Source organism: Candoia aspera, chromosome 2, assembly GCF_035149785.1.
Source record: "Candoia aspera isolate rCanAsp1 chromosome 2, rCanAsp1.hap2, whole genome shotgun sequence".
NCBI classification, from domain to species: Eukaryota; Metazoa; Chordata; class Lepidosauria; order Squamata; family Boidae; genus Candoia; species Candoia aspera.
Window position 1 is genome coordinate 135063852 of NC_086154.1, and position 72089 is coordinate 135135940.

The following is a 72089-nucleotide window of genomic DNA, read 5'->3' on the forward strand; positions in this document are numbered from 1 at the left end:
CAATCGATTTCCCAGTCCTGCAGGTGGCAGCACCTGGCTGATGTTCTCAGACTCAGACCTGGCCTGCGCAGTATTTGGAGAGCAGATTTCCAGGCTGCAGATCCTCGGATGTCCATTAAGACACCAGGCATTAAGCTTGACTTAAACGAGGATCTATGGAGGGAAGGAATTCCAGGGAATCTCCCAGATAAATACAGTAGCCCACTGCACAGAAAGTTTTTGTATTTCAGAAAAGAAGACTAGAGTTCTTCAACAAATAACTCGCCTTTAAAATGTCTTTGATTCATTGAGATTGTAGTAATGGAGGCAGGCAACTTTCTTCTGTCTCACCATCTCTGTGAGGAGAAGGCAACCTTGATTTCGGAAATGTTTGAGAAACCTGGTCATACGGATTGGGGAAAAATTGGTTTACATTTTAATAAGTATGTATCTCAACTCACATTTCTGAGACCTTTATGCTAAACCAAAATGTAACTGTTCTTCACCGTTTCATTACTCTTGTAAGGTCATTTTTTAAGCCCTCCCCAAATATATACAATAATAATACTGGAGGAATATGTGCAGCAGAATTCTCTCGGGTGAAAATCATTTACAAAAATGCATGATAATAGGGACAATGTATTTCAAAATGTATAAAGGAGATTTTACAGATACATGTGTGCGCGCACACATGCAATAAAATCCTTTTCTCACACAAATTGGGCTGAAGAGACTGCTATCCATGTTTGGTCAGTACCTCAAAAAAGAAAAACACCATGCATGCAAAATCAGAAATTACGGCTTTTGAAAAATGATGAACAATGTCCATGGTTCTGCCATAAAACAATGTAAGCAGTTTAAATATGTGGACCTTTCTCAAAAGGAGCAATATCTTCCTAAACATACATAACACTAAAATGGTAGCAGCAACAGTAATGTATTTTATTATATGACTGTGTGGCGACTCATTTTTAAAGCTCACCCAGAACAAGGTGTGAATACAGTTGCTCTCTGGGGCTTTCTGTGCTGGACGAATGATTTCACCCAAGCTCTGGAAATTACACAAAACCATTTCCAAAAAGGAATAATGATGCTTCTGCTAGGAAGTCCATCCATTCTTCTCCAGACAGCACTAGGCTTCCTTTAGGAAAAGCTCAGGTTCAGAAAGCCTGAATTAATACAAACACGCCTGTCTGAAGGATAGTAAGTCCCAAGTTAGCTTGTCCTTCAAAGTGCTGAAGCATCAGAAGGCATGGAAATCATCACTGCATTCTTTCCCATCTACAATATAAATATGCCTTGTTGAATCATCATAAAAAGTGGAGAGACTGGATTTATTTGCATGGTGTAGTGGGCTTAAAACAGATCACCAGAAAGCTGGCCTTCTCATTAGTATAACTTCCTTGATACTGTGACAGGGTTTTACTCCTCCAATATTTTGTTCTATACTAAAAGCAGTGATGGATGGGCAATACCACAAAATCCCACTAGCATCCATGGTCCCAGATTGAAGACTTGATTCATTACTTGTCTATTTGTGTGGGGAAAAATCCTTAAGGATTGGACATTTAACATACAGATTTGGATGAGAAAATGGTATTTTTCTCTCAAACCACTTTGCCTGGATCTCCTAATAGGTGACTTATTTCGCCATGGCAGGCAAGTAATTGTAAAAGGGGCATCATCTCAGCATGATGATATAAGTAGAAATTGGAAATTGCATGATATCTCTAGCTATAATCTGTGAACTGTGCACAAAAATGAGTCAGATGTTTTATGTGAAATGAGAACAAATTACAGGCAGTCCTCGCTTAACAACCATTTGTTTAGTGATGGTTCAGACTTACAACGGTAAGTGCTGAAAAAACCAATTTACGACTGGTCCTCGCATGGCCGTCACCATGTCCCCACAGTCATGTGATCACAATTTGGGCACTTGGCAACTGATTCTGTCCTTACTGTCAGGAACCACGCTGAGACGAGGAATAAGTCTCTAGTGTTTTATTACTGTTACGTTAGACAGAAAATCCTGACAAACTGAAGACGCATGGGAAAAACCCAGACAGATAAACCCCAAAGGTTAAGGCGGGTCTGACCTGTGTCTCTTTGAATGGCTGCTTAACTCCTCAGTACTACGCATGCGTTTTCCCCCCTGGATAGGGGCCCCCTCCTGCTCACCATCAGTGCTCATGACAGATTCGCATTTATGACTGTCACAGCTCCCATGGTCATGGGATTGCCATTTTTTACCTTCCCAGACGGCTTTTGGCAAGCAAAATCAACGGGGAACTGTGTGATTCACTTAATGACCATGTGGTTCGCTTAACGACCACAGGGTTCACTTAACAACTGCTGTAAAAAAAGTTTGTAAAATCAGGTCAGATTCACTTAATGACCACTTCACTTAGCAACCAAAATTCCAGTCCAATTGTGGTCATTAAGCAAGGACTACCTGTATCTTAAGTTTGGGGAAAAATGAGACTGACAGATTCACCCATCCTAATTTGGGCATTGGGGCTAACAGCTACACAGTGGAAATTCTAGCAGCTCATATTAGCAAATACAAAGCAGCCTCCTCCACAGATTTCTTAGTCAAGACTCCCCTAGTTAACAAACATGCTGGAGCATATGTGATTTCCTGGAAGCAGGTAATATTTTATTACAGCAAAAATATTAGCATCTGCTTTGATACCATAGATTAGAATTAAAATGACTGCAAGCACAAAATACCAAGGAGTAAGCGTATTTTCTCAAAGCATCATAGGTGAACCAACAGATCAGTACGAATCCACAAATGCTGCCCACAAATACTTAGTTAGCATACTTATAGTGATCCTTTTAGTGTAACAAATCTGAGTTATTACTATCAGTCACTCAAGCAGGGGATGTTGAAATCCATTCACTGAATTGAAGCAGAGGAAACTGCTATCAATATCTTGTCTTATATAAAGGCTAGTAAATAAAAGTTACTTTACAAGCAAATGTGCCCAGAAAACCCAGAAAACCTCAATTAAGTATGAATCAGTGCACAAGAATTATGCTTAGTCACTGAGCATTGTAATTTTGGAGCCTGGATTTATTGCTCTAGTCCACCCTTGCTTTCAACAGCCACGTCAAAGCAATAACAATTAAGTGTGGAGCAGATCAAAACAGCAAAATAACAAACAATACCCAGAGAAATTATCTTTAACATGAATAGGAAAATAACAATCTTTCAACCCAGCATCAACATTGTATCAGGGAAAGAAGCCTTCCTTGGGAGCCAGCAGTGATGGTACCGCAATGGTCTTGTCCTGTGGCTCTACTGCCTTCATCATGTGTATGTGTATGTGTGAAGGAGACAGACAGAGAGCGAGCTGCCAAAAGCTAGTAAGCATCACCATTTATTCTCTATTGGGTTAATCTCAGATTATCTCCCACACTCCTGCCATATCGTCTGTCACACACACACAGTGGTCTTTGGCAGTTAGCAAGCGTTCCTTGATCTTTCCTGGTCCCCAATGAAGGACTATTTTACTTAGTAGTTGTTTTTCAACGATTAGCCACACCTGTGAAGAAAGTGCAATGTTTTCATACTGAAAACAAAACCACAGAGTTGGGTCAACTAAGTTCCATTCCTATAGAGAACATAGCAAAGGGAGTTGGACGTGCCAGGAGAAGCCTCACACATGGAGCCCCTGCCAAATAAAATCTCAATCCTTGACCTCCTTATTAGATCTTCTGATCAGAAGCCATCCCCAAGCATCTGTCAAGCTATTGCCATCACTGCTGCTCGCTACAGTGAGAGCCGAATGACCAGATCCTCTGCTGTTCACTTCACTGAAACAGCAGCAGAGGTCAGCTACTGAGCAGAGAACTAGCCTCAGAAGACGGCAACAACAAACCACACGCACAAAAGAAAGCTGCTCTGTAAATTCAGGAAAAAAAACACAAGGGGGCAGTGACTGATTGTATGCTTTCCTTACTCTCATTGCAAGCAAGCAAGCAAGCAAGGGGTCCCCCCCCACACACACACACGCAGATGCAGGTGGCTGTAAGCTGAAGCCAGAGACCCAGAGCGTAGAAATGAGCACTGAACAGTGTGAGCTTCAGAGCGACACTAGGTGTGATGCTGGCTGCTGTAGTGCCTTTGCTAGCTTAAAAGAGGCTAATAGGAGAAAATCACCTGGGTGAAGTTGCCCACCAAGTCAGCATCATGTTTCAAATAAAGCCTTTAAACACTTAAATACTACTAAGTATGTACTATGGAACTGGAAAAAAGAATGGGCAAATCACTTTTTTGCAGCCTACCAAACAGTTTCCTGCCAATTTGAGACAGGAAACTCTCCACAACTACAAGTGTAAGCCGTAAGGTGTCTTAACATGGCTGAGAAAGAAAATCCCAGATTCCCCCATCTTCTAGAAATCTCCAGAAATCCTGACCCTGCCCATTTGGTTTTATTCCCCACACACTGCATTACCTCGCCATCAAAAACAAAAGGGAGGGAGGGAGGAAGGAAATGTGACCTCAGTCCATCAAAAAGTTGCCACCTTCTAACATGGAACATCATCATGGCCCCATCTCCAGGCCAGGGGTGATTAATCTGCCCTAGGGCCAGTATAGCATAGTGGCTAAGGGGCTGAACCGAGAACAGAAGTATCCTACTCAGCCATGCAACTCCAGCCGCTGTTTCTCTGCTCAGCCCACTTCACAGAGTAACTGTTGTATGCATAAAATGAGGGTTGACTCCCACTGATGCCACTTTGAGCATCCTAGGGAAAAAAACACAGCATAAAAATGTAAGAATTGTTGGGGTAGAGATGCACCCCAAGATGTGTATGCAATTTTGCGCAGACTCTTCAAAAAACAAATGTGCAAACTGAGGGAAAAGCAGGAGGAACAGCTCACTCTCAAGGAAATGCAAAACAGTAAGCGATCTGTTCCACTTGACAGTGCAACTCACCAACCTCAATAAGGTTCTTACCAGTATCTAAAGCCACTTTTAAAATGCACAACCCTTTTCTCCACAGAAATTGTCAAAAGTCCTTCCTTTTCTTAAACCTTGATTTCCTACCCGTGAGCTTGATTGGATGACCTCAGATGCTGGGCTTAAATGAAAGAAAGGTTAGCCTTCTCAGACACTGAAACCAAAGCTGTCCTTCTGTAACCATAGCCCTTTGTGTCCTAAGCATCAAGTCACACATTCACCAAAAAAAAAAAAAAAAACCCTGAGGTTTTGCAAGTTTTGACTTGGGATTTTTGTAAAGCTCTGAGGGGAAGCTGCAGAATATTATACCTCCCATTTTAAAACAGAATTGAGCCATAAACCCCTCTTGGTGTGGATGAAACTTCAGAAATGTTCAGTATTTAAAATATCTCTGGGATTAAATGTAAAAAAGACAAAATACTGTATATTAGCTGAATGGGTACGTTTAAGCTGGCTTCCAAGAGACGTAGATATTCCTTGTTGATTGTTGATCATGTGCTGCTGTCAGTTGATTATGTACCATCAAGTTGGTGTCAATTCTTAGCAACCACATAAGCAGACCTTCTCCGGAATAAACCGTTGTGGTAATGCACATTTTTATGCTGAAGGGCTCTTTCCACATTCTCTGGCTGAGTGCTTTTGGATCTCCAGTTGCTTAGACATCTCCAGTCTTTTGAGTACTACCAAACATCTAGTAAAGCATAGAGCCTGAAGAACAGGTTCAATGACCACGATGTCCAGCAAAAGTGGGATGGCTTTGAGAATAATGTGTGCTTGGAGGGGCATTTGATGTACTAAATCTGAAAATTGTTACCTTTCAAGAACCCTTTCAAATAAGTTCAAATATCAGATAACACTAGCAGGTTCACAACATATATTTGCACAATTGTTTAATTTGTTGCCAGGTCTGTTTCATTAAAAGGTACAATCCAACATTTAAAAAGCCTCTTTCAAATATTCCCTCCTACCTATAAACATGACCTAGGATTGAATTCTGTAAAAAAAAAAAAGGGTGGGACAATACAGAAGCAAGCAGCCTCCTTCTCAGCAGTTGAGACTACCAGTAGATATAAGCTCCAAACTAATGGCACAATGGTGGCATTCTGTTGATTTAATCCTCTACCAAGAAATAGTTTCCTTGGAGGAGGGCCACAGCTCCTAAATCAAGGTTAGGCAACCTACTCCTCTCCAGAAGCTTTGAACTAGGTTCTCTTGGCTGGGGCTGATGGAACTGAAACACCAGACATGACGATGGGGACCAGTCCTATGTTGTTCATGGCAATCCATTCCAACCTGACTTTCAAGGCAGCTTCCCCAATCTTGTGTCCTCCAGATGTGCTCAGATTACAACATGCAGGATTCCTAGCCAACTTCTCTAGAAAGCCTCAGGTGGCGAAAGGTTGTTCTAGGGGCTTGGCGGCAAAATTTGGCTGGAGGATATGGGATGAGCATTTGGAACAGCAGATGTGCCCCTCGCCTTTCTCTTGCTCCCACAATGTTAGTTGATTTTTACATCCCACAGCAAGGTGTCACACTTGCTGGGACTTCATTCATTCATTCATTTAATAAATCACATTGTTAATTATAGCCTAACATTTGAGAATCACGTCGTAAAGGCAAGTAGACTTGGGTATATACAGAGTTCTTCACTCCTGAACAGCCTCTCACACTGAATATGAAGGAGTTTTGTATCCATGGCAGAACATCAATGTGGACCATTTCTCCCATCCCTAAACTGGCTGTGCTTATTTGTTTTCACAAGTCACATTGCTTCCTCTCTTTCTTCTGGAGGTGCTTTTGATCTTCTACCTTCCATCCTGGCTTTGAAACTTAAAAGTATGTTACACAAATTGGGTGGAAAAGAAAAAAATGGCAAAAGATACTTTGTTGGTACGTGCATGGGAATTTTTCCTTCTGCCCCGATGTGGCATTAACTGGCAAATTGCGTGATGTACAAGGACTGCACAGAGGCAGGGGTGCTTGGAAAGCAGCTGCAACAGGGCAAGGCTCAGGACAGGACAGCTTGGCCCTTGCTGGTGAGATCCCCCCCCCCTTTCTTCATGGGCCAGAATTGCCACAGACTGCCCAGTGACGCATTCTCCTCTCCATTCTCAGGGAGATCTCAGATAAACCACCCCTATCAGCTGGAAACATCACCTTTTAAATAATAGTTTCAGGCTGCTGGTCTTAGCCTTCAGCCCACAGTAAGAAAATAACTGGTTGGTTTCCAAATGGGGAACATTAAGAGCCAAACGGAGATGGAAAGATACTCTGGTACTCCCTTGAGTTCATTTGGGCTGTAGCCCGGAGACATGCAGAGGTTGGAGGTGGCACGTAAAGTAAGTCATCTCTCTGCCCTTCCAAACTGGGATCGCCCTCTGGTCAGCAATAAAAGTCCTCATCCCTCTGCTCTAACGACTCCTGGTCACAATTACTCTTTTTTGCTAAAGGCTCTTTGGAGACCAGGACAAGACCTTCAGCTCTTCAGTCCAACTGCCCAACACCTCACAGCGACAATTTACTTCAACATATTTTAATTGAAATTTGGGTGGGGATTGCCAATTGCTGACCTCAGCTCTGGTAGCTCCTACAGTTGTAGTTCCCTGAGCTTCCAGGTCATGCCACAGAGGTGCCAGGGCAGGATTTTTCTAGAGCAGAGAGCATTGGCATGCTTCCTTAGTTGGCATGAAAAGCTCCAATGGAGACCACAAAGACGAGCTCTTTCCAGTCTTGAAATCAGCCTGCAAGTTGCGCAGGGTGGGGCTAGCCGAAGCCCCATAATGTGTCTGCATAGCACAAGGACCTGATGCACTCAAGCAGTGCAACCAAAGGAATACATTAACCTGAGACAGAATGTACTGCTGGAATAACTGAGCAACCTGGGAACACAATATGCTGGGAATGCTGGGAAAGCTAAGCAGGTTTCTGACTGAACACGGCTTGTGTGGCAGAGTGCTGGGGAGGCCTGTCTCACATGTGCAGAGATCCTGGGAGGGTAAAGAGGACATTCTAAAAAGAAAAGCAGAGACCAGCGAGTAAATCAAGAAATAGGAACAGCATCATCCAATACATTGCCCCTATCTGCAGATCCAGGCTGGTAAAGGAGTCCTGGGTTCAGCTGTTTCGCAACCACGTGGTTCCCGTGCTGATATCCCAGCCCACAAGGGACACCAAGCATCATTGACATAAAATCATTTAAAGTAATCTTATTGCACCTGGTGCTCTCCAGACTCATGGGACACCAATGTCCATCCTGTCCCAGTTGGGGAGGATGGGAGTCCAGGTAAACACACCTCAAAGGCTCCAAATTGGGCAAGACTGCTTTAAAAGCTCATTGGAACGTGCACCCAAACCAAGGCCAAATACCAGCACTGTCATTTAGCCAGCAGATATTTGGGGTGGGGGGTGGGAGGGGGTGACCCATGGCAGACTGCAGAGGGAGTCCATTTTTTCCCAGCCCATTTACTTCCAATTTCAGCAGTCTTCCTACATCCCAGGGATGAGCCATCTGAACTGTAGTGCCAAAATGTGTCAATAAAGCAGAGATATGTAGCAGCATGATTTGATTTTGTTTTTTAAAAAAGCAAGCATTCTAAGCCACCTCTACACTTAGAACACTTATTTTACCATTTTTTTAAAAAGCACTCCCAAGAAGGGGAGCAAACTTTTTGACAAATGATGTCATTGCACCATGCTATTCCCTGGGGACCTTCTTTAAAAAAAAATAATAAAGTACAGTCCTAAGTTCTTAAAAAGGCTGTTTGCTGCTGCCATGGTCATTCAACATCTGTCAGCACAGATAGCAGGATCACTTCAAGCAACAATTTGCAAGTATATTTTTAGGCCTGGATGATTACAGGAAGTAGAAAATAGAAAAAAGTGGCTCTGAGCCGTTGCACAGGACAAGTAGCAAGATTCTTTTTAATGGACAAAAGTGATCAGGGTTACAAAACTGTTTTATAGGAGAGGCAAGGTTGCCATTTATGCTCCTTCATCTTCTAAAGGGTTATTGGGAGTGTACAAAGTTATCAGGGTCTCTTAAGGAGAACAAATAAAACCTTTTTAGAAATCCTCTTTAGATTTTGTTATGGATGATATGTATGAAGGTGCCATGTTTTGGCAGGGCACTCTCCTTCTATAAAGCCTGACCGATACCCACTCACAAAATAATGGGATAATAGGTAAGTGCTCAAATCAACAACAGTTCTCTGTTCGCTGATTGCCTTGTCTCCTTCTGAGCTCTGATAAACTCCTGGAAAGATCTCGCCTGCACTACCACCAATGCCCCAAGAAAATGATGATTGGGTGGGGGAAGAGCAAGGACAGGGGAACACATGGTTTAGGAGAAGCACATGGGTAAGTAAAGGATGGCTTCCACTGGTGATTGGGTCCAGGGCATTGCTCCAACATGGTTAAGCTAAGGTGTCTGCTAAGCAAGACCACCAAGATCATTTTTATGAGTTCACATTCCCCTCCTTCTAGCCCAGAATTAGAGCTGAAACAAAAATATGCAAAAGGACTGAACATTTTTTTTAAAGATATCCTCAACTAGAAATTGAGAAATTAAATGGAAAGGCCAGATAAAATGATTTCATTTTGTGTGCCTCAACTATCTAGCCAAAAGGAAGGCCCCTAACAGAGTACCACCAAGAAAGTAAAGCAGATAAAATCATATTATCCGGTTGGATGGAAAAGTGTCTGAGAACCATACATAATCCTCTCAACAATTTGTGGGGGCAGAAATAAGAGGTTACACAATATACAGACTGGGATTGTGCCAGAACTTAAACTCTGAAATTTGAAACAATCCACATTATACCAAATGAACTTCACATAGATTTTCTGTAGTTTTAACAACTTGCTCACTTTGGATATGACAGACTTAAATTTCTGACTAACCCCTTTCTTCATCTGTTTCAGCTCTAGGTTAAAAGCAATCGTATTTCTTTTTTTCCTTCAGTGCTCTTTCCAGTACTGCGACACTAATTTCAATGTACATATTGAAAGCAGTTATGGAAGCAAGGGAAGGCCTAGCATATATACCAGTGTACTCTAACAGCGTGTGTATATAAATATATGTGCGCGTGCACACCCACACACACCTACTGTACATTCACACAGGCTGCAGAGGGAGCTCAAGTAGACCAGTGGGTGAGCAGATGCTCACTTGATGCAATGGAGCTTGCTAAAGGGCCAGAGAGGTTACTTCTCTTTCCTCCCTCCTTTCTTACTTGTTGTGTTATTATAAATCTCTCTCTCTCTCTCAATATATTTCTGTTTTATCAGGCACAGGGCCTAGAGGCTCAGCCAAGCTCATTCTCGACTGGTCCCAAAGATCTGCAGGAGGAAAGAAAATATGTAGATGATGTCCAGGTAAATGTTGAGGGCTCCAAAAATGTATTCCTCTGGACTCATGGCATAGCGACGATTCCCCATCAGGAGCTGGGTATCGAAGGCCAGGAACTAAGGAGAGAAAAGCAAACAGGGACAGTGATTAACAATGCAATCTTTAGGTGTCAAAGGACTTGGAAAGGGAAAATAGTAAGGTTGCTGGTTCCCCAGTCCCAAATTCCATAATCTAATTAGGAAGAAAAGAGTTGGCAAAAATGTCTGAAAAGGTGTCTACATAGCCTATAGTCTCGGGTATAGATGTTCTCAGATATATCTCTTGGAAGTGCAGCTAGATTCACGTCCATGAATATTCAGCTTCTCCCGCCCAGCTCTGCTGTTCAGTCTGAAAGCTCCCTTGTCTTGGATATGCACCAGTCATGGTGCATGGTTTGGTTTTGATTTAGCTTGTTGTGTGAGCCCAGCCACTATGGCCTGTTTTGACAAACCACAGTAAAAATAAGCCAGCTCAATATGAAAGATTCCCCTGAAGGCCAGGAGGAGCAGGACAAATCTACTGGACTGGGGTGGTTCCTTTTTCATGTTCTTGACGTCAACTGGAGTTCCAGTGCATTCAAGGATTGAGCAAGAACATGAAAAAGGAACCACCCCAGTCCAGTAGATTTGTCCTGCTCCTCCTGGCCTTCAGGGGAATCTTTCATATTGAGCTGGCTTATTTTTACTGTGGTTTGTCAAAACAAGCCATAGTGGCTGGGCTCACACAACAAGCTAAATCAAAACCAAACCATGCACCATGACTGGTGCACATTCATTGGCAGGATGGAATTTAATCATCAAAATAAGAAAATTGGGGAGGTTATTCATTAGATTTAGATCCCAACTTTTCTTTGGGGTCCTAGCTGGCTGTTCTTCGATTTTTCCTTACAATACGCCCATGAGGTAGGTTTGTTGTTGTTGCTGTTTATTCGTTTAGTCGCTTCCAACTCTTCGTGACTTCATGGACCAGCCCACGCCAGAGCTTCCTGTCGGTCGTCAACACCCCCAGCTCCCCCAGGGACGAGTCCGTCACCTCTAGAATATCATCCATCCACCTTGCCCTTGGTCGGCCCCTCTTCCTTTTGCCTTCCACTCTCCCTAGCATCAACATCTTCTCCAGGGTGTCCTGTCTTCTCATTATGTGGCCAAAGTATTTCAGTTTGGCCTTTAATATCGTTCCCTCAAGTGAGCAGTCTGGCTTAATTTCCTGGAGGATGGACTGGTTTGATCTTCTTGCAGTCCAAGGCACTCTCAGAATTTTCCTCCAACACCACAGTTCAAAAGCATCGATCTTCCTTCTCTCAGCCTTCCTTATGGTCCAGCTCTCGCAGCCATATGTTACTACGGGGAACACCATTGCTTTAACTATGCGGACCTTTGTTCTCAGTGTGATGTCTCTGCTCTTAACTATTTTATCGAGATTTGTCATTGCTCTTCTCCCAAGGATTAAGCGTCTTCTGATTTCCTGACTGCAGTCAGCATCTGCAGTAATCTTTGCACCTAGGAATACAAAGTTTTCACTGCTTCTACATTTTCTCCCTCTTTTTGCCAGTTATCAATCAAGCTGGTTGCCATAATCTTGGTTTTTTTGAGGTTTAGCTGCAAGCCAGCTTTTGCACTTCCTTCTTTCACCTTCATCATAAGGCTCCTCAGTTCCTCTTCACTTTCAGCCATCAAAGTGGTATCATCTGCATATCTGAGATTGTTAATGTTTCTTCCACAGATTTTAACTCCAGCCTTGGATTCCTCAAGCCCAGCATGTTGCATGTTGTGTTCTGCATACAAGTTGAATAGGTAGGGTGAGAGTATACAGCCCTGCCATACTCCTTTCCCAGTCTTAAACCAGTCCGTTGTTCCGTGGTCTGTTCTTACTGTCGCTACCTGGTCGTTATACAGATTCTTCAGGAGGCATACAAGATGACTTGGTATCCCCATACCACTAAGAACTTGCCACAATTTGTTATGGTCCACACAGTCAAAGGCTTTAGAATAGTCAATAAAACAGAAACAGATGTTTTTCTGAAACTCCCTGGCTTTTTCCATTATCCAGCAGATATTGGCAATTTGGTCTCTAGTTCCTCTGCCTTTTCTAAACCCAGCTTGTACATCTGGCAATTCTCGCTCCATGAACTGCTGAAGTCTACCTTGCAGGATCTTGAGCATTACCTTACTGGCATGTGAAATGAGTGCCACTGTTCGATAGTTTGAACATTCTTTAGTGTTTCCCTTTTTTGGTATGGGAATATAAGTTGATTTTTTCCAGTCTGATGGCCATTCTTGTGTTTTCCAAATTTGCTGGCATATAGCATGCATTACCTTGACAGCATCATCTTGCAAGATTTTGAACAGTTCAGCTGGGATGCCGTCGTCTCCTGCTGCCTTGTTATTAGCAATGCTTCTTAAGGCCCACTCAACCTCACCCTTCAGGATGTCTGGCTCTAGCTCACTGACCACACCATCAAAGCTATCCCCGATATTGTTATCCTTCCTATACAGGTCTTCCGTATATTCTTGCCACCTTTTCTTGATCTCTTCTTCTTCTGATAGGTCCTTGCCATCTTTGTTTTTGATCATACCCATTTTGGCCTGGAATTTACCTCCGATGTTTCTAATTTTCTGGAAGAGGTCTCTTGTCCTTCCTATTCTATTGTCTTCTTCCACTTCCGCGCATTGCTTGGTTAAAAATAATTCCTTATCTCTTCTGGCTAACCTCTGGAATTTTGCATTTAATTGGGCATATCTCCCCCTATCACTGTTGCCTTTTGCTTTCCTTCTTTCTTGGGCTACTTCTAGTGTCTCAGCAGACAACCACTTTGCCTTCTTGGTTTTCTCTTTCTTTGGGATGTATTTTGTTGCCGCCTCCTGAACAATGCTGCCAACTTCTGTCCAGAGTTCTTCCGGGACCCTATCTACTAAGTCCAGTCCCTTAAATCTATTCTTCACCTCCACTGCATATTCCTTAGGAATATTAGTGAGCTCATATCTCCATAGTTGAAGGTCTCCTTTTCTTTTCCAATAGTTTGCAAGAGAAGTGGCATAAAGGCTGGCTGAGGAAGATTCTTCTCTGGCCTAGATTAAAATTCAAGCTAGAAATGAATCTGTGGGTTATAATATTCTTCATATTATTGTCACATCCATACAAGCCTTGTGAAATGGTGCTTCCAGCTCCACAACTACAAGTGAAGTGATATTAGTCACAGAACACTTAGATGTCCTAAATTTGAGACTTGCTCCCACCCTTTTTTTTTTTTTTTGGTGCCTTCAAGTCTGTGGACTCCTGGCAACTGCCTGGAGAAGTCCCTGCAGTTTTCTTGGCAAGATTGCAGCAGTGGCTTGCCCTTGCCTCCTTCCCAGGGCCGAGAGAGAGTGACTGGCCCAAAGTCACCCAGCTGGCTTCATGGCTAAGACAGGACTAGAACTCACGGTCTCCCCTTTTCTAGCCTGGTGCCTTAACCACTACACCGAACTGCCCCTCCCTAACTCCTGCAAAAACATGCCCCGGCAAAATGTTTTTTCTGCTGCTTCCCACTCGTTACTGATTCATCACAACCAATAAGTGAGACAGCCTTAAGCTGTCCCAATGTCAAAATTGTATTTCAACATCATTCCAACGCCAACCCAGGGGAACCTCAAGCTAATTTCCTAATGCTGCTGTTGTTGTTATTATTATTTTCCATCCGTATTCCTTTGCGTCATGATTGCTTCCTAAAAGGTCCATTAAAAAAGACACAGACGCTAATTTAAAGAAATCAGGTTCTGGGTTTATTAATAGTATAGTGCATGCCTAGTTAAAGCTGAGAGTGGAGGGAGCGTGCTGGTGCGGGGTTTAAATAGCCCGCGCCGGTCAGTGCCCCTTCCTCATTGGTTATGCAATCCCCGAACCCCGGATGTCTCGTTCGCTGGTGGGTGAGGGGTCGCGAGGCTTCTGCCGGTGCTCCGGGCGTCTGCGTAATCTTCCTCCTCCGGCCGGTGATGGCTTATCGCTGGGTGATAATCTTCGGCGATTCTTTGGAGAGTCCCGTGTGTGCTTTGGATCGGGTGTTGCCGGTGTCAGCCTTTGTTACCAGGTATCGTTTGATGGGATCTTTACTTAAAGTCGTTATGTCGTTGCCGGAGTTTTTATGCTTTTGTTTTGTTAGTCATTTACGTGTCCTTTGCCCCATTTCCCTGCATTGTTGTGAGTGTCGTTGTGCTGACGCAATCAGTGCAACGGCGCTCATGACATGCCGCCCCCCTTTCGCATGGTTAACCCGTGAGTTTGTTGGGGTAAGCCATGTGAAATGCGCGAATCAGGTCCGGGGCCTGGACGTGTCGGGCGGCAACCCATTCCGGGTGGGGAAAGTGTTTCCACTTCACCAGGTAGTGTAGGGTGCCCTTCCTCTGGCATGAATCGAGTACCTCTTTTACCTCAAAGTGTTGTTGCCCGTCTATCATCACCGGGGGGGGGGGGGGGCGTGCTTGGATGCCATCGGGAGGGGCTTGCCAGTTTTAGAAGGCTACAGTGAAAAACCGGGTGAAGTCTCTTTAATTTGTGTGGCAGGTCTAGGCGTATTGTGACCGGGTTAACTATTTGTGTTACCCGGAATGGCCCAATGTACTTGGGGCCCAATTTCTTCGAGGGTTGGGGTGATTTTATGAATTTTGTAGAGAGATAGACCATATCTCCTACCTGGAATGTCGGTTGCTGCCGCCGGTGCTTGTCTGCCTGTTCTTTGTAGGCTGATTGTGCGTCTTTCAGCGCCGCTATGATTACTGGCCATGATTCAGCTATCTTCTGTCCCCAGTCACCTGCGCTCATTGGGGCCGGGGGCTGCGGTAGCTCCGGGATCGGGATGAATTCGCGGCCCGATACCACCTCGAATGGGGTTTTCCCCATGCTCGTGTGAATGGCGTTATTGTAAGCGACTTCTGCGAACAGGAGGAGATCCACCCAGTCGTCCTGGTGGTAATTTATGTACGAGCGGAGGAATTGTTCGAGCGTGGCGTTTAGGACCTCCGTGGCGCCGTCCGTCTGGGGATGCCAGGCCATGGATAGGGCTTGTCGGGTCCCAATGAGTTTTAAAAAGGCCCGCCAGAACTTTGAGGTGAATTGTGTCCCTCTGTCACTCACCACACGTACAGGACATCCGTGTAACCTGTACACGTGTACTAGGAAGAGTTTGGCCAGCTGCTGGGCGGACGGGATCGCTGCGCAGGGGATGAAGTGCGCCTGTTTCGAAAAGTAGTCTTTCACCACCCAAATGGCTGTTTTCTTTTGGCTGGGTGGTAGATCGACTATAAAATCCATGGAGATCTCCTCCCATGGCCAGGAGGGCTCCGCCACCGCTTGTAGCAGTCCCGGTGGCTTTCCCGGTGTCCGTTTGGCCATCGCGCACACTGGGCAGGATGCCACATATGCCTTGACGTCCCGTCTCAGGGAGGGCCACCAGAACTGTCTACGTGTTAGATGTAGCATCTTTAGAAATCCGAAGTGTCCCGCCTGCTTGCTGTCGTGAGATCTTTTGAGGATCTCCCGGCGCTGTGCTTCCGGGACTTATAGTCTGCCTTCCCCCCATGCTAAGTCGTGCTCCATTGTTACCTTGTTGGGGTTGGCTAGGAGCCAGGGGTCGGATTTGAGAGCGGTGGTGAGGTCTGCGCGTATCCCCCCTGGTAGCTGCGGCCGGCGCCGTCTGTTGGCTGGTTGGTTTGCCGTCGGTTGCGTCGTGGGGGTGGTCTGTCTCCGTGCACTGCTCCTGATGGTTGCTGCCATTCCCAGCTGGGAGGCAGATAGTACCGTCCCTACCATGTCTGGGATGGGCTCCTCGTCTTGGGGCAGTCTGGAGAGGGCATCAGCCAGGAAGTTCTTCTTGCCCGGTATGAACTTCAATTGGAATTTAAACCGGCTGAAGAACTGAGCCCATCTCACCTGTTTAGGGCTGAGGCATCTGGGCATTCGCAGGGCCTCTAGGTTCCGGTGGTCCGTCCAAACCTCAAACGGGTGGGTGGCCCCCTCCAGTAGGTGCCTCCACGTTTCCAGTGCTGTTTTCACCGCGAACGCCTCCTTCTCCCATACGTGCCAGCGCCTTTCTGTCTCTGAGAATTTTTTCGACAGGTAGGCGCATGGCTTTAGGATTCCTGTGGGGTCTTTTTGCAGCAGTATGGCCCCCAGGGAGAAGTCGGAGGCATCGGCTTGGACCACGAATGGCCGTTCTGGGTCCGGGTGTGCGAGGATTGGCTCCATTGTGAACAGCGCTTTCAGCTTGTCAAATGCTGCCTGACAGGCAGGCGTCCAATTTAGTAGCGCCCCTGGGTTCTTGACCCGCCTTGTTTCTCCGACCCCTTTCATTTTGAGTAGGTCTGTTAGGGGTAGGGCTGTCTCCGCGAACCCCCTGGCGAAGGACCTGTAAAAGTTCGCAAAGCCGAGGAAGCTTTGTAACTGGCGCCTGTTGCGTGGGCGTTCCCAGTTCAGAACTGCCTCAACTTTTGCGGGGTCCATTTCCACGCCTTCTCCAGAGATCCGGTAACCTAGGTAGTCCAAGCGTGCTTTATGGAACTCGCACTTGGACAATTTGGTGTAGAGTTTAGCCCTCCTTAGTTTGTCGAGGACTTGTCTGACCAGCCGTTCGTGTTCTTCCTGGGTCTTCGTGTAGATGAGGATGTCGTTGATGTACACTAGCACCCCTTTGAGTAGGTGTTCATGTAGCACCTCGTTTATGAGTTGCATGAACACCCCCGGGGCCCGCTAGCCCAAATGGCAGTACCTTGTATTGAAAGGCGCCGAGGGGACAGTTGAAGGCTGTTTTCCACTCGTCCCCCGCCTTGATTCGGATTCTGTAGTACGCCTCGCGGAGGTCGAGTTTGGAGAATACTCGCCCCGTTGACAGGTGGGCGAGCATGTCTTTTACGAGGGGCAGGGGGTATTTATTGGAGAGGGATGCGGCATTGAGTCGGTAAAAAGCCGTAGGGTGCCGTCCTTTTTTTCTCTGAAAAGGACGGGTGCTCCGACGGGCAAGTTCACCGGCTCTATGAAACCTCTGGCCAGGTTTTTGTCGAGGAACTCTCGGAGGGTTGCCAGCTCCTTCTGGATCATGGGGTATATCTTTGGTTTGGGTAAGGGGACGTCAGGGAGTAGTTCAATTGTACAGTCCGTCTTGTGGGGGGGGGTAGTTGGTCCGCCTCCTCCTCTCCGAAGACCTCTGCGAAATCGGCATACTGCTCCAGTAGCTCTTCTGGGGTTGGGTCGGTGTTTTGGGCGACCGCCTCCGCCCTCCCCACTGTCGGGGTGGGTATCGTCTTCGGTGCTGGAGCTCGGTATGTGCTATCGCTGAATTGGATGGTTCATTTCCTCCAGTCTATGCGTGGGTTGTCTTTTGCTAGCCACGGTATGCCCAGCACTATGATGGGTTTCCCTATTTGGGTCACCACAAAGGAGATCTGTTCATTGTGGGTGCCCATTTTGAGGGAGACTGTCTCGGTCCGCTGGGTGGCTGGTCTCCCCCCCGCTGTTGAGCCGTCCAATTGGTGGAACGCCAGCGGTTCGGGGAGAGGTCGGCACGGCAGGGTGAGTTTTGCCACAAGGTCCAGATGGATCAGGTTCCTTGAGCACCCAGAGTCCACTAGTGCTTCAGCTGTGGTGGCTCTGGGGCCGTAGGTGAGCCTGGCGGTCCCTGTTAGGATGTAGTTGTCCTTGCTCTTGCTGTGGCTCTTGCGCCCCTTTTGTACCACCTGCCCCGCGGCGCGGTTTAGTGCAGGTGGGGAGCGTTTCCCGCCGGCTGCTCCTGGGCCCCGCTGTCGTCCCCCATGAGGTAAGCATCCTCTTCCTCGTCAAGGGCGGCTGCCGCTTCTGTCAGGCGCCGGGGTGGGGGGGGTATTCGGGCTTGCGCAGCAGTTTTGTTGCTGGTTTGGGTGTGCGGTCTGGCACTCTGTTTGCGGTGCACTCTGCCACTCTGTGCCCAAACTTACCGCATTTTGCACACGGCTCTCGCCTGAATCTGTGCAGTTGGCTCGTTTGCCAAGTTGTGCCGGATTGAGGTCTCGGGTTTGGTGGTGCTTTGTCTTCTGCCGTTGTCATTAGGAACGTGCGATGTGCATGTTCCGCTTTGCCCGCTAAGCAGATCCATCCCTGCAGCGAAGCTGGGTCATCCCGGTATAGTGCCCATTGTAGCACTTCTCGGTTGAGGCCCCGTTTGAAGATGTCAATTAGGGTAGCCTCGGACCACTCATCGATTTTCCCTGCGAGGGTTTTAAAATCCAGGGCATAATCGGCTACTGTTCTCTTGCCCTGTTTCAGTGCTTGCAGTGCGCACTTAGCCCTCTCTTTCACCAGCAGGTCTTCGAAATGGTACCTCAGCGCGGCGATGAAGTTGTGGAAGTTTGCTAGGGCGGGGGAGTTGGAGTCGTACATCTGTACGTACCAGTCCGCCGCCCTGTCTTGCAGTTTGATGGCTACCGCCGAGATTTTCTCCCCTTCGGAGTCAAAGTATTGTCCGTAGCGGGCCATGTATTACCTGGCGTTGATAATGAAGAAAGATAGCTTCGTGGGGTTCCCATCGAAGGTTGCTGAAAAGTCTCTTGGGAACCTTACAAGCTGTGGGTCTCCCCCCCATGTATTTTGCCACATGGCCCCCCCCCCGGCATGGGTGCACCCGTCGCCGCGACTGGCTTCCGAGTTTGGCCCCTTCCGCTCAGGGTCTGGTTTGGGGTGGGTCCCGGCGTTGGCGTCGGCTTATAGTGTTCGTTGTTTACTAGGGACTGTAGCATGGCTGTCAGGTCCCATAGTTGGGCTTCCATGGCTGTGAGCCTGGCTTGCGTGTCTCTGTCCGCTGCCTGCACTGTTGTCAGGAATGGGCCGGTCGGCGTTTCGGGGTAGGTGAGCCTCCAATCGGGGTAGGGTAGGTCCATCTGGTAGTCTACCCTGTCGGCCCAGTAACAGCGTGGTTGGCCTGCACCCACGTCCTCTGTTGCGCTTCCGGTGACTGGGCTGGCACTCCATGCCTGGAACTGGGGTGCGTTGTGGACCAGGAGGGTCCCCAGGGCTTCTATGGGGGTCGTCGTCTCCGGCCGTCATCGGGTCACCTCTGCCGCTTGTCGGCTGCCTTGTCCATCGGGGTTGCGGGTCACCGGCTCCATCGGGTTCCCCGGTCTTGCCTCTCGCCGTCTGGTTCCTCCCGCGGTGCGTTTCCGTCCGGTGGGGCTTGGCGAGGTTGATTTTTATGACTCTCAGCTTTCTGTCAGGCTCTGCCTGCTACTAAACAAGACACAGACGCTAATTTAAAGAAATCAGGTTCTGGGTTTATTAACAGTATAGTGCATGCCTAGTTAAAGCTGAGAGTGGAGGGAGCGCGCCGGTGCGGGGTTTAAATAGCCCGCGCCAGTCAGCGCCCCTTCCTCATTGGTTATGCAATCCCCGAACCCCGGATGTCTCGTTCGCTGGTGGGTGAGGGGTCGCGAGGCTTCTGCCGGTGCTCCGGGCGTCTGCGTAATCTTCCTCCTCCGGCCGGTGATGGCTTATCGCTGGGTGATAATCTTCGGCGATTCTTTGGAGAGTCCCGTGTGTGCTTTGGATCGGGTGTTGCCGGTGTCAGCCTTTGTTACCAGGTATCGTTTGATGGGATCTTTACTTAAAGTCGTTATGTCGTTGCCGGAGTTTTTATGCTTTTGTTTTGTTAGTCATTTACGTGTCCTTTGCCCCATTTCCCTGCATTGTTGTGAGTGTCGTTGTGCTGACGCAATCAGTGCAACGGTACTCATGACAGGACCCACCATTCGTATTTGTGGTTTAGTGACATAAGCAGTCCTGGGTTATCAAAAGTGCAAAGTGCCACGATCAGAAAGCAAAGGGAACAGCCTTTCATTGTTTGGAATTGGAAGTGGTGAGTTGGCTTATTCCAATATTGTTAACAAGATTACAGAAACAGACCTGATAACCTTGTTGGCTTAGGGATTGGCCCATTTAGCATAGGTTGGCCTATATATTTGTATATCTTTCCTACCACTGGGTACCTGCGAAAGAACAAGATTCAGAGGTCCCAGAATCAGTGAGCAGAGATGAAAGATAGATCGGGGGGGGGGGGGGTGAGGGGTAGGGCCAAAAAGAAGAAAACCTTTAGGTAGCTCATGATCACAGAAAAATGATCACAAAATCTCTCTGTTCCTCACACAGAGAGATTTTTCAGGAACTCTGGTAAAAGGAAAGATAAATGTTCTAGCCCACAGAAGGTGTGTATCTCAGATAAGGAGGGTATTTTCATTCACATCAGAGGGATTACTGAACAAAGAGACAAGACTGCTAACTGTTGAGCTGAAAACTCTGCGGACCCAGCAGGCTGAGTCCATCCTTAGAATATAGCAGTGGACAGGGAAACAGTTCATGAAAGAGGACCTGATTGGAGACCAACCTACAACATTTCCACTGCGCCTCTGCCTTTTTCTTTGGTCCGTGTCCATATTGCAACTCTCAGCATAGCAGAGCCCAGAATACGGAAGGGGCAAAGTCTATGCAGCACATCTTCCACCATGAATGTACTTGTAAAACTCAGCCAACCATTGCTGTAATACAAGTGTGTGGCCCACAAGCCTCTAGCATGTGCCTTAAAGAAAAAATGTTGATGGCTTTATTGAGACCATTCATTCATCCACCTGGCAACAGACCACATTTCTGGTTGTTTTGCACTGGTGTAGAAATCCAAACAATAAAAAATGACCAGGTTGTTTAACAAAAAATTCTGGGAGAGATTGGCTTTTCTTCATTATGGGGATAAAAATCATGCTGACCATACTTTCCATCCACAGATTCTTACCTTGGGACCAACGTGCTTGAAACTGATTACCGAAAGATGTATACTTTCCATGGTCCCCTTGCCTATGGCACACTGTAGACTACATTGTTTTAGTTTTCCTTGGCCTGCAGATTTCTGGATGCTTTAGTCTGCTTTGGATTCTTAAACTGAAGCATTGCATTGTCCAAAGGCTTCATCTTCCATTTAAAGGCAGATACACTTGAGGAATGATGCTTGCCCATTTGGTAAATATTTTACTGAATTTCTATAAGATTACTGTAATATCATAAAAGGGACAGACAGGTCTCTCTACTTTAACCCAAATGCGGGCAACCTTCAGCCCTAGGGATATAGAATGCCCCAAGTCACATTTTTTCAGCTGCCAGAGGCTCTCTGACAGCACCACCAGATTAGTTTCCCATCACTTTGAAGAGCTAATATGTGGCAACTATACTGAACACCAAAATAGGCTTCATGGAGTTAAAAAAAAATACCCCCAGCCCCTACATGACAACCCATCCAAAACAGAACATCCTGGTCTATGTGCATGATGGGACTCCACCCACTTTGCATCATCACCAAGCCCACATTCACCCCTTGGTGCCCCTCCCTCTGTGAAACGGCTATTGAAAGGACTCTTGCCTGAGCCTAGACAATGCAAGCAATGCTGACTTACCATTGTAAATACAATTGCACCCAGTACAGCATAAACGGCCTGTAGCCATGGCACCTACAGAGAGAGAGACAGAGCATTGGGGTCAACCTAATAAGGCAGGAAGTAATGTAATCTATATGAGGACAGGAACACCCAACTGTCTGTTGAAAGAAGGGAGGTTCAGCTGACTCTCAAATCTGTTTTTACCCAGAATAGAAATGTTTCCAGAAGGAAAAGAACCAAGTGAGCATAATGATAGATAGTCTTGTGGGTGGAAAATCAGTGGGTGGAAAATGCAGGGAAGCAGATTCCAGCTACACCTAAGAAGCTCCCAATGGTAGGAGTTGTTCATTTGTGGGACTGGAGGCTTCTTCCTGAAATGGCTGCAAAGCGCTCCTTCACCAGCACAGCAAACATGGTTAGGGAAGCTGTGGGTCGTCCTGCACTGGATATCCTGCATTTAGTAAGGGGTTGAGACTAGATGACCCTGAAGGCACCATCATCTTTCTATTCATTCAGCCATTCTGTCTCTTGCAGGAAGTTCACTCATCTGTTGGGACATTCTTACGGACTTGTGTGCCTGCAGAACTGTGTTGGTGGCCTTCTCATTTAAGCAAATGGAGCAAATGAAGGCTAAATCTTTAGGCATCCAGTTCCTACTATTTCCATCAGTGTGTGTGTGTGTCTGTGAGTATCTACAGTATGTGTAATTAAGGAGCAAGATTTCTTTGCTTTCATATAGTGAGACTAATTAAAAAGCACCACTGAATTCACCTTGGGCCTGAATAATTCAGAAATGTGAGCAGTATTACTCTCCCATATTTGCTCCTGTTAATATTTAAGATGAATGTATGACTGGAATGTGTTATATATTTTTACATAGCTGATAACATCTCATTTGTACATTATTGGGCCTCATGTAGATGACGGAAGCATGCATTCCCCTGAGTCAGATTTTGAATAGTTATCTCCTTTTATAATTACCATGCTCAAATGTGTGTGTGTGTGTGTGCACGCGCGCATTGGGAAACTCTTTTGTTGCTTACTATAGGGATAATAAGAAGAGGATCGACATGGATCACATGGTAAATCTTTTATCAGCTTGTTGCATTAGCAGGTGGTAATTGTAAATGGGGGATCACAGGACTGAAGCACCCCTATATAAAAATTTTCCCAGCAAGATTTATTTATTAATTAATTTAAGGTCAACAATCAAAGCAAAAAAGGCCTTGCAACCTTTTCTGCAAGTAGAAATCACGTTAAGGAAGAGGACAATTTTCTCTGAGTCAAGCTAGTTCGCTGCATCTCATTTCAACCTTTCTCAATCTCCGTTCCTGGCCTACTGTTCATCACCATGTGATCCACTGTAACTAACTTCAGGACATGATATGCTCTACTGTGCAGGCTTGGCCTAAGTTACAGTTGTGATTAGGACAAACGAGGAGATTGTTCTTTTAACACAAGAAGGTGCTGAAAGCCATTTGGAGAGGATGGAATATGAAACACAACTCTTTTCACACTCTAGATTCTGTAACAATCATGTTGGGGTCTTACTTTCTTCAACTCCCATCTTCAACATTCCAGGCAAGCAAGCAAATGCATTTTCATATGGACAATTTTTGTTTTCTTATTAGCCTTACCTGTCAGGGATTTAGGCAAATTAAGATACCCAGGGGTCCAAGGTTCATCTGAGTGAATGGATCAGAGGGATCAGATCCTCTGAGGACCAAGCTAAAGCTACTGCTAACCCCCAACTTTTATGCTGGCTTCCCGTTCCCTCCGAGGTGCTCTGCTTCTCAGTAGATTCACATGTTTTGATTCTACCCAAAGAACAGCAAAACCGACCACATTTAATGACTTGGATATGGCGAAAAGGGTTGGTAACAGCTAAATAATCCATCAGTGTTATTTTTTAAATGGACGTCTCTGGGGAGGAGAAGAATATGTTGTTTCTCACAGAACCCTAAAACCCCAGCAATGAAGTAACCTCTTTCTCCCATACTCTGTCAGAAGCCTATGTTGCTTTTAGGTAATAGTGAACATTAGAAAGTCATCCCACTGCAAATGGTGTCTTCTGCTATTTCAGACTGATAGTAACAGAAGTATGTGAGTGGAAGTTCAAAACGGTTTTCCAGAGGGAAACAATTAGCTGTGCCACATGATTCCAGCCAACAAGGCTAATGGAAAGCCCAGCCCAGCTGTAAATCGAGCAAACAAAGCACGTCTACAATGATCAAAGGGGACCTCACCACATAGGCCAACACAACACAGGCCTATGCTCCCTGTTGGGTCAACATTTCCCAGTATCTCACAGGCTCCTGTGATAACAAGTGGTAGAATGCAAAGTTTGTTGTTGGGATGGAGAGATTCTAAGCTTCCTCCCTGCCTCCACTCCACCCCATTTCTTTCCCTCTCTGTCACAATGAATAATTGCCCCATGAGCAACTCAACACTAAACACAACCCAGTGACAAAACTTTCTGCTGCCAGAGTGATAGCAAGACCTGAACCACAGGGAACTATATGGCAAAAGAAATGAGATAAGGCTCAGGAGGAAATTACCGAGTGAGAGAACTTAGAAAAGAGAGTGAAAACATGCATCAAGCTGTGTAAACTAGTTCTGATACCAGGCAATTAGCAGCCCACTGACCAGATTCCACAGGCAGTGGAACAAAAGATCAGCAGAAGATAACTGACATTGTGTTGTTTTTTAATCCTCACCCTCACCTCGGAAACAACGCACTCCCAAAATTCTTTACCACATCCACATGATAGCTGCCCCTTCCCCTTTGGACTGACAGTCTGTCCAAACCTGCTACGTTACACCAGCTGTGCCAGCAGTTGTGGTGAAAGCGAACATTTAAAAAATAGAGGAGAAAAATAAATCAAATCTAAAGCGGATCCCCACCCAACATCCCCCCTAAGAAACTCAGAGAATTTCTTCTGGTCTTGGAGACGGTTGATGAAACTGAACCTTCAATTTTTTTTTTTCAGTCACCAAATTGAACAGAGAATTTTAAGAGCCTATTTGCGCAAGCACTCCATGGGGTTTTTTGGTCTGCATAAGATGGAAAGTCCAAATGGTGCCCATCAGGAGCTGCATGGGATTCTAATTAACGTGAGAAATGATGTTTGCAGAGTTTTCTTTTTAGCCATTTGCACACTCATATTCCAAGCATTTTGTAAGCACATGTAAAAATTGGCTTTAAGTTGCTCTCCATAGTAGATTCTGATTCTTGCAGTTTAACAATCTTTGTCAAGGAAAAGAAACCTGTGGTTGTCCGCAATGTTATTGAATAATAACTCCTAGCAACTCTAATCCATGGCTACAGGGCGTTTAGTTCAGCAACATCACAAGGTCCATAGATTTCCCATCCCTAGTCTTATCACCTCCCCACCCTCTCACCCCCCAAAAATGACATGTTGTACATCTTGCTGCACAGTTACAGTTCCCTTGGGATCTCTAGAGCATTTAACCCTTCTCAGAGTCTGCCTGAGCTTTTATACCAAGAAAGCTCTTTTGGCCAGGTGAGACTGGCTAGTGACAAAGCAAAAAGGCAATCATTTCCCTTCCAAAATTCTAGGCGGGCTCACATTCTTGAACCATGTCTGCTTTCCAAGGATCTTTCTGTAGTCCGATTGGTGAAGGTAGTACAGATACAATGGAAAACTAATAGAGAGGAGAAAATTAAGATGGTGTTTTTGGCATCTAACTAAATTGCATAACTGGGCAAAGGTAGATAGTCCTGCACCTCACCTTCTACTGGATGTGGCAAAATAACACTTGGAAGGATGCAAATGTGGACTTGGTTGACAAAAACATGAAACTTACATAATGGAAAGGAAGCATAATTGCCAGTATGATCCCACTAAACAGCAGCACCATCAGCATCACAAAGAGCACCCCCTGGCAAGATGTAAAGTCATACTGTGGGAGAAAACAAGAGATCATTAACGTAAGCTGGATGGATGAATTTGAAACCCCCCTAGCTCCTCGATAGCCTAATTGATGCCCACATCTGCCTTTCCCACCTTAGTATTTACCAGATGCATCGAACCTGCCCTCTTAAAGGGCCATTGGAGTTGATATCCAATGGATCTTCAGGTCACAAGATTGAGGGGGCTCCCATAAATGAATAGTAATGTTCCCAGATGTTTACTACTTCATTTGGTACCCATATGTGACCCACCACCACCCTTCTCCATTTTATACCCTTTATTATATATTCCCTGAACTTACTATATATTATCTTTGACACATGCAAGTTCCCTTCTGTGGTATCTATAAACTCCAGTACACCCCTCAATACCAATGATGGGGCAAATTCATAAAGAGGAAGGAAGTCAAGAGAGCCTGTCAATGCAGCATGAACTCAGCCCTTCCAAACAATAGGAACCTTTTGACTTGCAATGTGGTAGGGGCAAAAGATTCTCCCAAATTATTCCGCTACACTTTGCTTTCCTTGCAGTTCCTACCTGATAAAGTCCTTCTGAGTGAGTGATGATGACTGTAGGGTGTTTTTTTAAAACCCGCCATACTGATTGAAGAGGACTTTTTGGCAATAAAAAATAGCAATGATTTTTCTCCATCTGAAAAGTTGCCAAATAACTTGATTGTCAGAGGGAAAAAAATAATGTTAATTTCCTAGCTGGCAATACTTGATCCAATTCTCAAATTTGGGGCGGGGGAAGAGAGAGAAGCAAGGCTAATTCCAAGGAAACTTTGTTCTTCAAGACAACCCCTACCTGCATGACAAGAGGTGCAATATAAGTCGGTTCCTTTGCTCAATGATGGAAACTCTAGAGCAGTGTTTGTCAACCTCAGCAAGTTTAAGAGGTGTGGACTTCAACTTCCAGAACACCCCATGCTGGCTGGGGTATTCTGGGAGTTGAAGTCCACACCTCTTAAACTTGCTGAGGTGGACAAACACTGCTCTAGAGTGAAAGCCTGCTTCTGCTAAGACTGCAGATAACTCAATCAAAAAAATGCTTGTCTGCTAACTTTAACCAAGAAAAACGTCTCTGCTTATGTATGGGAGGATGAAATGAGGAAGCCTCAGCTACATTAGAAATGCATTTGTGCACCTTGGTCTGGAAGCTAAATATGGTGACAGAGAGGCAAACCAAAGCTGTAATTCCCAGGCAGAGGAGGACGGACTTGGTGTTGTAGTAGCTGCAAAAGGAGAAACGACATGACACTGTTGAGCAGAATCAAGCAGCAAATGTCAGAGACATCACAAGAAAGTCTGTTTGGAATTTATTAATTTGTCTCTGGATCGGTTTGTTAAACATTGGCAATGTGTTGGCCAATTTCCACTTTTGGGGTTGTAGAGAACAATCTCTGGGACTTTTTTCTAATTGACTGTCCATTAATCCCAGCAAGAAAAATTCTGGTTTCAGTTGAATGTTGATCTTTAAAATTCTTTGTATCATCATATGTATTTGAACCCAGAAATTTCTGGCTTTTTTAGCAGTCCACCAGGCATGATAAAATGACCCTTCATGTTGTCTACATTTCCAACATAAATCTGAAGTACCTTTATACATTCTAGACAATTTTTCTGGACTCATATACCAACAGTACATCATTTTAAAAAAATTCTCTTTTATGTTATAACATAATGTAAATTTCAATCCTTTTAACCTTTTAAGCTTTTGTTTTCCTTTGCAACAGCAGCAAAGCTTGCTGGGTAGGTAGGGGCGGCACAGTAGTTCTCACTCTGTTCAGTTCTCTGGGATGCAGTACTTGAATGACAGCTTTGTTTGTTGCTCCTCACAGCCCATTTGCTCTCCTCACCCACCCACCCACCCACCCTGGTTGGCCATTCGATAAATTACAGAACAATGGAAATCCATGACGTTGCCCTACAGGAGATTGTTACAGCAGAAACAAAGGGAGGGTTGTACAATACCCAAACCAGAGACAGATTGAAAAGGAAGATTCTTTCTAGCATCTTCCCTCTTCCCACCCCCAATCTATTCATTTCTGGGCAGAATTAGAGCTACTGTACAGCAGTTTCACACTGTCAGCCTGCTCTTGGTTCCCCAAAATTATGTCTTTCCAGGGAAGTAAAAAACTGGGACAATCTTTCTGTTACCACCTCTTTTCTACTCATTATAGCCCTTCCTTATGTGCAGTGTGAGGCTATAAACTATAAATTATAAATTCAGTCGGGTAGATGTTCTGCTCATTGGCTATGTCAATCATTTTCATTTTTTACAAAATTGATCTATATAAACCATCTAGGAATGTTGTGGGTGCCTTGGCACCATGGTGATGATCTCTGTTCTCAACCATTTGGCCCCAGAAACAAACCTAATCATATGTACCAGTTTCTAATAGACAGACTGAGCAGTTTTATTTAGCTGTTAGTAAACTAACAGTACAATGATATACATGTTTACCCAAAAAAGTCCTATAATTTAGTAGAGTTATGAATAACTTGTTAAAGTAATTTCAATTTATAAAACAATTTTACAGTTACGATTTCAAATAGCAAGAAAAATTAACAGAAGAAAAATAAAAATAACCACTGTAATATTTTCCTTTTCCTTTCAGCTGAGGGGAAATGCTCTTAATCTTAAAGCTTTGGCCAACCGATATCAAATTATGAGTGCCTTTATTGAGAATTAAAAATGAGAGTTTAATAAATAAGTATAGAATTAGTATTTGGGGCTTTATTATTAGTTTTTCTATCTGACTAGCTTCTGTGCAAGCCAGAAAAGGATTCCACATTAGGAGAAAATGGGTGAGCTTGACTGCAATTCTGTCCCAATCACTTACTGTACTCTTTTAATAGATTGTCTTCCCTACCTGCCAAACAACTACAGTTCATTTGAACTGCAGTCTAACTTTCTTTTCTTGAAATGGAAAAAACATTGGGATAAAATACTGTGGGAAGAGGGTGGGCTTAGTTCTGAAAACAGAGTATCATGTCGTGATATGTCTATAAAAAAATCCTGCGTCGATTAGAGAAGAAACAATATCTACATTTATGGCTGACTGGAAACCCCTCATAGACTTTTTGCACAAAACGGAAAAAAAATCACTTATGAGTTGTGGTTTTGATTAGAAAAAAAACCTGGATAATAGAAAAAAGTGAAGAATTTTTTTGTAACCATAGTACTTATATTTGCTGCAAAAGAAATTGGAAGTTTCTTCTTCCTATTTCTTTTCTCTCCTTCTGCATTTTTCTTTCCTTTTCCTTTTTCCTTTCTTTCTTTGCTCCTTTTACTCTTTATTAGTTTGTGTTAATTTTTATGTTCTTTGTAAAACTTTTAATAAAATGTATTAAATATATATTAAAATCCTGTGTCAATACTACTACATACCAGCTAGATTAAATAAATTTTATCACTTTCCTTAATGTTGTAGATACAATGCAAATGCTGCTCAGCCCTGTTGGGAAAAGGTGGTTGATTGATATATAGTTGATTACTGGATACAGATTTGGGCTACAGTTGGGGAACTGAAAAATTATAGTTTGAGAAAATCTAGAAATCAAAATCAAGTTATATGTTTGATGTATGGCTCGATTTTCAGAGGTAGTGATTACAGAAAAATTGCCAGAGAGAAATATAAGCACAGAAAGAGAGAGCAAGTTATTCAGATGCCTAGTATGGGGACTTACCTGGAGAGCATTCCTGTCAGGTAGGCCATGGACAGAGTCTGTGAAAATAAAGATCTTTAGTTACTACAGAAGCAAAAGCTGGAGGCTAAGAAGAAAAAATGATGTAAAACCATAAGGATATCATTCTTTGAGCCTACCCAAGGCAACATTCACAACTAAGCTGGAAGACCACATTCTATGGTCTACCATATTCCATAACCATCCATTTTCTATTGTTTGTCTCCTATTGGAAAAATAAGGGAAGAGAGTAAATGACTTTTTGGGCAAAGGAGAGGTCTTCCTAAGAGGCTATCATGCTGTAGCTGGACTTGTGACACATGAGTTGTGCATAACTGGGTAATTACTAAAGTTAATGAAGGTGTTACATAGACACCTTAGATAGAATAGTTACATGCAGGCCAGGTTCACAATAGTGAGGATGAAACTCCTGCTATTCCTGTTAATTTTTCCTATACTATTGATGCTCTCAGTTCATCTGCAACACCAATGAGGAGCAGGAATCTGGAATCTTCAGAAGTTGACAATACATCCCTTATTGATCCATTGGATGGTTGTCATTGACAGTGCACGCCATAATTACTGGTGGTTGGAAATAGATGGACAATAATTCTTTAGCCTTTTGAATTTACAGATTAGGGGGGAGGTGTGCTGTAAAACTCCCCCATGGCTGAACAACAGTCCCAGCAGTGACTGTGCTACTTACAAAGATGCTGAGGAGGATCAGGTTCCATGGGAAGTACCTCCTGTGAATTCAATGAAAGGAAGCCAAGTGAACTTGGTTATCCAAAGTGCATCACCATGAAAGGAAAGTTGTATATCATTAACTTGCATAATAAGATCATTAAAGAACAACACAGCAATTAGAACAATCAGGCCACAGCAAGTACAATTTTGCAGGAACTCTAGTACATAAAAAAGCTTGATATTAAGGCACCAGCTTCACTTGAATTACAGTTAAGCCTACGGTGCAGGAGTTAGTGGGTGAAACATTTTTATGGCATGAAAATTAACCATCACCTCCTAATAGTTGCAGATGGAGCTGAGCCACCATTAAAGGGGCAGTTGCAGCTGATTGAAAAGCTAGCCAGCCCAATTTGGATAAAATATAGCCAACATATTAAGGTATTGAGATGTATCAGTCCTTTCAACCAAGGGAATCAGGTGAATGAGAACTTTCTCTTTTCTGTCTAAGCTATTGTATAACAGATAATGTAATTTATTTATTTATACACAAACACAGAGTAGAGAATTTTCCCCATCATGAAATGCCAAGGCAAAGCACTGAAATATGGGAAATGTCTTTTGATGCAACTGAAAGACAGAATCTGAGCTAGTCATGTTAATTATCTGAAGCTGTTCTTGTTTTTTCCTTGTTTTTCCTTCCAGAATTTTTCCTTCTTTCACCCACTTTTTCCCCGTCCCAGATTATTTTTATGTGTATGTTAGAACAGAGGTCCTGAATCTTAACCATTTAGAAATTTATCCTAGACTTACAAATGAAAAGATAATGACTTAGTTAAACTTTTTAATAACTAAATGATGAGAGCATTTCTTCACTGAGCATTTATGGATACAAGATGCAGTTCTAAAAGAGCACTGAGGGCTGGTGGCTACTATGCACTGAATGCCTTCAACTGCTACCCTGAGGATTTGGAGAAACCATTTGGATGTTTTTGATTCAGCTCCCAAAGAGGCAGATGGCTGAATTTTATGGCTGGCAGGCAAAGGAGAGCTTGTGCAAAGAAAAATCTAGACCTATTTTGAAAACTGATGCTCATCTGAAGACTCATATGGTCTATGTTCTTGTTCTTGTTCTTCCTGTTCTGCTCAACTTGTTCACCTGTAAGTGAACACAGTTTATTTGTTGCATTTTTAATTATCCCAATAACAATAATACAAAAACCTTGTAACCTCCTCTGCTCTGTTTCCCAGAAGGAAGCAAACCCATAAAAACCTAGGTGGCCCTATCTGGCTCTTTAGACAGGCCAAAGAGACTGGCTTAGGTGATGTTAGAATATCCACCCTTCCACGGCAGCAGAGTCTCCTCCCCAGACACAACCGACCCAGCACAAAGAGTCCAAACCCCTTGCGTAATTTTACCTTGGTCCAGAGCAGCAGGCAAGGATCAAATAGGTGATAAAGAAAACAGCACTTGGAGGAGAGAAGAGAGAGAGAGAGAGAGAGTGAACCAAGGGGAGCAGAGGGAATCCTGTCTCTTGTTGCTCTGAGTCTTAAGCATCTTTCTTTCTTTTTTTCTTTCACAGATGATCCTTGGTGAACAAATTCTGAGAAAAAAGCAGTCTATAAATACTGGACGGAGTGATTCTTTGTACAGTAAAAAGGCAACGATAAATTATAACATTTCCATCGTAACCTACTGCAATCACCAGAACAAAAGAGAGTAAAACAGATTTCAGGCTGAAACTACGTAGATGCAAGAAAGAGAGAAGGCCCATAAATAGGCCGGTGTCACCAAGATCAGGAAGTATCCCCTCCCTAATGGTGTTCCTAAATACTTCTCTGTGAGAATTTTTTCTCCTATAAAATTAAGTAAACAGCTGCTCTTGGCCTCTGATCCAACAATGGTCTTCTACCATGTCAGATGTTTTGTTCACCTAGCCCTGTCCCAGCCCTGATACCGGATTCCAGCAAGAGGAAGGGAGCAGCATCTTTCTATGCCTCAAATTATACAAGCCCTTCCCACCTCCCATACATTTGCCTTTTTTTACAATGTTGATCTCTGCTGCTGTGAACATTATGGCACATTTTCTGCAGTGAGGAAGACAGGTATTTGTGGAACAGGTTTGGAAGTATATCCTATGCAAAGTCCAGTCCTTGTGTTACGGTAGAGGAGAAAATAATAGTGCGCCCTCTCCTTCAGTTTATGTGCCCAAGGCCGGTTCTGCTGAGGTTTACCTCTGTGCAGGACTATATGGTCTGCAGTTTTGGTCAGCACTGTTCCACAATATGTGGATCTTAGGGCAGCACAATTCTTTTGAAAGGGATGCTTTGAAACCTATGGAAGCAGGTTTTTCAAATGTAGGCATTGGAACAATTTAGCAATTTGAAAAGCCGGGCTTTGAAAGCTGTTCCAAGTATTTCCCATCCATATGCCCACATAGCCATGAGAAAGTGCTGTGGATCTACACTCACCGTACCGCAGACAACCAGAGCAGCTGCACAAGGCTGACAAAAGATGCGGCTGCTTTCATGAGGTAAAAAGAGGAGCTTCCTACTGCATGTGCCTGTGCAGTCCAAAATATGCCTTTCAAAAGATTTGTTCAGCTCTAGAGGATACTGTACTTTTATATAAGCATCTCATACTCAAGTGTCCTCCAGAAGTGTTAGATTACAATTCCCATGATCAGTAAACAGTCTTCTGGCAAAAGACTGTTAGTCTTGCACTTGCAAATGTCTATATTTCTATATGGTGAGCCAGTTTGCTATAGTGATTAAGGCACCAGGCTAGAAACCGGGAGACTGTGAGTTCTAGTCCTGCTTTAGGCACAAAGCCAGCTGGGTGACCTTGGGCCAGTCACTTTCTCTTAGCCCCCAGAAAGAGGCAAGGGCAAACCACTTCTGAAAAACCTTGCCAGGAAAACTGTATGGACTTGTCCAGGTGGTCATCAGGAGTCAAGAGTGACTAGAAGGCACGCACACACATCTATATATTTATAATTATGTCTCTCTATGTATCTCCCAACAGAGATATTGAGCTAAAGAGAATTAGCCTTCAAGTGGATGGCTAATTTGGCACATATTTTCCAAGTCCTTTAAGCTTTATGTTAAGACCCAGACTCCATCTTGGAGGGACAGAAAATAGAAATTCCTCCTCCCCACTTCAGTTCTAACAGGGGTAGGAAAAGGCCATCCATGTACTAGCAAAATGCAATGGAGATTTATTAGCAACCCAAGGCATCTAATTCAAAAGCGAACAGGAGGTTAACCCTCACTCCCCAGAGAACCTAAACATTCCACCAGTATTTTTCCACAGATAAAGTTTAATAGAATGTAACCTTAAACTGCTCCCCAGACAGTCAACGTCTGTCTGGTAAGGAAGTCGGCTTGTTAATGGGAAGGCAGGTTTCCAGTTACATTTGCAATACTCAGGCTGTGGTATGCCATTAGGCTGAAGAATCAAAGCAATTGTGAAAAGTTGGACCTGTAGAAGAGGACAGAAGTACTGCACCTTGAATAGTTATGCAGAACAAGAAAATTCAGCAAGCCTCTTGTCACGCAAGCTACTCCTGCTGCAATTTTTCTTTTGCATCTAGCAACCCAAGTTATTCGTGCTCTGTCCCATCCCACCCTATACTTCCCTTGAGTGTTTAACTGATTCCTGCCACCCCCACCCCAAAACTTCTCCAGAGAAGAATGGAATATTATTGGGTCTTGGGAAATGGAGAGGAAACCTTGATTGGGGTAAGTGTGTTTGTGCGTATATGAAGAAGTTTACCTGCCTAAATTCTCTCTTCAAGGCCACTATTCATGGTAAAAGAAATTCCCCATCTTCTATTGCTGCTATTGGACCTTGATAATGAATTCATGGCTGGCATAGTTTTTTCCTGCCAGAATGGACTTTCTCTACCACTTTAGATGCCTCTTGTCCATACTGAACACTTCATTTCCCTATCTTTGATTTCCCCTTGATGACTGGCAATTGAATATGCCAACTGACCGTGGCAGCAGCTGAACTGTGGCCAATCTGGGTACCTGCCAGAGCTTCAAAGCTGGCAAAGAGCCCACCACCCCAACAGAATTGGCATTCTAAGTTTGCACACAGAGCCATCAAGGACAGAAGTCTCGATGTATGTGGGTGGAATGCCTTACCCATGAGGTTCTGGAATTCCTGGGTCATCACAGGAACTGATTCCACTGAAAGCCCGAATGCCTGAACTGACATTAAATGGTGCAAAGGGAGACTTCCAGCAAAACAAAACATGCCCTCTTCCAGAATAAGCTATTCCATTCTTCTTCTCTCCCACTTTTCTTTTCCCAGCATGCTCATTTATCACTGGACTTAGTTTTTTCCTTCTAAGATTCTTTCATACTGCAAAGCTGGTGCCTTCCTTTGGTATCTCAGTCTGCATTTCTTACACAGCTATCATCCATCTCCATCTAAATTTGCAATTAGAGGAAATGGGGAAACACTTGTCTGTGGAGATGGATCTGGAAGACCAGTTTATGCAGGCCAATATCAGGGTTTTGACCTGCAAATTAACCTGGAACAAAAACATCTCAAGAACTGGCTGTTCCATATGAGCTGGTCTGATGAAAGCTCTACTTGACTTCTGATACAGGCTCTTCTTCAAGTCCCACTCCCATCTGAGGGAAGGTCAAGTGAGTATTGAAGATGTTGCTGAACTACAATTCCCAGCATCCCTTTTCCATATAGATTGGGAATGGTAGTAGTTGCAGCTCGGAGGGCCCAGATTTCCCAAACTTGCATGAACATTTGAAACATTTAATAACAGCACTACAGATTGTAGGTATGCACCTTGCTTAAATAATTTTTCCTTTCTTAAAGTTCTTACTCTTGTTATTGTTTAAAGGATTCTCTAATTTTGCCCCATGAATTTTGCATGATTTGTCCCCCATAGTTTGTTTGCAGTTATTTATTCACTCAGCCTCTTCTCTGGCTTCTGAAAAGCAATAAAAGCAATAAAATACAAAAGGCATTAACATATCATGAGAGAAAGGAAGAGCGATACTAAATTTTTCAGTGAGTATCATTCTTTCTTTGTTACTCTCATGATATGTTAATGCCTTTTGTATTTTATTGCTTTGATAATGCCAATAAAGGTTTGATTGATTGAAAAGGTGGCCAGTCCCACAAACTGGACAGGTGCAGCTCTGAGATTTCCTAGGCCTCTAATCACAGAAGGCAGGGATAAAGATGGGCAGGATTCTCTTTCTTTCCCTAGAGCAGTGTTCCTCAACCTTGGCAACTTTAAGATGCATGGACTTCAACTCCCAGAATTCCCCAGCCAGCCACCACCCATCTTAAAGTTGCCAAGGTGGAGGAACACTGCCCTAGAGAATCCTAGAAACAGTGGTCAAAGTACATAGAGAAAAAGTATGTGGAAGAATAATGAACAGCCCAAGCTCCATCCTCTGAAATCTACCAATCTTAGTCAAAGCAGGATTGTCCTTAAGCCTTGTTTAAAAAAAAAAAGAATCTGCAGCAAAATATGGAATAAAAAACCAGTGGGGCCATGTGCCCTTTGTCCCTCCCTCTTTCTCCCTCCCCCATTTCAAGCACTGAGCGTGGATGACTCTGAGTAAAGAGGCAGAATAAATAAAGGAATATAGACGTGATGACCAGACTGAACTCCTCAAACAACATACAGCCACAGAAAAAAATTAATATAATTGGCTGTCACCAGTTTTACACTTTGATCCTGGTTGGCTAGGCCAGTCCATGTCACCTTCTCCTTGGGAAAAAAAAAAAAGAAGCTATAGGGTAATTTTGTATAGCGTTTGGTATTTTTTCTTATCCCCTAAAAGGTGCCACATTAACAGCTGACGTACAAATAATCTCTGAGATCAAATCTGTACTTACTAGGAAGCCCAATACCAGGCTGGATTTGCTTGGACATATCCTTGAACTGGTTCACTGCAATAAAAACACAAGAGGTTGGATGAACAAGAACAAAATAGGGAACGCCAAAGCCCTTGATCCCTGAACATGACTTCTCAATAATTTGGATGGGGGAGAAGGAAGGCATCAGCTTTCCTTCCCACCACTGCCTCTTCCCCTTCATTCTTCTTCTTTCCATCCTCACTGTTGCTCTCTGGGCTCATCCTCACATCCCTCTAAGCATGAACATGCCCCAGTTATATAACATTGCCATCATCCCCAGACCACAACAGAAGAAGCTTAAAATCATATCTAGACTTTCTGGTTTTAAAGTAGTCCTTTCCATCTTCTAACAGCCAGCGTTCTTCACTGGTAACGTGGCTGATGACATGGGGAGCAATTGGGATCTGCCCATGAACTGTTAGCCACTTTATTCTGCTGTGGCCACTGCTCTCCTGGCCATTTTGGCTTGGACTGCAGGAGAGACCAGACACCAGGCTGCCATCCAGATCTCTCTCTGCCTATTGGTTGCCTGACTGGCCCATTCTGAAGGGCTTGTCCAAATGTACACAAGTTAGAGCTCTTTGCAAAGAAGGCTAGACCTATTTTTTAAGTATGGCTTGAGCCATAATTCGAAAGGGTGTGAAACCCCACTATTTTTTCCTGCACAGGTCAAGTTAAATGAGGAAAAGAGCCCAGTTCTGCCAGCTGTGCGCTGCGGGTTCTGTTGCCAATCAGTGTATTTCTGCTACTTCATGGACAAGGGAGTTCGCAAGGACGTACTTTTACTCTATTTATTACTATTACTATTACTGGGGGGAAGGCACCATTTTGCCTAATCTGCAGGCCACTTCCTGGTGCTCCAGCGACAGCCACTCTGTAATGGAGTGTGAGAATGACCTTGGAAGACTGGAGGGGAGCAGGGAGAGATGCTGCCTAGGGACATAAAAAGGGGAGGAGCCCACAACTGAGTAATGGGCAGAGAAAGAAACTTAGAAAGGATCCACCCTAACTTGGCAGGTGTTAAAAATGGTGGGAGATCTGTACTTTCAGACTTGCAAGATTCTGTTAAGGTAGCCTAACAATAAAGTAGAAGTAGCTCACCTGGTCGTGTTTCCTGTCTGGTCTACCAGGGAGGGCTAACACACTCCTTGTCAGCCATTCCCTACAGCAATTGTTGAGGACAGAGTTGGTTTGTTATTGATGGCTCCCTCCCACTTTAGACTGCTCCTCCATACTTGTGACCTATCAGCCGGATTAGTCTTGGAAATGGGTTTACTGGTCTTTCAAAAGAGAGCTAGACCCAAGTAGAGAAACAGCCCAACTGAGAGATAAAAGATGTGTTGCATCTGTACATCTGCAACCTGTTAGCTGAGCCATTTGACAGGTGGCTAAACCAGCTGCTCTAAAATACCTGCTTAGCATTGTACTTTGACCCTCTACATGTTAAGTGGACTGATCAGTGGTATTCTTCCCACTTGCAGCTGATGCTAGAAGGGTAATAAGGACCAGGAACTCCACTAATTGCTTTCTTTAACTTATTCTGCATTATACCAGTAAGAACCGTATAGGAATTAGCAATTAAGGCAGTGCAATCTATGCTGTATGTTTTTCTACAACTCACAGACAGGAACATAGCATTTAATGTGGATGTCTGGCAGTGCTCTTGGTTGCTCATGCCAGCTGTGATCACGATATTATCTCTGGTTCAGGGCCGCTTTGAATGCTCTTAGCATCCTGTATAATAGCTAATACCTGCTGCTATATTAGCAAGGGGTGGAATAGCATGGCTGGAATTTAAGGGGGGCAGGAGAGTTTTCAAAAGCAAATTACTTCCTTGATTTTGAAATGTGGCAAGGCAACCAGGCTGCATTTGGGATCTTCCTGCTCATTCTTCTGAGCTGAGGCTCTGATCCTTGGTTTTAATATCATGGCAGCCATGAGGCTGACTTACATCCAATGCTTGGCTACTACAAGGCACTTTGCTCCCTGAGGTATGGCTGTAGACTGTGTTCCTATGTTAGAGTTACCAAATCTAGACTGGAAATATAGGTGACCACTAAACAGAAGCAGAGAGCTATCTTTGTTTCTTTGCTACCATCCACCGGTTGTTGGGATTTTGGCAACCCAAATCTGATAGCTCTGGCCTACCATACGTCAAGAAGCATAGATTCCTCAAACCTTTAATCAGGCACCTTTAATCCCTCTAGTCCACAAGGAAGAGAGAACATTGCTGCTCAACTTGACACACAGCCTATATAGAAGTGGAGGCTCCCTCACAACCAGCCATTGATATCTTTATTTTATTTTGATCCAGAGAAGTTGCTTTTCATTTCAGGGAACAGTTGATTAAATGGCCTGAATGGGCTTGAGTATTGTCAATTTATTATTGATGCTAAAGGCAATTTGATTTAAGTGACCCTTGAGCTGTACTAGTTCTAATAACTTAGCTTTAGGGATCCTGTCTGAAGAAACACTTTTTAAAAAGGTGTTCAATGCAACCTTATTCAGGTCAAGGTCACCAGCATCTGGCTTGATTAAATTCAGAAAAAAATAAGGAATTTTCGTGTTGACCTAATTGTCCTTCTAAACATGCTTTTATAAATAGTTCAGTGCCTGCCTGCCTGCCTTTCTGCAATGCTAGGAAGAGCAGGCATTGATGCTCGTCATGGCTAACAGAAAACACAAAATAGAATGATCACCACATTTGACTTACAAGAGTCTTCAAGATAAATTTGGATTTTAGTGTTTGGTTAAAAATACATCCCTTAAGGGATGCTATGATTTGAATATTTCTGAGCAGCATTCTTTAATGCTTCAGACATGCATTAAAATAAAACATAATCAAGTCATGCAGTATAGAAGTATGATGGGGGTAGGGTTACACAGACATTTATGAGAAAATTCTACATGTTTAGTTCCACATTTTACACATGTAGAGTAGGAGAATATGGGAGTAATAACATCACTAGAAAAACAAATAAGCAAACCAGAAAAGGAACCCAGGGGCAAAGGGTTTGTTGCCAGGCAGGGTTGCTAGGACAGAGACTTACCAGAAAGTGAAGATAGCCACAATGCTGACTGTAACAAGGAGCTGAAGCAAAAGGATGCTGTAAACCTAATATCAAAGAAACAGGATATATATCAGCCTGGTTAATGCTCCACAATTATTCTCTTTGTGAGGTCTCAATAATTAAGAAGCCAGCCAGACCCTATCTACCTAGTTCTGACACCCATTTTTTTCTCAGGGCAGTTCACACATTATAATCTCTTTAAATGGTCATATTCTGGCCATCTCCATAAGGGCCATGTAGTCAATATTGGTGTAAAGGGGCTGTTCATGTGCACAGATGTCCACATGAAGTGACTGTTTTATGTGATGGAGAATCTTGGGATGATGAGGACAAGATCCACAGGTGATGGTGCCACCTCCTATGAAGGAGTCCTCGTAGAGAATAAGCTGTGAATGTCTCAGAGAGCCACTGAGCCTACAAAGTCCTGAACCTAGGCCTAACAGTCCTGAATCTAACTGAAGACACAGTTACAGGCTCAAAACTTCATGTGGCTAGCAGCATCTCACCAGAATTAGCTGGAATACCACCAAGCCCCGGAAACTGGAGGAAACTGAAGATCCAGATCTAAAACTAAGAAATAGGCATGAGCAAAAGTACGCTCTGGAGTAGAGTTTTATGCTTAGGAGGAATTCTAGATGGGCTGAGGGCTGAGTGTAATTTTAAGAGCTCTGATTTCATTTAGCAGCCCATGGGCCTTGGAGCTGGCTATGATTTCAGAAACCCTTCTTCATGACTGGACTCTTTCTGGAATTTGCTTTAGATTCTGATTCTATCTGATGCTTTGCCTTTGTTCTGAAACCTGTTCTTGATCTTAGCCTTCTTTCTGACTTGCATAAAACAAACGAATCCCTTGCAGCTTGCTGATCTTCCTTGTTACTGATTGAGTAAGCTTGGCTTGGTTTTAATTCCTTTGACATTACCTTCCTGATGAATACCCTGCGTACATTCTGGTCATCCCAGCTGAAAGTTGTGAGGGTCTCAGTTTCCCCTGAGTATCCACTTCCATAGTTAGGACTGGTATCTGAAACAGATGGAAAATCAGGAATTTTTCTAAGCAAAATTGTATGTCATAAATGATGAGACTTAGCTCTTCCCTGCCAAGATTTGTGGTCTGAATATTTATTTTACATAACGAGCAAAGTTTTGGGTTTAATTTGAATTAAACTATTGTCTGATTTTTTTTCCTGAGCCAGTCCAAGGCAATTCTGGAGGCAAGCAGTACCTCCATCAGAGCCATGCAAGTACAGAAGCCTGTGTTATGGACTGGCTAGCTCTTCTGGCTGATTTCAGCAGTCCACGTTCATGCTGGGATATCTGTCCAGTCAGCAACTACATGATTACACAGCTTTGATGAAAACTCCCCTACTGCCATCAGCACCCCAGTTCCCTGTTCTTCTGCAGTCACTTGCAGGTAATGGCAGCCAATCTTCTATGGGAAGATATTTCATGGCCACTACGGAGCACAAACACTGTTGGAGGAAAGCTGGGCTAATCCATGGTACCAAAAATCAAGAGGATCTGGTCATACTTTTTCTGACTAACACATTTTATTCAAAGGCATAAGCCTTTGTGAGTTGTATCTCTCTTCATCAGATGCACAAAGCCAGGCCATTGTTTTCCTATGCCATTAGTCCTATAATGGCCAGCTATGGCAGAAATGGGCTCTAGAGGTCCAGAGTAGACCATTACTCTGGAGCACTTGCACCTGTTTCTTCTCCACCCAGGGCAGTTGGGCTTGAAGAAGGACAAAGGTTCTCCCAGCCAGTCATTGGATTAGCAAACTGATGGTGCTTCCCTTCACTATCTCACAGGACTGCTGGACTACAGGAGGAAGAAAAAAAAAAAGCCTCCAACCCAGCTGGTCAAAGCAGTTGCAAGGAGAAACGGTGATGCCCCTCTGCCTGCTTCTAACTTATTATTATCAACAATAAAGCATCCTCACAGTATTTCAAAGATCACCAAAAGATCCCTGTGCTCCACTGAGCCTTTAACCCTCATTGATCGTTCATGGCATCCATGTGTGGAGTTAGGATGATTAACTGTCCTTTTTATTTTTTTACTCTGTTGCAACCTACCCTGAGACTTTTGACTGGGAAAACCTGCAAATAAATAAATAAATAATCAGACAGACAGACAGACAACTAAAACAGAACCTATCTTGATATGCCTCGTTTTAAGAAGATCTTCATTCGTATAAATTGGATACAGTACAATACTATGTTATATCTAATAAATGTGATAAATGGGGAAGGGGAGAAAATATACTGTACCAATTTTAGCATTTGCCATTCTTGTATTCAGGTAGGAGTGGAAATGAAACTAGCCTTGGGTTTCTGATCTCCAATTGCTGCAATATAGGTCTCCGACTGAAAAAAACGTATATAAAATACCTATCTGGGAGAAAATGGTGTATACAATGGGTGGACTAGAGAAATGACATAGAAAATGTTAGGGGGAAATGCAAAGAGATGTATTTTGCACCTGAAAATATGCCTGCACATGTATACGATTGTTTGGATTTTTAAGAAAAGCTAGTTGCCAACTGAGGCAGAAACAAGACAGAACCAACATGCCTTGAAAAACAATAGTCATGCAAGGAAAAAGAGACAGCATCGACCATCTCCGTATATATTTTATTTTTTATTCTTATTTTATTTTTATCCCACCTTTATTATTTTTTTTACAAATAACTCAAGGCGGCGAACATACCTAATACTCCTCCCTCCTCCTATCTTCCCCACTACAACAACAGCCCTGTGAGGTGGGTTGGGCTGAGAGAGACGGACTGGCCCAAGGTCACCCAGCCGGCTTTTGTGCCTCAGGCGGGACTAGAACTCTCAGGCTCCTGGTTTCTAGCCTGGTGCCTTAACCACTAGACCAACAATAAACAGAGTATTACAAAGTATAGACATGAAGAGATATCAAGAGATAAACACACACATTTTAAAAATTAAAGTCTAAGTAGGCTACCAAGGTACTTTTATTTCCATTCTATTAAGTTTATTTTGGATAAAAAGAAGAGATCCCCTATTTTGTAGCTTGGTTCTGTGCTATGTTCTGCATTTGAATCCAAACAGCCAACACATATGAAAGGGGGGGGCAGGTGTAGGGAGAGAGAGAGAGAAAGAGATAGAACAAGCTTTGATCTGCTTTTGAGGCTGAAGTGCATGGAAAGTTCCCATTTCCTAGATGGGCAGTTTTAAAAGCTGCCACAGGTGACAGTATCAGAGGTCAAAGATCTAATGAAAAAGAAAAATGTCAAAGATGAACCTGGTATGACTTTGAAAACTGCATGTTCCAGTCCTGGTGAAAGTTCTGACCAACGAGCTGCAAAGCAGGATCAAAAGGCGACGGGGCCGGGGGAGCCCAGGCAGATGTCGTCCTATTGGGATCATGTGAATATCTCAGGAAAGAAACAACCTCATGACTTGTTTTAGGTTCCAATGACATGTGAGACTGAAAGAATTACATGCCACGGTCATGGAATTGGTATCACAGAAATTACATGTGAGAATGGCAACAGCACTTCCCTTACCATCACAACTTCTGAAACACTGTAATGCTTTTTTACCATGTCTGTCAGAGGTGGATGGGTGGGTTGGTTTTATATCTATTAGAGGTCAGCAAAAGACCCCGTGCCTTGTAGGGAGGGGGCTACAAATAAAGCTTGAAGCAATAACCCTGGACAATTGACATTTGGAAGGGATTCCACCTCACTGCGCCTGATGAAGTGAGCTACAGTTCGTGAAACCTTATGCCTTTTCATACAATTTGTTAATCTGAAAAGGTGTTGCCGCAACTTCTTCCACAACTCTGTGTGAAGTAGAAAGAGGGATTCTGGGAAATTAGGCAGAGAAAACACAACAGGGGTTGGCAAAACCACTGATTGACTTTTCACCAATGATATTGTGGGCCAATATTAGGGGACCCACGGTGAGGAGCCATGTCTCTCTACAATTCTGGGGACGAACGTGATGCCAGTCCAGGATGATGTACAGAACCCCAAAACCACTGTACCAGAGATTAAAATCACCATCACCCCTATCACCACAAAGAATTTCCAATATTTTTTAAGCAAAAGATTTATCATAAGATAATCTATCATGGATCATAGCCCCTACTATAATGAAACTCTTATTTTGTAAGGTGGAATACAACTCTCGGTTGTTTTTGCTGCAACAGGCCAACACAGTTACCACTCTAGAAACTGCACTATAGATATATTACAATACTATCAATTTTATTTTTACTCCCTTTCCCAATACCTTCAAGCAAAGACTTCATTTCATTGCCACATCAAACTCGCCTGACAGTTTTATTGAGCTGTTTGCTATCTGATCTCCAGGGATCTTTTTTATTTCTCCTTTTAAATATATCTCACAAGTGCAATTTCAGTGATTATAATTAGAAATCCTTTCTCTATCAAGAGGAGCCCCATGGAAAGCAGGCAAGCAGATAGCCACATGATATGAGGGTGTACAAGGTATGGAAATAAATTGTAGTACCTTCAGAAAACTCTGCAAAAAAACATGTTCCTCCCACTGCCAAACCAATAGGCAGCATTTTGCTAGTGATAAGATAAAATGGAATGGTGAAAACTGTATTTTTGGTACAGATAGGACTTTATTTTTCAGCTCTGGGCCAGAGGCTTTCCATATTCCTGAATGTTAAGCATGCCTGTGAATATAATTAATCCTTGTGCAGATGGGTTCCCTTGGCCTTGTCTAATTGTCTGAGATTAACCAACTTGACATCACTTATGATGAAAACTCTGTCCCTCCAGAGACAAATGTATCTCAGCTGCAACAGCCTGCTTTTTTTTTTTTTTGAACAGTTGGTATCCTGCTTAAGGTAACAACTGAATAAGAAAAACATTGGGCCCAAGCTGCTGACTTGGATAACGTCAGAATTCTTCGATAAAAAGAAAAAAATCAGGACAGCTACAACATGTACAGCATCTAATTAAGAAGAACGCTGGGCATTTCTTTGTTTAAAATATGTATATCCAAATTTAGATATAGAGAGAGACTGATCCTGAAATAATAATGCCACTCTAAGCCAAAATACACCTACAAAACTTCAACCTCTATTAAGGTGCTGGGTATTGATGGACAGTGACAAGACCCTTCCTGTTCCCTCTACTTATCATGAAACTGATCTTGGATTGGAGAGTCCAAGCAGAGGAAAACTTCAAATAGAGGGCCATCCCACAGGATGTATAGACACCCAATTTAAAATGATGACATTCAATTAATAAAAACATTCTACAAACATTCTATAATACAGTATAGCATGATGGCTCCTATAGAGTTTAGACAGATACAGTTTTAAAACACTTTATCCCATTAGTTCAAAGTGGCTATCAACAACCAGTAAAGCAAAATAAAATAAAATAAAATCACCATTACAAATACAGCAGGGATAATCAGAATGCCATTTAAAGGGAAGAGCTACAAAATTAAGCAAGGATACATTAAAAAAAAACTGGTCAAAAGTTCCTTAAAAGTCTCTCTCAATCACATATGTAAGGTAGCTGGAGAGTTGATTAAGTGATTATTCTATAGCACCCTTCCCTAGTTTGATGGCCTCTGTATGAGCTGGGACTACAACTCCCATAATTCCTAGCACACATGGCCATTAACTATGTTCATTTGGAATTCTAGGAATTCTGGTCCTAATATGTCTGGGGGGAACTCAGCTTGGAAAGGCTCCCTAAGGCCTTCCCCAAGGTGATTATTGCCACCAAGAATGCTCCATTTAATGTACCCATATCCCAACCAGGGGTAGGAAACAAAGCAGAATTGTATAGTGTACATATCTGGTTTTATAGTGGAAGAAGTTGTTCTTACGACATTTGGTACTCAGAACTGTTTTAGGGCTTAATGCTCAGTAGCAAGGCTTTAAACTGAGCTTGGAAATACACCAGCAAAAGTGACAAACTGTAAAATGTTGCTACTATGCAGATGGCTTAATGAATATACATAATGCCACATTTTGTACAACTAAAGTTGCAAAAGCATCCTTAGATCATCAATCATATCAGCTGTTGTAACAAAGGTATGTTGTACATGCCCTAGAGAAGGATCAGGCAGGTAAACCCAATGAAGTGAGCAAAAATATTCCAGGTTATAGCTCCACCTGAGCATTCAAGAACAATACTGGATCCGAGAGGATGAATAAACCAAAACTTGATTCTTCAGTAGGGGTGTAGTTCCATCTTAAATAAGCTATAGCCCTAATCTATCCATGCTCCAACAATACACATCTTTACCTTTAACCTTCAGCTTGTTAGCTGCCATTCCCTTTCTCCTCTGGTATCAGGGCTGGTTATCACAAGGAAGAAATTGGGAGTTATATTCCCTGTTAGAGCATCTTTTAGCAAATGTAAAAGTTTTCTCCAAGGATTTCATTTGCTGCTATATATGCTATGTTAGTGACCAAATCGGAGCTATGGGCACCTATACTCACCTCATCTTGCTGCTAAACATTACTGAGATTAATAAAAGTCTGAAGGACAACTCTTGAGGTAGGAATCTGGGACACGTATTCAGGGCCACCCTCAGCAGAATGAGTGAGAGGAACCCAAATGGGTGAACTAACACAGTGCCTGCTAAAGAGAGGAGCTACCACAATATCATTAGGCCCAGAGCCTGAAATTATTTAATTTATTTATTCGTTTTATTTTATTAATCAAATGTATATGGCCGCCCATCTCACGAAAAATGACTCTGGGCGGTGTACAACAATCCAATTTGTTGCTGCAAAGGCACTGATTAGGGAAATGTAGAAGGCCAGTATTTACGTCAAAGTTGACTGACAAAGTAGCTTTGGATTACCTGATATTTGCTGATTGCATATACTTCTGTTCTCTTTCTGTATCTGAAGCCTATGGCTCAGAACGCTTATCTCCAGAGCTCCCCATCTCAAGCCTTGGAGTTCCTGATGGTTCTCAGAGATGAATTCCCTGAGTGACCAGCAACTCTGGTCACCTGGCATGTTTCCCATCGCTTTCCCTGAACTCCTGCACTCGCTCATGTGACTGTGCCACCAGGCTCTCCAAGTTTCTGCATATCTTCCATCTCCTGAGCCAAACTGCCCATTTGGATGACTGTTCAGCAAAGAAATCCTGCAGAGGTTCTCAGAGCACTGGGCAAGAGAAGGTTTGTTTACCCAGGATCAGAATCACATACCATGAAAAACTTGCAACTTTCAAAAGAGAAGGCTCTTGCCCAGCCTTTCCCCCACTATGCTAATTTGCATGTACAAGGATGTCAAATACAAATATGCAATCTACAAACTAAAATTGTAACAATATTCAGGACTTCTCTACCACATTATGACTACCCTCCAGGCCAGCATGGCTGGCTGGGGAATTCTGGGAATTGAAGTCCAACGTCTGAAAGTTGCCAAGGTTGAAAAACTCTGCTCTAGGCAGTCCATTGGTAGCTTGATTGCATAAGCTGAACCATTTTAGTTCTCTCTCGTGGACTAAAAGAATTTTTGGCTCCTTCCCTTCTCTGCGGTTCATTAATACCACAATGGTCAACAGATAATGATGCTCATGATGCAATATTTCAGTAAATTTGCTCAAATTCTTGACCAACTTCATTTGATCCACAAGGATACAGAAGATCAAGGTTTAAATGTCACAAGAGAGCTGCAGGTAAGGAGCTCAGGGACCTATTAATTCTAAGCCATCCCTTCCAAGTGGTAAGGGCTCTTGGGATAATTTGCCAGTAGCACCCTACGGGCAAGCCTGTAGCATATCCTGAAGCCACTCAGCCTGGAAGCCCTTCTCTTGGTTCCTTCTGGTAGCACTCCTTAAGATCCGCTCTCTGCCTTCTCCTGCAATGCAAGCTCAGTGAGAGAAGGCTAAATGGGGCTCTGAAGCATAGAGAGGCTACACAGTATGGGCACTTTGCTTCCCTCTTCAAAGCAAGGGGATCCCATTGCTTCGCAGAGCAGTTGCAAGGGTGTGCTTTATTATTCCAAACACAAAGCTCAGTCGCAAAATAAACACCAAGCCAGCCATAGCCTTATAAGGGTTGGCCAGCCCAACTCAAGCAGCAGGTTTTTGTGATACCAGGAAAACTTAGCAAGTTGGTTTTCTTTTTTCTGTATTATTTTTTGACCTCCACCACTTGGAACTGATGGCCAGATGTTCTGCTTTAGGGTACAAAACATCGTTTCCTAGCGTCTGGATCTTGAAACGATTCCCCCCAACTCCCAGAATTCCCCCATCCATCTAAGTAAACTAGGAGCTCACCTTGAGTGCCAAGTTAAGGTGGGAGGTTTTGGCTCCCAAAATTCACAGGAAAAAAGATCAAATAAAAATAGCTTTTTTTTTTTGGTGGAGTTAGGCACCAAATACATGTTTGGCCTTGAGCACCAGTTATTGGCAGCTAGATTAGAGCCACCATTGCCCTCAGATTGCTAAATGCTGGCCAATAAAAGGCTATATGATGACCGTAGAAAATTATTGGCCATTGATTGCAGGCATCCCTCTCTGTGCTTGCTAGGCCATCAGCATTTCACTGAAATTTTGGGATTTGAGCAGAAGTTTCCTAATAGTTGTGACCGCAAAGAGGTGCTTATTGCAGTGAAGAGAGGCAGTCTTTTGCCCCCTTCCTCCACCACTGAAGCTTTGCCATTATTTTGAACAGCCGCAGGAGCAGCAGCAGCTGCAGTGGCATTCTTCCCCAGCCTGGCACTGTGAGATGTATTGGGACTGCTATTCCCAGAATTCCAAACCTTTTTCCAATGCTGCCTTGGAATTCTAGGAGTTACAGTCCCAACGAATCTGAAGAACCCCAGATTGGGAAAGGCTATTCAATTGTATGACACTGGCACTAGCCAATGTCTCCTTCCACCCATCCCCTCCTAATATCTATAATATTATAATATTATAGAATTATAAAATATAATTCTAGGGACACTGTGCAAGCAGCGTTTCACAGGCCTCGTTTTTTTTAAAGTTGTCAGTTGGAGTAGGGAAATCAGGAGCACAGCCTTAATTTTTTCCCCAATTTCAGGGGAATTAAATGTCCACCCGCCCTCACAAAATCCATAAACAGGGTATGTTGACTCTCAGCACAGACCCATCCAAACAAGAGACTCAGACTTCCAGTAGAGAACCTCACTGAGAATTCTTCCGGTACACATCTGACATTACGTATGGCAGACAGAAGAACTACACTGCCAGAAGCTCCCTTTCCATCCAAATTCTTCCTCCACATTGGCTTACATGGTAGAACATAATTCACACATGTAATAAAGGGCTACGTTACTGGGATCAGAATGAGCATGAGGAGGGCCAGGTTGGAAGCAGGCTAGCTCCTTAACCTGTAGTGACTAATCAAGAACGTGTGGAATATTGAAACGGAAGATCCCTATGGCTCCCTTCAACGGTAGACGTTTGTAACTTATTGTGTGAGTCACTACGAACAATAAAAGGCCATCAAAGAGAAATAATCAGGACAGTGGAAGGGTCAGGAGAATCTATTCACTGGTCCACCTGTGTGAAGCATGAGAAAGTTGTTATGAAAAGATCAAGAAATTCACCTGCATAAATCATTTGTCCCACTGTATATCCTAATCAAAATGTTTCAGTTAGCCATTTCCCTAACAGCAATGTTCCTTCACTAGCCACATCCCTATAAATCATCAGGAGTCAAGAGGTGACTTTACTTTTTTTGATGTAAAACAAACCAGCAAGAATTCCTGTGAGAGCGGACCAAGAAGATCTGTCAGAGCAGATTCTTCCGTGAGACAATATTGGCAGCCATCATTAGGTTTTTGCAAGATGGCTGTCATTTGTCACAGTGAGGCACTTCAAGCTAGGAAAGTCACATAACGCACCTCATAAAGATGAAAAGACATTGCAATTTGCCTCAGTTAGGAACTACGTATTACCTTGCTGACTTCTCCAGAAATTGCAATAATAAATTTTATCTCTATCATCAATCTATGCAAGGTTTCAAGTAACCTGTCACCAGAAGCGTGCGTAATGCACACATGCACAGGACCTTCCCCCATTCCCACCCCCAATAATTCCAAGTGCCAGCAGAAGCCATGGAGGAAGCTGCAGAGCAACATGAAGGAAAGGGACACAGTCACTTTGCTTAGCCTCGAAAGTGAAGGTGAGCCTGTTGAATTGTGAACCAGCTTTGAGTGGGTGGTTCACTTTTGCCTTTGTTCCAGCATTTAATCTGGCACACCTGCCTTTTGCTGGTCAGAAACACAGACAGACAGACAGACAGACAGACACAGAAACATTTGCTGGTGAGAGATGTGTCCCCAAAAGAACTAGATTTCAGAACAGTTGCAGGCAAATGGAAGGAATTACATAAAAACAGAGGCAGGGGAGCTTAAGCCAGAGAAAATTGCACAATTACCACCGGTAAAAATGCATTAAAATGGTTTCTTGAATAGTAAGTGCACTAACAGGTACGTATGTTGACAAAACATGTGCATGTAAAATCTCCACATCTTAGAGAACATTATAGATGAAATGTGGATTTTTCTGTTGTAGCTATGTATAGATACATTAAAAAAAAACTTGGTAAAAAGAAAACAGAAGCAAAACCTACTATAATGTATTAGAATGCTGGCATACTAACATAAACAATGAAATAGAACAGATTAAGTCTGATCCAAATATCAAGATCATCAGCCAAGTTGTAACTCTCAATTCTTTGGTGGCATCATCATCTGGGGCAGGGTATATTATGAGTAAAGACCATGGAGGTCACACCCTCTGCAGGGACTTTGTATCGTACCACAAATATTGGGCCTTTCAGCATTATGAGAACTATAATTTTTAGATGAATTTAATGACTAAATTGGCTGGTGGATGGGCAGCATGGAAGAAATAGGACCTTTCCTGAATGTCCAAGTGAACTCCATAGTTGTTAGAGGAATTATACATTAAGAAAAACTGTATTATCAATTTAATTCAGATTGACGATATGATTCAGAGTTCCAATTCAACTCAGAAAACTGACCTGATTTGGATGTCTGAATTGACATAAAATGGAATTGATTCTGATGTTTGAATTTATTCAGAAAAAAAAATGTTTCTGGGCATGCACAAAAAGCAGCTAAGTTATTTGGTTTGAGATATCCAGTTTAGTTTGGAATATTTATTCTGTTCAAAAATCTGATACATTTTGGTGATCTGATCAAATCAAATCTCCATGCTGAATATTCACACCCTCTACTTGTTATGGCACATTTTATATAACAGTTACTAGACATGGGAACAACTGGGTATGGGGAGAATAATTCTGATTTATCTGTGTTATTGCCTAAAATGTAATGATAACCCCAAGTTTGCCAGTAAATTCTACTATTATTGCAAGATTTCAATATAAATATCCTCTTAAATGGTTATTGATTAAATTAGATTGCTCTTATAAAGAGCTAAGACAATCAAGCACCACAACTTGCCATTTGGGTAATGGTCAATAATTTTGGCCTTTTGGCAACAGCTCCATTTTGGTATTACCTTAAATCCACTTTCCAAATGCCCATTTGTACAGTAATAGCTAAGCTAAGAATTAATTGATTGATCAGTTGCATTTACTGTATTTCTGTAGAGTTTCCAGCTTTGTCTTGTTTTTACGCAGGAAAAACTTCTCCATTGGATGGCTCTAGCAGTAAAAAAACAATGAAGACCAATGGGAGAACAGTCTTTCTGCAAAGCTGCCTTGCCCTCCAAGTCACTGCATTGTGATGGCACAGGACTGGAATCTTCAAGGGAGTGGTGGGGTCTCCCATTCACTGTTGCCATGATTTTCTGCCTAGTCAGTTTTGACTCAGGGGTGCTATCTAAAATAGGCAAAACATGCTTTGGATGTACCCTTCCCCAATCTTTCTGGTGTCCTCCAGCCCACATTGCTTCTTCCCAGTGTCTTCTTGACCACCCACCCCCATTTTCTTAGTATCTTCCCACTGCCCCATTCACCCCCTGATCTTCTCAATATTTTTCTGATGAGCCACTTTTCATCTTCAAAAAAAATATTAGCTGGTTCCTTCAAGCCAAATAATAGGCACTGGCATGGCAACATTTGTTGCTAAGCTGTTTTTTTTTATTAAGCAACCACAAAGGCTGGATTCACATGGGCAGGGACAAATCTAAATAAATAAATAAAATGCCAGGCCATGTTAAGATTTGCATATTGTGTTCAAACCAAAAATAAACTAACCATATTGGTTAATGTTCTATGCCACCAAGGCTACATGGTTTTCTAGGCATAGTTGGGAGATGTGGAGTGTCTCTCTGTACACCTATATCCCTTTCAGATATTATCCTAACATATTTTGGGGGAACTAATCTTAATTACAATATTATTTTTCCAGTCATGGTTATGCTAACCATGGTTTGTGTTGCACAGATGTGTTCTGTAAAAATGGCAAAGCTGTAGCATATTCTAATGCAAGTGGGAAAAAATGTGGAGGGAAAGAAATATATAGGATGCTCACTCTTCCTTAACTATGGTTAGGGGATTGAAAATACTATATCCGCAACAATCCACAATCTGTATTTACTGCTTTGTCATCTGGTTAAGTAATTATGGTACTCCTTATGGAATACTGATAAAATAAACAGAAGCATTTGGGCAATGTTTTTCCAGTATAAATGTGCTGATCCAGTACTTTCCTAATCAGCAAGAAAACTGGAAGATACATCATATAGCACTATGGAAAGTTATAAAAGCTCTTGGACTGTCTCTATATATTATTCAATATATAATGAACTAAAAACATCTGGGACAATAAGATGACTTATTCAGAAATGCTTCAGCATCACCGTTTCTGGTGTTCCATGGCAACTGCATGAAACTCTTTTGGCTTGCTTTGATTTGCTGCTCAACCCAGGCCGCCTCAGATGGGGACCCCCAAGTGAATCTGGATCTCCACATTCACATCTTGGTGGTGATTTGGAGGAAGCTGGTAAGAGAACTTGGGCACCAAGCCCTCCCTCCAAGCTACAGCAATTGAGGACAAAGAGGAAGAAGCTCCTGCAGCCACTTCTTCCCCTGCAAGGGTCTCCCCTCACCTCCTTGGTTGCCACACGAAGTATCCCTTTTCGCCTCTGGTTGGCTGTTTGATTCAGGGGAAGCTCCTCTCCCCCTTCTATTCGGAATGCAGCTGCACATGTATCCATCATTCATGCCCCCCTCCTCTAGAAGACTACCTCCAGTTGACCACCTAGATGTCTTTCTCTCTCCATTTGTTCCTTCTCAAGCCAGAAGGAGGAGAGAGCAAGAAGTGAGCATCAAGGAAGCTTCAGGGGCTTCTGAGCACTCTGCTTCTACCATATGATCCAGCCCCTCCTTGCCCGGGTTCCAGGTGATCCAACTGGGGAGAAGAGGGAGAGAGGGCTAGGTGAGGTGCTGCTGTTGCTGCTGCTCAGGCGATAGCTTATAATGGCAGCAGAGAAGGTTGTGGCACAGTCTTCACTCCTTCCTTTCCTCCACTGCAGCTTCTATTAAGGCCCTGTAAGTCATGAAGCAAGGAGAGGAACAAGGTAGTGCCTCCTCCGTCTGGGACCTCAAGCCAACTGCCTCCCTGTATCTATCACCATTCATATTCAAACATGCCATTTTTCACTTTCTTCAGACCTCTCCCGCTAAAAATCTGACTGGTGGAATGTAGAAGCTTCTGAGACTGTCATCTTTTATTTTGAGATCACACTCAGAAGCCTAGAAAAAGGCAGGCTGTTTTATTGAACATCATTGGGTAAGTCCAAAACACTTTTTCCAAATCATTTTTGAAGCTTGTATGCAGCCCTCGTGACCAGGCCCAGAGCCTGAATGAGCTTTCATGGCTGAAGATAGGTCCCTTATTCCAAGTCTAGTGTCTTAAGCAGGACTCTCCAGGGGAAAACAGGGGAGGGTATTTCAGAATAGTCAAGATGGCAGTCATGACTAATTGAAGCCATATCCCTTTTGTACAGGCATCAACATTGCACATATATATCCAAAGGGGCAGGGCTTCAATCATATCCCATTTCTGACCTCCCATTTGGACACTCCTAATTAGCATTTCTCAACCTTGGGAATTTTGAGGAGTTGAGAAACACTACTCCTAATGTTCACACTTCTGTTCCACACTGGTTCTGTTTTCCTGCAGGGAAGAAGATACGTGGTTCTCCTGAAAGCAAAGGGTAATGGGGTGTGATTTCTGAGGCAGAGAAAAGCTTTCAGACCTGAATTTCAGATCTACTACAAACCCCACAGACTGACATGGGACAAGAAGTTGCTGAATTTCAAAACGGGGTGAATTTTGGTTTTTGTTTTTAATCTGACAACTCACTGGGATCCACATATGCCCAAGGGGGATGGAGAGGAACATTCAGAGGGGGAGCAAATGCCCCTGCTTTCATCCCTTCTGCCGAAGTTGCCTCTTCATAGGTGGGTGGTACTGCTGGGGCAGTGGGCTGCTTTCTTTCGGCATTTCCCTGCTGCCCTTCAGAATTTGCAGGCTTGTTATTCACAGAGAGCTGCAAAATGGAAAGAAAAAATAGATTAAAAATAAAAAAAGAGCAATCAGCCTTCTTGCAAATTTTATACAGGGAGAGATGGAGAAGAGAATCAAAAGCAGACCCAGTTCCAGGGCTCAGGGCATATGTGTGCGTGAGTTCTCTGCAAACTTCTCAGCCTGGAATAAATGTAGGGGAATGCATGGTCAGAAGTCTTTTACCCTGCTTCTCTGACCCTTTCAGGTTTTCCCTGCCTGTTGAGAATGATCATGCTTTTTGGTCAACTGATTGACTGATCGCATTTGCATACATCCACATTTTGCAACTCAAGGAGGTTTGTAGTAATGAGCCTATGTCTTGTCTTGGGAATGGGGCAAATGCCTAACCTTACTGAATTCTTCAGGAATGTCTGATTGTTTATTTATTTAGCCATTCAATCATGTCCTATCCTTGGCAACTGCCTGGACTAGTCCCAGCCGTTTTCTTGGCAAGATTTCAGAAGTGGTTTGCCATTGCCTCCTTCCTGGGGCTGAGAGAGAGTGATTGGCCCAAGGTCACCCAGCCGGCTTTCATGCCTAAGGCGGGACTAGAACTCCCAGTCTCCTGGTTTCTAGCCCATTGCCTTAACCACTAGACCAAACTGGTTTAAGTTATCTTTATTTGGTGTTCCATGATGCTCCCACTTTCCTGGCCAGGGCTACTCAAGCTGTTTGCTTTCAGAGCTATAACACTAGGGAACATTTCCTGCATGACAAGTTCTAGGTTCTTTCTATCAGCAATCTCCAGTTTTGTTTTGTTATACTCAGTTACTGCTTGATTTTTTTTTTTAAATCCTCTGTGCTATTGAAAATACCTCACATCAACTGGGATAGTAATGCACAAAATGGTTCATAATGTACAGCAGCTAGCATATGTCTGGATCTCAAGCAAAGGGCCTTCCAAGTCTGAACTGAATGTCTAGCTTTCATATAGGAAGAGCCATTATATTTACCAAAAAAGAAAACAAGGCTAAATTTAAGATACCTCCAAAAGAGAAAATTAAACTGAAACAACAACCCGGTTTCCATCTCTCAGATAATTTGGAATGACTGTTCTATTTAAAGATAATTTATTTAGAGAAAACTTGATTTCCTTCGAAGTAAATACATTATTTCACATATTGCTATCCACATGTCATTATGAATAGCTACTAATTGAAACCAAACATACATATTTAGCTTCCCTCTCACTGCTACACTGCACATACACTTTTTGGAAACAAAACTTTTCATAAGGTTGCTTGTCAATTATTTCAAGAACCTTTGTGTTAGCTAATGGGAACTGAAAGAAGGCACACGTATCAAGAAACTGGGATTTATTTTATTTGTTAGATTTATATCATGCCTTTCTTCAAGGAGTTCCAGAAGCTTTTATTAAGTAAGGGAGGATCTGGTAGAAATGAGTCTCCAAATAATGCCCAAAGTGTCAAAGTATCCATGGATATTTCTTTTAAGTAGGTCAATGTCTAAAACTATATTCAAATATACCATATATACTCATGGATAAGCCCATCTGTTAGATAAGCTGACCCTCGAATTTTTAACCAAAATACCATGAACAATGCACCACCCACAGATAGGCCACCCTCCAAATTTTTGAATGTTTTAATTTTCACAACTGGCTTATCCGTTGGTGGCTATGAATCTGCCATGCTTCAAAGAAAAATGTCAGCCTCCAAGATCATCTTAATTTCCAAAAAAACCCCTCTACCCATTCTCAACTTTTTGACCCTGAAGGAACCCTAGAAATATTTTTCAGGCCTCAGGAAACCCCTGCACATTCAGGCTCAAATATAGGCCATAAGTTAAAAAATTGTTATATTTGTTTCACATGTAGGCCTCTATATATGCTTTATAGTGTTCTTAAATTAAAAATAAAGAATGAAACCTACCTCTTTAATGTGAAGTTGCCCGAATTTGAAATAATTTTTAAAATAAATCATGATCTCCCAGGGAACCACTAGTGACCTCTTGCGGAAGCCTGGGTTTCCACAGAACCCTGGTTGAAAAACCCTGCTTTAGAGCAGGGTTTCTCAACCGTGGCAGCTTGAAGATGTGTGGCCTTCAAGTCCCAGAATTCCCCAGCCAGCATAGCTCTAGACCATAGGCACTGACTTAGGAAACAAAATGATGGCAGACTGCAGTCCAGGGCTTTCTTTGGAAATATGTCTTTAGCCCAGAAAGAGAACAAAGGTAAAAAGGGTCATGTGGAAAATCCTGCAAGAGTAGCTGGGATAGGGAACTAGAGGGGGTGTCTGATATTCTAGAAAATGGCTGCTTTGCAGATTTGTACTATCTCTCCCGGCAACTATTTTGTGAATAGATAAGCTCCCAAGCACCTATTGTACTATTATTTTAACAGCAGGTCACTGCTGTTGACATTTTTCATTTAATTTGTGAGAGTGTTCATATTTAAATTTCCTGGATTGCTCTTAGTATTTCTATGAGGGACTTAAGAGATTTGGCAAAATTCAACTTTCTGTTGCCGTACAGTCATAAGAGGTTTTTCTTCTATTCCTCCTTGCAGAAAGCCAACAGAAACCAAGAGGATTTCAGAATGTGCCTGAATTTGGCTTATGAAGGGAAAACGGTGGCTCTCTGGGTGTAATTGAACAATTCCCAGTTTAGCCAAAGATGCTGGGAGTTGCAGCTGAGCAAAACCTGGGGAGAAGGGCACAAATTCCCCGATTCTTTAGCCCTTCCAAAAAAGATTCTTGGATAGGAAAGTCACATCCCCTTATTATTTCACAGTTAAGATTTATCAAAATATAGTCATTATTCCTTGACATTTCCAACTTAACTGATTCAAATTAAAAGTCCTGTTAACCTCAGTCTGACTTCAATCCTAGTCAGTCTGCCTAAGTTTGTAAGCTTGTCATTCAGTTTGGGTTAAGTCACCATCATCCACCACTTAGCAGCCGCATAAAGACAGAAAAAATAAAACGAAGGCTATTTTGATTGAACAAAGCCTCCTTGTAGCCACTTGCTGCAGTGAAATGACAAATTCTGTGCAGATTATAATAATTAAACACACTGCAGCTGAACAAGCTGAGGCAATCAGCAGCTCTTCACCAGTATATAGAGAATCAGAAATGTAAAAAAGATATCCTAGAACTGCGTCAGTGTGGTGCTGTTAAGACAGAGATGACCTAATTCAGAGGAATAAGCTCTTGGACACACACCCCATGCTCACAAGATTACAATACCCAGAATTCCCAGTCAGCATAGCCTTTGGGGATTGTAGTTCCAGGACATCTGGAGGGTCTCAAGTGGCTGAAAGGAGACTTGGAAGGTGGGGATTGAGGAGATAGGAATTGTTGATAGGAATTGTTGCCAAAATGCTCTCTAACCAAAAGGACCTGCTGTTCTTCGGTGAACACTTCATACCTGTCCTAAATGCCACTGAGTAGCCAGAGAAGTGCAATCTGAGTTCATAATTTCAACATCCCCCAGCCACATTCTGTTCCCCAAGCCAGAGTTGCATAATTCCCCTTCTGCACATTAGGATGCTAAGTAACGTTATGTTCTAGACTTTATGTTCTTACAGAAGACACCTTTTGGGCAGGCACATATGTTCTTTGCAAGTATACAGCCTCCCTTTTTTAAAGAAGAAAACAGTACATTAAAATGAACATTGGCAACCCTGTATATATCTAGCCCCAGGACTGAAAAAGAATTTAAAAGGAAAAGGAACAAAGAATCCGGCATAGCTATATCAGTCCAAAAATGGGTGTTTGCTGCTACACCCATGACTTGCAGCTCTCTGGATGAACATGTCCCGCTGCCCGAGTTACAGGTTCTGGATTTAGGTCCTGATGCCCAGTCCTAGTGGCACCACAAGCAACAAAGTTAGGACTCCAAATTAAGGAGCACATATCAAACCCTGCAACCAGCAGGGTTTACACCATTATAAAATGCATCCTTTATATTACAGTCTGTCATCCAGGGGTCCTGAAACCTATCAAGGTTTCAAGGGCTAAACAGACATTCAGTTAGATGCTATTGCTGCGTTGCCACGGCAACTGAATTCTTCGTATTGGGGAGAACCAAAGCAGGCAGGGGGGAATTGCATCTCCCGCTCACTCCCCCCTCCCCCCTCCCCCGCCTGGGGAAATAAAGATGATTTACGGTTTATGAATATTCCAGAAGCCTAATCTTGGTGGGAGTATAGGGGGGCAGGGGGATCAGCCCTGTATTGATTGAATAATAAACATCTCTTTTCCATCTAGGCTCTATTACGAGCAATCTCGCACTGCGCGTCCAGAGACGCAGATAGCCGCCTCGCTCTTATAACCGTCGGGACGAGAGGGCAACGTCAAATTGATAAGTAGACTATGGAGGTCATTCGGCAACATGAGTTAAGCGCACGAGGTCCTGCTCTAGCCTGAACCTACCTTCCCCTGCGTCATCTTTTCCTGTTAAGTGACGCTCCTCCGCTCGGGATGATGCCCCTTCAGAGAGGAGGGATCGAGGCGGGCGGCCTCAGCCTCGTCTTTTAGCAGCCGGCTGGATTGGGATTTGCTCGCCCGGGCGCCGCTTCTGCCTCTGCCGCAGCCTGCGAGGATGCTCCGACGTTCCAGCAACATCTACAGCGTATCTCCCATCTGATGGAGCCGGGGCGATACCATTGCCCAGCTTTTGAACGGGGGAGGGGGGGGGACGAGCTGAGGAAAGCAGGCTCAGCCGAGGAAGGAGTGGAGAGGAAGGAAGAACGGCGGTAACTTTTTTAAAAAGGCTTTTTCTGGGCCTGATTTTGCAGAATCAGGTGGATGCCAGAATGCAGTAGAAGGTCGAGGTCCAGCATTTTACAGCGGGAACAGGAGAGGTGGGGGAGGCGATGATGCAGGGAGAGAGATGACGTGAGGTGAGATGCCCTTAGAGGCGCCGTTTTCCTATATCACTAACAGCAACCTAGGGAGCAATTGGCTGCACCGCCCTGGGGACTATTAGGTTTCTCTGACACATGAAAAGCTCTGCTCATCAGAGACAGGGAGAGATCCCTCTGTTGCTTCTAGACTCTCTTTTGCTTAGTTCAGTAAATGTCTCCCCCTTTCTCCCTCTCCCCCTCCCTCTCCCTCTCAGACACACAGACACATACACACACACAACTGACTCCTTCAGAGTCCTTTTTAAATGTTATGGCCATATTCATCTCCTCTAATTTGTAAAATCATAGATCAACTGCCTTGTGGCCTAGGTGCATCACTACCTCCTTTCAGGCAACCAACACTGTCTGTGGCTTGTTGCCAAGCCCTTAAGGTACCTTGGTTGTCTGGATGGATGGATGGATGGATGGATGTACTGATTGATTGATTGATTGATTGATTGATACAATTTATGTGGCCAACCATCGCAGGTGATTCAGGTGCACAAGGGTTAAAAACACAGAACCATGACAAATAACCCCTGGTACCCACAGATAAACAATAACCCCAACTCACCCCCCCCCAAAAAAAACCCATTCCTCATCAACATCAGTTAGTCATCACACTTCCCAGTACAAGTTAATGTGCCCATCTAGCCTTCTGACCCAAATGCCTGTAGAAACAGCCAAGCGTTGGTGCCTTGCAAAAGGCTAACAGGGTTGGGGCCATCCAAATCTCTGGGGGAATGCTGCTCCATAGAGCAGGTGCTGCCCCTGAGAAGGCACGACGCCGGGTTCCACCACAATGCCCCGTCTACTAGATGTGGTGAAGCAAGCTAAGACTCTGGGAGACAGGCAGTCTCACAAATAGCCTGGCCTTCTGCCCTGTAGGCTGTATTATGCTTGTGCTTGTTCTTTCATTGTGTGCCATCACCATCCAATGAGAACACCAACAAAAGAAGGCCAGCATGCCTCTCCCCTTTCAAGGTCTGGCCCTACTCTTGGGTGTTTGTTAGCAAAATCATTGGGATTATTTGAATCCTATATGCCAGCCTTCCCCAACAGGGTGCCTACCCGATGTGATGAATTTCAGTTCTCATCTCCCTAGCCAGCATTGCTGCTGTATCTCAGGCAATACACGATCGGACAATTTCTCCTAACTCCAACTTTAGCTAAGTGCTTTGTTAACCACAAACTCTTTCGTTCTGGCCTCTTCAAGATGTATTTTTTTCCCTTGCCCTTCTCCATTTGTCTTGTGCATCTTGTCTTCCTGTTTGCAAGACAGAGACCTGTGTTTTACTTACATTTATGTAGAGGTCTTATCAAACAACAGCAGCCCAAAGAATAAAATAGAACAACATGAGCAAAAAGAGACATATGAAAAGTATCTAAAATGAGTGGCATAAGACAGTTTGCAAGCATTCAAGTTCTTCACATTTATCAGATAACAAAGCGGACACGAGATACAAACCGCCGATGTCAAAGACGATGGCATTTTAGAGCCAGTCTTAAGATGAAATGCAGAAAAAAGTGCCAGACGGTCACATTAACTTATACTGGGCAGCGTGATGATTAACCAGTGTATAAGTCTTTGGGGATCAAACAAACAATCAAACAATGGAGGTTGCCATTTTTTTGAAATTATAACATCTGGCTGTCATTCAGATCTGCCTCTAACTGGAGGCACTGCAAAATTATCACCAATATTGCAATTAAACTGGCTTTTGAATTAATTATATAGTCCTGCCTGATATCAATCTACTAGACTACAGAAAGTGGTACCTTCATCAACACTAAGCCAGATTACTACAGTATGCTCTACCTGGGGCTTCCTTTGAAGACTACCCATAAATTGCAATTGGTGCAGAATACAGCTCTACCCACCCCACCCCCACCAATATTGTTAGGTGATAGCCACTGCAGCCATGTGACATCTGTGTCATACTGGATGCCCTTAGATTCCTCAGGACCATCCAAACTGTTACTTTTAATCATTTAAGCCCTATGTGACTTAATCCGAGGAACATGCTGGAGTGCTTACTCCAGTCAGAACAAACCCATCCCGTACTCCCATTCCAGCAGAGAAGATTGATAGTTCCTAATATTTTAACAGTAGGGGGTTGGAGTCAGGGTTCTTCTGTGGTAGTTCCCTCTTTCTGGAATGGTTTCCCCTCTGGAGGTCAGGTTGGCCCCAACCCCATAGCTGGCTGGGGAATTCTGGGAGTTGAAGTCCACCCATCTTAAAGTTACCAAGGCTGAGAAACACTGAAATAGAGGTTGTATTGTCTCTTCAAATTCCAACTGCTCCATCAAAAACATGCCTATTGCTATTGCCTTCGAATATCAGTGATGGCTTTTTTTTCTTTTGGGCATTATCTCTCCCTCCCAGGAAAGTTTTCCTATGCCAGACCAACATGTGTCATCCTAATTACTATTACATAAGGGACTTACAAGACCATTTCTTTGTAAGGCTGGGTGAAAAGCTGGTCTGTGTTCCTGAAGTGTCTGTTTTACAACGTTCATTTAATGCAGGGCTTAGAATGACTGGCCCAAAGTCACCCAACTGGCTTTTGTGCCAAAGGAAGGACTAGAACTTGTGGTCTCCCAGCTTTTAGACCAGCACCTTTAATCACTCTACCAAACTGGTTCTTGGCATTACAAATACAGAAGTCCCAAGTGGATCCTCATTCCTCTGTAGACTCTTCTCGAGCGATTGCATTACACAGGTGGGGGGGGGGGAGAGAGCCAATGCCACCTGCTCCTCCATTTTTATCCCAAAACCTGTCTTGCAAAGTAAGCTACTGCTTCAGAGAACCCACTGTAGGTTCATCAAGAACCGTTCTGCTTTTCTTATGAGCAATTCGCAGGCCATCTGGAGCCTCCTGCACTACAACTCCTACCAAATATATCCCTGCTGCTCTTGAAACCTATTCACATGACCTGATCACATCCTCAGTGGGATCAGGCTCCTGCCAACAGCCCACTAAACTGCTGCTTGTCTGGACTGGTTCTTAAATGGAGAGAGCATTTGCATTTCATTTCACCGCCCAGAGCAATCATAGCATTTTCATGAGGACAGAGAAGGTGAGAAGAGTGACACTTTTTAAAATTCTTGCATGCTGAGATAGGAGGAAGAATTAGTGTGATGGGTGGATGGGTGCACCAATCCTGCCCTCCTAGTCATTTCCCTACAAAAGCCTTGGTTCAAAATGGTACCCCATTCGGTATGGTATGGTATGGTATGGTATGGTATGGTATGGTATGGTATGGTATGGTATGGTATGGTATGGTATGGTATGGTGTGGTATGTAAGGATATATATTATAGCCTTTATTCACACATTGCAATGTTTAATCAGGACAGCCAATTTAGCATAGTGGTTAAGGTAGAAACCCAGAGATGGTGAGTTCTAGTCCTGCCTTAGGCACAAAGCCAGCTGGGGGACCTTGGGCCAGGCACTCTCTCTCAGCCCCAGGAAGCAGGCAGTGGCAAAGCACTTCTGAAAAGCCTTGCCAAGAAAACTGCAGGGACTTGTCCAGGCAGTCGCCAGGAGTCAAAAACTGACTCGAAGGCACCAAAAAAAAAAGCTTAACCAGAGGCTGTCTGTCCTCTCAGAACTGGTGCCTCTGAGTAAAAGGAAAAAAATCCAATGTACAACCAGAAGCCAGAGTAATCCAAAGCCAAATGTTGAAACCTTGGGCAAGGAGGTGTAAGCTAGCAACAGAGTAACCACAGAATCCAGCCCAGCACATGTGCAAGAGAACTTATTTAACCACTTATAACCAAGACACAATTATCCCGATTAGGAGAGTAGCATATTCTTCAGCGCAGTTCAGGATGATTCTGTTTAGCTATGCAGGCACAGCAATGAATACCTCTCCAAAGATGGTTTGTAATGATCTAGATCACATTAGGAAATGCCTTAATAAACAAATAGAGGGGAAAGAAAGGATGTAAAGGGGACTTCTGCTCTGTCCTCCATCTGAATTTAGTTGTGTAATCCAGGAATACAACTTTGTCATTAGTGATACATTGGAGATTGGTACACACCACAGATTAGATCAGTCCCATGTTGCTGGCCACAGTCTTATACCAGGAATGACATGAACACTGCACAAATCAACCACATGAATTATTGAGAATAGTTTATGAAGCCACAAGAATACAAGAATTCTGTCCAGGATAATAATTTATCCAGCAATATTGGAGGAGGACCAGGTTCTTCACAAGAGGGAGAGTGCAAGCGAGCAAGGAGGGACAGAGTGAGAGAGATGGTGAGTGAGAAACAAAGAGTGAGTGAAAGAGAGATGTAGTCAGATGACAGATCGTAGGGGCAAAGCACCTCCATGTCTGCAACCTGTTGTCCAGGCAATTTGCAAGACGTATAAACAGAGTGAGAAATAAGTGAGTGTAAGGCAGATAGCGAGCAGGAGCCAGAGGGCATAAGAGGACCAGCTCTCTGTGTCCAAGATTTTGACAGTTGCCAAAACAGGTAAGTCTGACCATCTTGCCACCACCTCCCCAGCCCCATCCTCTTCATCTAAGGGAGAATGATGTCCTTCCCTTCCGTAGATGACATTTAGTGGGAGGGGAAATGAAGCCAGGGGATCCATCGGTCTCTTTTCTTAACTTGTCCCAAATTAAATCTGTAAGGACAGCACCACTTGCTGGCCTCATCGCAAGACAAAATAGGGTTCAGCAATCAAAGCAGAACAATTTAAGCTAACATAGTTTTCTGCCAACTCAAAGACTAGAAAAGTTCACAATAACAAAGCTGTGGGGGGGAAAGCCTTTAACATCAATCTATTGTGTATGTCATAATAGATTTGTTAGTCTTTTAATCAGTCTTGGTTGTTTTTACTGCAGCAGACTATTATAGCTACATTTCTGAAATCTGGATTATCATTTTCTGAACTCCCCGTCCCTCTTTTGCAATGTTGTTAGTTGTATTTAATTTCTTTTTCAATCAACATTACTCTTTTGTTCAACCATGAAACTCTAGCTGTAGAGCTTTCATTTTACAGAAACAATTTGGTGTCACTTTAAATTCTTGAATATTAATTCCACTCCAATATTCCAAGTCAAAACTAGAGATAAATGTATTCTTAACCTTCAACAGATGGAGGGGGGGGAAACCTCACCCTTCAGGGTGTAGCAGTGAATGAGGTGGGAGTATCATATGGTATAACCTCATTCTTAAAACAAGACACTCCCCAGAATTAATTACTCTACCATTTTCCCAAACAAGTTCCTGTGATTTAGGCTTGAAATTAGATACAATTAAACAAGGATTGGTATACAGCTAAACAAAGATGTGCCACAAAAATTAGAGGTTGCAGGAAGGCCAACCTGAGATTTTAAGGAAACATCCATCAGAAAGGGCCAACTGAAGCTAAAGTATGTTAATTATAATGCCATTTCCTCTGCCCAATGTATTTTGGCATACCTCATTTCTTCATTATATATGAAATCTAGTGACTGTTCCTAGATGGTGCTTCAGTAGTTCAGATGGACATTTTTAGATGATTGCTTTGGAATTTGTTCACCTCTTTCCCTCTACCCTAAAAAGTGCTTTGAGGTTATCAACTGTTTGTCTAGAAGTAAATTAATCTATTATTAATGACATTGAGAATATATTTCTCCCATGCTTTAAGAGCTGCATTGCTTGCTTTTTCACTGATTCCCATGTTGAGTTTTACCTTCAAAATTCCAAATGGCTCAAGATTCAAAGTAACATATAAGCTCTTATCACATTCCCTACACTTTGAAGTGATCAAGTAAGATTTTATCTATATATTCCCACCCTTGGATACAAAGCCAACGGTGATCAAAGAAAGAGGTTCTTTAGTTGTTGCAGCTCACCTGAAGAATGCCCTACAGGATGTGCCCCCTTATTGGTTTATTCTTGCTAGGCTTTTGAGTTTTGGCTCTTTGAGTCTCTTGCTCTGTGTGTGTGTATGCACTGTTCTGTCATAATTCACTGTATCATTTTGTTATAAAGCATCTCGGGCACAACAGATTGGAAGGTTGTATACTAATGGTCAGAATGAATGAATGAATGAAGTGATGTGCAGAAAATAAATGATGATAATCTTAATCACCATACTGTTACATGAAGACAGGGACCTGCATATCAATCTAGTGTCAAATCTACAGAGCATATCAAGCTTTTCTCTGGTCATTTGGGAAATGTTAGCCACATGTGTACACATCCCAGCCAATCTGAAAGTCAAAGGGAAAACCATACATGTACAATTTGTATGTGTGTCTGTGTGTTTATACATATACATATAGATATACATATAGATATACAGTTCTGTAATGGTCTGTGGGAATGACCTTGGGAGACAGGAGGGAGAACTGCAGACTGGACAACTGGCGTGTAAAAGATGTCTCAGTCCGCAGAAGGAGGGAGGGCATGGGAAGTGTCTCAGAAGGGACCCTCCCTAGTTTCCCAGAGAGTAAAAGGAAAGGAGCAGAGAAATACTTCCATTCTTGCAAGATTCTGTTAATGTAACCCAACAATAAAGATGGAGCTAGTGCTCCTGGTTGTGTGTCTTCTCTGGACTACCTCTCAGCCTAACAGTTCTCTTGACCTGAATCCCCTAGTGCCAGTTTCTTTTTCTCACAGATGTTGCTTTGCTTGGGAAGAGAATTAATTGGTTGCAATGCTAGGAAGGACTGATATCCATTTCAAAGGAAACTCATATTCCAATTCCCATATTTAAGGCAGGGGAGTTTGTAAAGAAATCATAGCTAGAATTCACCTATACTTACTGAGCATAGGTGGATCCATCCCAGTGAAGATGCTTTTGTTTTAAAAAGTGGTTGGGGTCTTTTCACACTAGTAGAATGGCTAGCTAAGAAGCATTCCAGCCTCTCCTGTTCCTCAGGGTCCTGTTCAATTCCTCTAGTGCTGCCTGAACATGGGAACTGTCGCTCCTTCCTGTCCCTCCTTTTCACAAAGAGAACAGGGAGGAGCGAGGAGGGAGGAATCGAAATAACAAATTCCAACAGCATCTTCATAATTTATTATGTTAACCTGATTAAGTTCCTGAGTGTACAGAATAACTGTGGTTTTAGAGCAAACCAAGTTGCACTAACTGCATGCAACTAATTTTTAATCATTTCAGGTATGCACTGATAATATTTAACCCCAGTCAAGGGGGGAAGGCTTTGTCTAAGCCAGTGTTTCTCAACCTTGGGAACTTTAAGAAGTGTGGACATGCTGGCTGGGGAATTCTGGGAGTTGAAGTCCACACATCTTAAAGTTCCCACAGTTGAGAAACATTTGTCTAAGCAAATTATGACTGTGCCTTTGGATGAAATTTTCTGTAGCACTTGGCTAACTACTGTCTGGGAATTTCTGAGCTAGGCAAATCACATATCTGGAAATTAACTTTCCTCTCTTTACCCTCTCTCCATGGTGACCTGTGAAGTCCCCTGCTTTAAGGCATAGTCCCATGATTAGAATTTGGCCTTTCCACCCCTTGCAATTGTGGCAGATGGAGAGATAATCATCACCTGAAAGCTGACACTTACTACCATGATTCCATATCAGTTTTTCTCCATTAATTATATATTCACTGTGCTCTTACCAGTTAACATTTATCACATGATGATACATCATTGGTAGGGACAGTAGAAACTTCAAGAGCTTCATGAATGGTTTGCTTTTGGGAAGTCCCTAGTGCTCATTTCTTAATTGCCCTTAGGAGTTTGTTTATAGAATTCAATAGTTGCATTTTCACAAGTTTACCAGTGGTTAACCAAACCATGATTTATTCAGTTAACCCAATGCTATGGGGTGGCGAAACACACTGATTCATAAACTGACCATTCAGAGAAAATGTGGTCAGCTAACTTGTGGTTCAGCATGGGCAACAGCATGTACAAACAGGAAGTTGTAGGTGCATGATGCTTCAAAAAGCCCTGGTCAGGCATTACAAGAGCTCCTTCTATACATGGGTCCAGCACTTTTCTGAAATGGCACTAGAATTTTTTTTTAAGAATGCATTTAGGACTTCCAGTGGGGACATGGTGGACTGAACAGCTGTGCCAATGGGCTCAGCGGGCAAAACTGACAATATGGCAGCTTTTTCGGGCTCAGGCAGGTTTTTCTTGAAGCCCAGGAGTGTTTTTCCTGAAAAAGGAAAGCACCTGGAATCACCCCATCTGTCCTCCGGATGGCTGCTTGCAACCAGAAGACCGCAAACAGTGTTCGCGTTTGACTGGTAAGAGCAGCCGGGAGGCTGGGATGTCACCATTTCCAGGCCACACTGTAGCCTTAAAGGGACACTAAGACCGGCCACCCCATTTCTAAATCACCCAATTTATATTTCTTCTAGTACACATACCCTTAGGTAGAAATAGGCTTTCTACAAGAAGGAGAAGCGGGTTCTCTTGGTCCTTATTGTTATTTTTGGGATCAATTTTTTAAAAAATTCTTTTTAAGTTTTGGACTTTGTTTTCCATCCATATATTAAGGAGGATTGAAAGTAAATAATTGTCTCCCTGTTATTATTTTTGTACTAAATTTGAAGATATTAGCATTTTCCTACATGTTGAATTAGCTGTTTTGAACTTTCAGTTTTCTGCTTCTACTTTCTCTGGGGAATTGTCTGCATATCTCACTTTCGCTTATGTAAACACATTTTGGAATTCTTTCATATCATCGACTTTTGCTGGTTAATCTACTGCTTGAGACATGAAGGATTTTAAACAGACTTTCTCTGACTTCCACTGAGATTTTAAACAGATTCTTTCTGCTTCCTACCAAGTTTTTATGCAAGGCATTCAGGACATTGTGGAAAATATGAGGTCTAAAAAGTGTCATCTGGTTTGGGATGTGGATGAAACTGAGGAATTTAACAGCAACAGAAATGTCTCTTTTAACAGTGAGATCGGGACTTCTGTTGAAATGCTGGATGAAGATTGGATACTTGAATTGAAGAAATTAAAGGGAGAGATTGAGTTGCAAGCCATAAGTGAAATGGATCTCCTGATGGAACACCATGGAAAAGAAGGAGTTATTGTGTATGGGAAGTCTCCTGGAGAGAAGTCAGAGTTTTTGAGGGGGGCAGTTGGGCTGTAAGATTTTTTTAAGGAAAAAAGGCTCTGTGTGCATTGTGGGGATATGTAAATACTATGGTTTATTTTGAAGTGGGATAAGGGTTTAAGAATAATTATCTGGATTGCTTTAAGGGTTTGGCTGACTTCATTTATCTTTAACGATTTGGATTAAGATTATTAAGGTACAATAAAAAATAATAAATGTCTGGTTTTGGGTTTAATATGATTAAGATTATTAAAATTGTATTACCAAGTACAATGGCAGACAATTTATATGTTTTTTAGTTTGATCTTTATTATAGCAGACAGGAATGTATAGAATAGTAGTAGGAAGGAAATAAATAAAGTTATCTTTGAGGGGGTAGTTGATTAGGAGGGTTATATTTTTTGTCTTTTAATATAAGGGAAGGGAGCAACTAGTGATTTTTATAAAGTACCAATGGAATGATTTATAGAAATAATGTGATTTTGGTTTAATATAGAGCAAGGGATTGATTATGGAAAATTGTTATATATCCTTGCTGTTAAAAGTCAGAAGTCACCTCTTTCTGTAATTTTGCAAAATTTTTCTCTTGTGTTTCTATACTTCTTTAGTTTTTTCTTTTCTTCCTTTGTAGGTTTTTGTTTTTATGTAGCTTTTATCTTTGCTTGAAACTTAATAAAATTCTTATTTAAAAAAAAAAGAATGAATTTAGCACACTTTTAAAAGAATGCTAGGCCTGTCTGAACAACAAGAGTAACACTCTCTTTTGACAGGGCTAAGGCTAGGAGATCATACTGGGAAAGCGATCTGGGTTCTGCCAGCTGGATTCTGTTATCAAAGAGTAGATTAAAGGTTTTCCATCAAGGAGTTGCATATGGCCATTGTTTTTACTTTTATTGCATGGGGCGGGGCTCACAATTTGGTCTGTTTCTATACCATTTTGCCAACTTCGTCGGCTACCTCTGGGTATTGCTAGCCATAGTCACTTGTTGTTGCATTTATGGAGCAGCCTCCACCATGCCTGTTGGTTGCAGTTGCATAGAAGGGGTGTGGAGTAAAGTGGGAGAGAGAGCACCCCAAATGAGCCTCATGGTCCCTCCACCGCACCTGGAACCTGTCATTCATGGATACAAATCTAGAATTCTTCCAGAAGAGCACTATACCCATGTTCAAAAATAATCCAAGTGCAAGAGCACCTCTGTGCTTTTGACCAGCCTTTGGGCAGCTGGGAAGGTAGTTGGGAAGGTAGTCAAGTCCTCCATCCCACCTACAGTCACTCAACCTAATCCCACCAAAGAGTGAGGAGAGCGGTTAGAGGCCGTTCATCCTGCAGACAAGTGACAGGGAAAGAATGGAGAGACCCAGTCAACACAATGCAGCAATCACTGCCCTTAATTTGTGTGGCATTAAAGCTACAGGGACAGGACTACTTGTCAGCCTCATGATTAAAGCAGAATAGAACTCAGCAGTTGGGGCAGAGTAATTTATACTGGTACACTTCTCTGCCAACTCCACCGCTGGAGGAATGCACATTAATATGACCATGAGCAAGAGCTATTTGAGTAAGTATTAATTTCCAGCCTGTAATGAAAATAGGAAAATACCAATATTAATATACTGACGCCTGGAGTCTTCTTCTTTTCGTATGGATGGAAGCTGTGGTAAAGCAGCCCCGACTATTCTCTACCAAAAAGCTTTAGAAGCACGGATCTTTTGTAGCTTTACAGAGGTGGAGAGCAACAATGATGCTGGTCAGCGCACACTTGACAAGATTTTTTGAAATTGGAATTGTACCTTCTCTCACGCCATTCCGTTGGTAGACGCTCTGCAGCGACATCAAAAGACAGTTCTCAGAAATAGCCTGGGGCAGAGTGTTGACTGATGCCTGTCCTTTAAAGAATCAAATCCTTTTCTAAGACAGAATGGTGCTTACTCCAAGTAACTGCCCTTAGCACTGGGATGGGTAGAACCAAATCTCATTTTATTCTTGATATGATGATAGTGTAAGAAAGTCTCCTTTGAGATGACACCTGGTGACCACATGAAAATGTCCATATTGTTTCCTTGGCATTGGTATGCATGCGGTTTGCCACTGCTATATTCTAAGGTATTTTTTCTTTCTCTAGAACACATTGATCTGGCCATTCTAGGGGTCCAGCAGGTTCTGGAAAATAAACTCAAAGCAGGAAATGGTTTGTGGTGTTATGGATGTGACCTGACCTTGAAATGGCTTGTTTCAAGGCAGGGCACCACAGATTACTTTCAGAACTCATTGAAATGGCTGGATCAGCAGAGGAACAGCAGGATATTCCAGAGGTGTCCTATTGTTCCTCTGGAGTTCTCTACAATTTTGCACATACAGGGAAACCTTGTTTTCATGGACTAATTGAGAGAAGGAGTTTCTATTTTTCCCCCAAATCAAGTAAACTGAAAAATATGGCATTGCAGCCATGCAAAGGAAACAAATGATTTAATTTGTGCTATTTACATCATCTGCATGATGATAACACCACGCAAGTGACAACGGAATTTGGTCCCTTGTATTCGAGGACTGCTGCATCAAGGTTTGGTAGACGGAGGCTTCACTGTACAGTAGCTATTTTTTCAGCTTTGCAATCTTCCCTATAGCACTGGAATGTGCTTGTGGCCTGCCATACAAATACTAACCAGTTCTGATCGTAAGCATCTGCAGCTAGCCACAGAGATGCCAGAATTACAAAGTGGGCATCAGGAGGCCATGATACAATCTCTGCCCTTTCGTATTTGCCTCTCTACGTCACACACAAGGAAGCAAGCAGTGTTTGCATCATGACATCACAATGAGTATTTTGAACTTGCTGTCCCGTGGTAGGTCTGAACTTAGTTTTGAAAGTAGAAAAGTACAGTATGTAGAGTCCTCCATTTCACAATCTGTCCTTCAACATGTGACCTGTTTTGTTCATTTATTCAGATACAGCCAAAAGGACAATGGTATATCAGAGCCAGTCATCAGATAAAACAACAGCAATTTCTATTACTTTGTATTATATTATTTTGTATTTATTTGGGGAGAAGTGTCATGAGTACTGATGGCGAGCAGGAGGGGGCCTCTATCCAGGGGGGGAAACGCATGCGTAGTACTGAGGAATTAAGCAGCCATTCAAAGAGACACAGATCAGACCCGCCTTGACTTTTGGGGTTTATCTGTCTGGGTTTTTCCCACGCTTCTTCAGTTTGTTAGGATTTTCTGTCTTATGGAGCAGTAATAAACACTAGAGACCTATTCCTCGTCTCGGCGTGATTCCTGACTGTTAGGACAAGAAGGGTGGAAAAACACTGTTTCTTAATTTTAACTGGACAATAGAATGTTGTGCAGGGCCAAAGTGCAGAACTGGGTATCATCAGCATGCCAATGATACTTGGCCCCATGCTGGCTAAGGGCTTCTCCCAGCGGTTTCATATAGGTATTAGGGAGAAATGGGGAAAGCAGAGTGCCTAGGACACTCCACAGAACAGAGGTCTCCAGGCAGATCTCTCATCTCCACTACCACTGGCTGGAACTGCCCCCCTAGGAAAGAGGAAAGAAGAATGGTGTCTCCCATGCCAATCCCTCAGAAACTCTCTAGAAGGATACCCCTATCAATGATATCAAGAGCTACTGAGAGGTCAAGGAGGAGCAGGAAGGTTGCGTCCCCCAATATTTTTATAAGCCTTATTGAATAGATTTCTGCCCTTAAAACTCACCTAGGAACACTTTTTAAAAAACAAATGGTATACCAATTTATTTGTAAACTACTTTCTTGGACTAGACTCAAGCATCATTTATCTGATCATTGCCTTGGTAATGGATCATCCCTCTGTTCTTCAAGGCCATCCTCTATACAACTAAGCATTGTCCAGCCTGCTGTCAGCCTTACTACGTAGACCAGACAGGAAACACAACCAGATAAGCTAATCCTACTTTATTGTAAAGCTACATTAATAGGATCTTGCAGGTCTGAAAGTACAGTTCTCCCGCCATCTCCTTTACAGCCCGAGAAACTAGGGAGGGTCCCTTCTGAGCCTCTTGCCCTGCTCACTATCCAGCTGCGGGCTTTGCCCTCTCTCATCTGACTGTTTCCTAGGCAGCATCTCTTCACCCCATCTCCCAAGGTCTTTCTCACATACCATTACACCTGCTTAGTACTTGGACAGGATACTACCAGAGAATCCTAGGCTATAAATTAGATTAGGAAGTTGAAAGACCTTCCTAATGGAAGGCAATGGAAAACCACTCGCATGAATTAATTCACCAGGAACCAAACTCAGCTTGCAGGAGACTTCACTTTTTTTTACCAAGGTGATTCTCACAAGGTCTCTTTTGAGTCTAAGGTTTTAGTAAGCTGAATGTTGCTTGGAAGTCCTGAGGCAAGGACTCCTAAAACTGAAAAGGGAGAATTGGTGACTGTGACCCAGACATGGATGTTCTTTGACACTCCGAACTTCTCAATACTCAGTAGAGGATTTGCACGTGTAACAGTACCATAGCTCAGAACATAGCTTAGTTATCGTCCAGTCAACCAGATTCATTTCCCCAACATTGGTAACAATAGCTATAGGTTGGGGCATCTCCAATTTTCAGTCATCAGGAAAGCTCAACAT

General features: G+C 43.1%; 1 protein-coding gene across 1 annotated transcript; it reads right to left on the minus strand.

Moving 5' to 3' along the window:
* Window positions 1–8839: 8839 nt before the first annotated feature.
* Window positions 8840–58222, minus strand: FAIM2 (Fas apoptotic inhibitory molecule 2). Its single transcript, XM_063293764.1, has 12 exons — window positions 57945–58222; window positions 53347–53533; window positions 39948–40048; window positions 39007–39071; window positions 35936–35989; window positions 31474–31524; window positions 30077–30116; window positions 29374–29411; window positions 26828–26915; window positions 25575–25670; window positions 21765–21818; window positions 8840–10409 (listed from the first exon to the last, which is right to left on the minus strand). The coding sequence occupies exons 1-12, from the start codon at window positions 57957–57959 to the stop codon at window positions 10260–10262; spliced, it is 939 nt and encodes a 312-aa protein (XP_063149834.1). The 5' UTR covers window positions 57960–58222; the 3' UTR covers window positions 8840–10259.
* Window positions 58223–72089: the final 13867 nt, after the last annotated feature.

Coding starts and splice junctions, on each gene's coding strand:
- FAIM2 (XM_063293764.1), bottom strand. Junction 30,117..31,473: donor GCCTGCTGCTCTGGACCAAG/GTAAAATTACGC, acceptor TTGAATTCACAG/GAGGTACTTCCCATGGAACC. Junction 25,671..26,827: donor TATTTAGCTTCCAGACCAAG/GTGCACAAATGC, acceptor TTTCTCCCACAG/TATGACTTTACATCTTGCCA.